This window comes from Anoplophora glabripennis, unplaced genomic scaffold (assembly GCF_000390285.2).
Source record: "Anoplophora glabripennis isolate ALB-LARVAE unplaced genomic scaffold, Agla_2.0 scaffold73, whole genome shotgun sequence".
NCBI lineage: Eukaryota > Metazoa > Arthropoda > Insecta > Coleoptera > Cerambycidae > Anoplophora > Anoplophora glabripennis.
Genome location: NW_019416874.1, coordinates 223,503 through 275,173, shown reverse-complemented (window position 1 = coordinate 275,173; position 51,671 = coordinate 223,503). Strand labels below are relative to the sequence as shown.

The 51,671-nt window shown below is 33.0% G+C and overlaps 6 protein-coding genes across 8 annotated transcripts; 5 read left to right on the top strand and 1 right to left on the bottom strand.

Annotated features, from left to right (window-relative positions):
* Positions 1 to 5,341: 5,341 nt before the first annotated feature.
* Positions 5,342 to 8,532, top strand: LOC108905023 (UDP-glucuronosyltransferase 2B10). 2 transcript variants are annotated; one of them, XM_018707782.1, is made up of 6 exons: positions 5,342 to 5,428; positions 5,775 to 5,813; positions 5,865 to 6,229; positions 6,284 to 7,084; positions 7,870 to 8,089; positions 8,148 to 8,532. In XM_018707782.1, the coding sequence occupies exons 3-6, from the start codon at positions 5,995 to 5,997 to the stop codon at positions 8,446 to 8,448; spliced, it is 1,557 nt and encodes a 518-aa protein (XP_018563298.1). In that variant the 5' UTR covers positions 5,342 to 5,428; positions 5,775 to 5,813; positions 5,865 to 5,994; the 3' UTR covers positions 8,449 to 8,532. The 2 variants fall into 2 exon arrangements, with proteins under 2 accessions (XP_018563298.1, XP_018563299.1); XM_018707783.1 differs by having other exon boundaries at positions 5,775 to 5,816.
* Positions 8,533 to 13,759: 5,227 nt separating this feature from the next.
* Positions 13,760 to 16,134, top strand: LOC108904990 (UDP-glucuronosyltransferase 2B7-like). The gene is made up of 4 exons (XM_018707740.1): positions 13,760 to 13,994; positions 14,650 to 15,438; positions 15,500 to 15,719; positions 15,811 to 16,134. Exons 1-4 carry the CDS (start codon positions 13,760 to 13,762, stop codon positions 16,100 to 16,102), a joined length of 1,536 nt encoding a protein of 511 aa, XP_018563256.1. The 3' UTR covers positions 16,103 to 16,134.
* A 5,636-nt stretch (positions 16,135 to 21,770) lies between these two features.
* LOC108904998 (UDP-glucuronosyltransferase 2B1) lies at positions 21,771 to 24,502 on the top strand. The gene is made up of 4 exons (XM_018707750.2): positions 21,771 to 22,241; positions 23,023 to 23,811; positions 23,865 to 24,084; positions 24,134 to 24,502. Exons 1-4 carry the CDS (start codon positions 22,007 to 22,009, stop codon positions 24,411 to 24,413), a joined length of 1,524 nt encoding a protein of 507 aa, XP_018563266.1. The 5' UTR covers positions 21,771 to 22,006; the 3' UTR covers positions 24,414 to 24,502.
* Positions 24,503 to 30,139: 5,637 nt separating this feature from the next.
* LOC108905007 (UDP-glucuronosyltransferase 2B7-like) lies at positions 30,140 to 32,169 on the top strand. Its single transcript, XM_018707760.1, has 4 exons — positions 30,140 to 30,442; positions 30,705 to 31,493; positions 31,549 to 31,768; positions 31,818 to 32,169. Exons 1-4 carry the CDS (start codon positions 30,208 to 30,210, stop codon positions 32,095 to 32,097), a joined length of 1,524 nt encoding a protein of 507 aa, XP_018563276.1. The 5' UTR covers positions 30,140 to 30,207; the 3' UTR covers positions 32,098 to 32,169.
* Positions 32,170 to 34,148: 1,979 nt separating this feature from the next.
* LOC108904989 lies at positions 34,149 to 42,616 on the top strand. The gene is made up of 10 exons (XM_018707739.1): positions 34,149 to 34,352; positions 34,403 to 34,635; positions 34,688 to 34,948; positions 35,668 to 35,885; positions 36,011 to 36,196; positions 38,595 to 38,867; positions 39,037 to 39,290; positions 40,550 to 40,706; positions 40,765 to 41,085; positions 42,480 to 42,616. Exons 1-10 carry the CDS (start codon positions 34,149 to 34,151, stop codon positions 42,614 to 42,616), a joined length of 2,244 nt encoding a protein of 747 aa, XP_018563255.1.
* A 2,476-nt stretch (positions 42,617 to 45,092) lies between these two features.
* Positions 45,093 to 49,569, bottom strand: LOC108904995 (kelch domain-containing protein 10 homolog). 2 transcript variants are annotated; one of them, XM_018707746.1, is made up of 4 exons: positions 48,800 to 49,569; positions 47,945 to 48,156; positions 45,697 to 45,923; positions 45,093 to 45,640 (listed from the first exon to the last, which is right to left on the bottom strand). In XM_018707746.1, the coding sequence occupies exons 1-4, from the start codon at positions 49,235 to 49,237 to the stop codon at positions 45,198 to 45,200; spliced, it is 1,320 nt and encodes a 439-aa protein (XP_018563262.1). In that variant the 5' UTR covers positions 49,238 to 49,569; the 3' UTR covers positions 45,093 to 45,197. The 2 variants fall into 2 exon arrangements, with proteins under 2 accessions (XP_018563262.1, XP_018563263.1); XM_018707747.1 differs by having other exon boundaries at positions 48,812 to 49,568.
* Between the last annotated feature and the right edge of the window lie 2,102 nt (positions 49,570 to 51,671).

Sequence of the window (51,671 nt, the reverse complement as noted above, 5' to 3'; positions counted from 1 at the left end):
TCACGAGACCTTTTTTTAGAATGAATCGGGCTATCTAAAATGAATTTTTAAACAGTAAGGTAATAAGAAAAAAGTTACCCACGTATGCAACACCCCTTACAACCGTAGGAGAAAATCAACAAATTTACTGAGTGCCTTCTCGATAGCAGAAAATATCTACTTAATTTCATTTCTCTCACTTTTTTGGTACTTCAGCAAAAATTTAAAACTACTATTTTGGCACCTTCTTTAAGCGGTTGTATCTTCAAATGAAATTTCTTTATATGAAATTAAATTTTTTTATATGAAGAAAACCCATCTTATTTTTCCGCACTTATTTATTTACACTCTGTAAGTATAGGAGTTATTTAAAAAATGAATTTTTCTAAAAAAAATTCCTGTTTTCTATGCACCGTGTAGGAAATATTTTCCAAAAATTTCACGTTTTCTTTTATTAAAAAAATTTGTCCTTAAGACGAATTATACTTAAACCGGCACTGTACGTTAATCCCGCCAAATAAATAAGAGCGACATACAACATTGAAATGATGACATCAGAATTGCCAGTTCGATCGCGATAGCCACCGTGGAACTGGTAACACTCCTTTAAAAAAGTTATTCTCAACAAACGTTGAGAAATAATCCGCTACAGCTCACCAGTTACTAAATTAATATTTTTAATAATTCAAAAATGAAAGTTCCGTTTCATTTAATTCTTTTACTAAAAGTCGTATATTTCGTAAAATGCGCGAAAATCCTGGCCGTATTTCCTAGTCCTGGTTACAGTCAGTTTATTTTGGGTGAAAAACTAATGACGGAATTGGCAAGAAGAGGTCATGAAGTTACTGTTATTAGTCCGTACAAACCTAAGGAAGATATCGAGAATTACAAACCGATCTTGGTTGACGACCTTATTAATGTTTTTAAAGGAGGTGACTGTACTAATGTAATACAGGTGAAATCCCACTTGATCTTTTTTTTTGTTAATCCGATAAATTATTTTGTTTTGAGATTAGCTAAGTGAGTTAATCTATTTTTATGATATTTTCCAACAAAAACCAGCAATAATTTTTCTCCATTCTATCAGCAAAAGCCACTTCAAAAAATTCTATAAATTCTTTTACTCTCAACTTTTTCTCTATAATGTGAGATCTAATATACAGGGCGTCCCGCTTAAAAACTGAGACAGAGGAAATGCATGTAGGGATGCCCAAAATATTGTAATTTAACAAAACTTACTTACTGTAGGTAGCCACCTCTATTATCGGATTAAGACACCAAATAACTTTTTATTCTCCGAAATGTTTGCAATTTCTAGTGTTTTCATACGTTCACTTTACAGGGAACCTATACCAGCAAGAGGGCGCCAATTTATTCACATCAATAATCTTATTCGAAATGTTCGGGCAGGTGATTACAGAGTACATTTTAGCTCATGAGAAAGTGCAACAACTAATACATTCCAACGAAACGTTCGACTTGGTGATTGTAGAACAATTCGTAAACGAGGCCCATATGGGGTTTGCCGCTCATTTCAACGCCCCCATTCATTAGTTTTTGTTCGATAGGTCTCTCCGAATGGAATTCTCATCCTGTTGGCAACATAAGACCTCCATCCATCAATCCTTTGTCGTTGTCTCCGTACACAGACCAAATGACCTTTTTTCAAAGATTAAACAACGTTTTCCTAAGCTGGTTTGAAGCTATCTACAAAGAACTAGTCGCTTTTCCTCGACAACAAGAATTGCTAACTAAATATTTCCCCGGAAATATAAAACTGAAGGATATAATTTACAACGCTAGTATTATGCTGTTAAATTCCCATGCCAGTACTACGCAACCTTCGACTTTGACAACTTCTGTGATAGAAATTGGAGGATTTATTCCTTCTAGATCTAGACGAATGCGTTCTTTCTCAATCTCGCACGGTTCTGCCACAGTCAGAGACGCAAATTTATTTCTGTCGATCTGTACCTAGGTACACAATTTTTTGACACCGTCACTATTTATTGTGTTTAGGTTTTCAAGAAATGCGAAGGAGCTGTCTAATGTATTAAGGGATCAAATGGCAAAGCCCCTGGATGTGGCAATGTTCTGGATAGAATTTGTTATTAGACGCGGTGGGGCACCTCATTTAAGAAATGCTGCCATAGAATTGTACTGGTTCCAACTATACCTCCTTGACGTCATATGTTTTATTATTCTCTGTGTAGTAGTATTCTACTATGTTATTAAGCTCCTCCTGAGACGAATATTTGGAAAAAATACTAAAGCTCTCGCAAGTAAAAGTCACAAGCAAAAAGTGAACTAAATTTTTTTCACAATTCTGTATAAGAATATTTTTTATACATATGTCAAGTAGATATACGGAATTCATTACAAATATCTACATATATCTAAAATATTATCAGTTGGCCCTGAACGGCGAGTAAATATATCTAATTACGAATTTTGTCCATCATTTTTTCTCCATCACCAGTGGTGTCTCATAAAAAAAGTTAAATTTTATGTTTCCCATAATCAAAGTCATAATCAGAGGCAATAAATAAAGGAAATTTTAGGTAAGGTGTGGGCAATATTTTAGTTTCTAGGAGGGTGTGCCTTGTATGGAAAATATATCCAATAAATAAAACAAAGTTAAATAAATGTATATACAGGGTGTCCGCGTTTTTTGTAGCGGGACTTTCACAACTTGTACTAAAAGTCCTTTAAAAAAGAAGTTCATGTAAACATATATGTATAGATGCGTCGTTTTCGATTTACAGAGTGTTCAAGTTTAAAATGAGAATTGATTTTTTATTCGTAAAACGAAAACCCCTTTTTAGACTTTGTTGAAACTTGGCAACTTTGTAATAATAATACTCATTTTTTCACATAATTTAATTTGTTCTATTTTCTCCAGTGGCGTCACAACAAGATACCAGCTTGATAAAAATAGAAAAAAATTTGGTACGCCACTGCTTTTTGGTAAGTTTGAAATTTTTCTCAGATTTAGCTATCAAAAATACAACTTATTTGTTATTTACTTTTTTTTCCTATCTTGCTTTGTTTAGACAGAAATAAAACTTTTTGTTTCGCACAGTTTATTGTAAGATAATAAAAAAAATAAACAACACGGTGTGAAAAAACAACTTATTGTATAAATAGACCTCAAAGGAGCTGTTCGAAATGCCCGCCATTTCGTTCTACATACAAATTACAGCGACGTATCAAATACCGCCTAACGTCTCTCAAATGATGTGGAGTTATTCTGAGAGCAGCGTTCCGGATTCGTTGTCCAAGTTCCTCTTGCGAGTTAACAGGCGTAGAGTAAACTGCATCCTTAATAAATCCCCAAACAAAAAAATTCAAAGGTGTTAGATCAGGCGATCGCGGAAGCCACCCAACTGGACCTCCACGATCTACCCATCTCTGTGGATACTCTGTATTCAGCCAATTTCGTACCACCAAAGAGGCATCCATCTAATTGAAAAAACGAGTATATTCTTTGTTTAAAAGGAACATCGTCTAGCATGTTATCATGCTAGGGAGTTAAAAATTCAAGGAATAATTGACCGCTTAATCTTTGGGCAGGATGTAAGGTCCCAATAAAAAATCCTTGGCAACTCAAAAACAGACATATTCACGGCACACTTTGTAACAAGTAAATAAATAAATTAAGCAAATCTCGAACCTATTCATGAAAATGTTTTATTTCTGACTAATCAAAGCAAGATAGGACAAAAAATTAAATAACAAAAAAAGTTGTGTTTTTGATAGCTAAATCTGAGAAAAATTTCACTTACCAAAAAGCAGTGGCGTACCATATTTTTTGGTATCTTGTTGTGACGCCACTGGAGAAAATGGGACAAATTAAATTATGTGAGAAAATGAGTATTATTATTACAAAGTTGCCAAGTTTCAACAAAATCTAAAAAGGGGTTTTCGTTTTACGAATAAAAAATCAATTCTTATTTTAAACTTGAATACTCTGTAAATCGAAAACGACGCATCTATACATATATGTTTACATGAACTTTTTTTTTAAGGACTTTTAGTACAAGTTGTGAAAGTCCTGCTACAAAAAACGCGGACACCCTGTATACCCGTATTTATCGGCACACTTCAATTTTGTAATGGGAAGACAGAATAATATTACCAATGCCACTGAATTCTGAGTAAAAATCTCACGAAAATTAAAAAAAATCTCAAATAAATATGAACAGAAAAAAACGGAAATAAAAAAACACCCTGTACTTCTTAAACAAATCAAAACATTAGGACATAGATTTCGCTGTTCTGTTTCTCATAAATTAAACCAGAGACGCCTTATCTCATATTTGTTTGTCTCTCTGGGACAAAAAGTCTCCAAAAATGTAAAACTTTACCCTGTTCGTTATTTTTGGACATACCTACTTTAACTAGTCTATATCGGAAATGAAATGGGAAAAAAACAAAAACATTTCTTTTGCTGACTTCCTTAATCAAATCTTCGTCAGAACTAAAAACTAATTACTTCTTAATACATAAAGGATGGCCCAAAAGCATTCCGAAGAGTTGACAGCATTGTGCAGGGTCGCATGTTGTAAACACGTTGCCGTTAGACAAAATGGAGTGCTATACGACTGATGGGCGAGTGAAGATTCTGAAATTCATTACAAGTACGGAGAGTATGTAGCTGAGACTGTACGCAAATTACGTGGAATTTTCGGTAGAAGGAATGAAGCAAATGTGAAAAGATTAGTTGCCAAATTCGACCAAACAGATACTGACCGTTAAGCCGAAAATATTACTGCGAGAGTAAATTCCCATAACCTCAGTGTGTTGTCGGTCACTGCAATTAATCATTTAAAAAAATACATTACAACGGATTTTGACAAAAGATCTGCATCTTTATTGTTTTGTTAAAATCCGCTGCATTGTGCTTTTTGAAATGTTTAATTGCAGTGGCCGGCATTGGCACTCTTCAACAATATTTTAATCTAAATAACAAAAAAATATATTGAAAACAAAATATTTCAGGACTGGCTAAACCCGTACTGGTTACGGCCCTGTCTATGACATAAAGCAATTGAAATATTTATTATATCTATAATTATAAATATATATTTTATATTAATATTCTTCAAATAAATTTCATAATAGTATAAAGATGGTTTACACATTTAGGTTTCTAATATTCACAATGTTTAGTAATTTCCCACCTTTCTGTAAAAAAAATCACAAAAATCTTAAAAACATTAGGTACTTATGTACATATTTTGAAAATAGATAACTACACCTGCAATAGGTTTACATTATTATTACTCTTCATCGCTAACACAAAATACCGCAATTTGTATTGTTGGTTGCCTATCTAGAATAGAAATTAATTTATTTAGAGAAATGCTACGTACTGGTATGTACACAGTCACACATAGTTCCAATAAATGTTATTATTACCGTATCATATAAATAATATATAATACAGGTATGTGTTTATTTACTTCATACTGAAATACACATATTTTTTATACACTTGGATTTTATTTTACACAACCCTATAAAAAATTTATGGTCATTAAGTAATTATTATTCATAATACAACTTTTATCAGCTGACTTTTGTTTTCATTGATAAAATTATTGAAAACAAAGCTATTTTAGCAAATAATTACATTATAATGCAAAAAAATTGAAACTTCGGTTATTGAAACTTAAATTGGTGTATTAACATTTCTTATCATATTTTTAATAAAAATAAAAAAATATATTTTGATATTTTTTGCACTATGCTTTAGTTAGTTGTCAAGATCAAGAATTTTTCATATTTTTTAGGAGGTACTTCAATGACAGCAATCTTCGTGAAGGAAGATGGTGGTATGTCATACTGAGGTCACGAGTTTATAATCACTAATTTAATTTTAGGCGTAGACAAGGTCACAGCACTCGTATCAGATAATCAAAAATGTACACAAACCATAAATTGCCTGAGTAGATAAGATGTGTTAGCGTATTTTCTTTAACTAACAGGAAGTGCCTCAAAACAAAGAACGACATGGTAATGTTAAAACTTTTTTTCATTTTTCTGGCAATATGTATCGCAGAACCAGCGAAAATATTGGGAATTTTTCCTACGCCAGCAGTAAGCCATTTTACACTAGGTTTTCGCCTCATGAAGGAGTTAGCCGACAGAGGTCATGAAGTCACCATGGTCAGTCCGTTCCCTCAGAAAACACCCATTGCAAATTACACAGATGTGGCCGTTGAAAGTATGACTGAAGCTTTAGATGGTAAGTTATTTCAAATTATAAAGCAAAATACTTAATTTAAAATTATATTTTTAGAATACAAAAAGGATTTCTTCAACAGGGAAACAATGTGTTTTACGAGAAAAATTAAATTTATTCACAACATGGGGTACAGTCTGACGGAGAAACTACTATCTCACGATAACTTTCAGAAATTGTTAAAATCTCAAGCCAAATTCGACGTTGTCATTGTCGAATATTTCTTGGCTGAAGCGATTTTGGGTGTTGGAAAAGTTTTCGATGCCCCAGTTGTCCTATTTTCATCATTACCTTCCTATAGTTCCTCTAACAATATATTTGCCAATCCGGCACCCTCTTCATATGTACCACACATTCTCACACAATATACCGGCTACATGGATCTTGGTGAAAGGTTTGTCAACCTCGCCTATAACACTTTTGATGCTTTTTACAAGTACTATTACATGTTTCCTCTCCATGACAAGCTGTTGAAAACATACATCTCTAAGGATTTAGATCTGGAAGATGTAATGCACAATGCAAGTTTAATTCTCCTAAACTCTCACCCAAGCATCAGTGAACCGGTGCCTCATGTCCCAAACATGATTGAAATCGGTGGTTTTCATGTTAAACCTCCAAATGAATTACGTTTAGACCTACAAATGTTCATGGATGAGGCAGTTGAGGGTGTAGTGATATTCTCGATGGGATCAAACCTGAAGAGTTCTGACTTCAGTGAACAAAAACTTCAAGCAGTTTTGAAATCTTTCGGTAAAATTAAACAGAGGGTCTTGTGGAAGTTTGAAGAAGACAGTTTGCCAGGACTACCAAGTAATGTTAAATTGATGAAGTGGCTGCCACAACAAGATCTGTTAGGTAAAACTTTCTGCATAATTTAAGTACAATAAAACATTCTAATAGTGGACACCCTTAGAGAATCCTGAAAAGACGAGTTAGTTATTTTGAGGTGGGGGGTAAATAATGAAAAACAGACTTGTTACAATATTAGAGACTGGATTTTCAGTTATTAAAATTATCATCAATTATTGAGTATGTTTTTTCTATCAAAATTAATTACATTAAAATTTGGAAATAAAAATGTCAATGATGTTATTTTCTATATTGCATTCGCTAATATCACTGGCCTTATTGTTACTTATTCGAGGCTTTTCGTCATCTCTTTCCATGTTTGAACACAACAGCAACGTAAGTCTTTCCCCCTTTTCCTGATTTTCCCCCTGTACACATCATTTTTTAATGCAAATATTTTTCGAGGCATTATATGGAAAAAAGCCCTGTTCCATCTGCATTAATACAGTTCTTCAGTATCGACTGCAACTTAGCTTTCCAGGCATCAATATTTTGAAAGTTTATTAAATCAGATTCACCATTATATGTTTTTAAATGAAATTTTATGGATTTGACTAAATTTATCTAGCCAATCATTGAAAGCTTTAAGGTCAAGTTAGCTACAAATTTTGAGCTGCTTCCAACTCTGACTAGAAATGGATGTAAAACCATTCTTGTCTCATACCTTCCAATTAAAAAGTGTGTCATCAATGACCAAACCAGCAATTTTTGAAAATTTTCTACAAGTTTCCATTCTGTGAAAGCAAATTTGTTCGTTAATATGTTTAATCTCATTAATTTTTCTATTTTAGCCCACCCCAATACAAAACTGTTCATATCCCACGGAGGTATGCTCAGCACCATCGAAACGGTGCACTATGGGGTCCCTGTTATAGGTATACCAATCTATGGTGACCAAAAAATGAATGTTGCTAAGGCAGAAAGAAACGGTTATGCAATTTCCGTGCCTTTCCAAAACTTATCCGAAGAAAAATTGTCTGGGGCTTTACATGAAATTTTAAACAACCCAAAGTAAGTTGACATGAAACTATGTATATGCTCTTAAACTATAATAAATTTTTACTTTTAGATATGCAGATAATGCCAAAACCCGTTCTAAAATATTGAAGGATCAGCTCGTAAGTCCCATGGATACAGCAGTATTTTGGATAGAATATGCCATGAGGCATAAAGGATCCCACCATCTTCAGTCAGCGGGAATACACTTGTCTTGGTATAAAAGGAATATGATCGACATTATTATTATTTTAACAGTTGTGGATATATTGTTGTTCTTAATATTTTATTACATAATCAAACACATCATACACCAAATTTCTAGAATTAAGCGTAGACCCAGTAAGAAATACAAAAAGTTGGAGAAAGATTAATATGGAAATTTTGTAATTATATTTTAATGGTAAATTGTATATAATAATGATTTAGTTGTATATAATAAATTAATTTTATTGAAAGTATTATTATGTTTAATGTTTTTTAATAAATTCATGTCATAACTTCAGAAATGTGTTCCTTAGATTATTTTAAAACAAGCGGTAATGATCCAGTCACCAGTTTTTGAGATGCAAGGAATTGCTTTCATAGCACCAATAGATTAGTAGGTCACTCTCTGCCAGTATGTGTAACACAGCATTTTGTCCCAGTAGGCCCTGAGTAGCAATGACATTTAAGATATAGGTTATGTCTCACCCACACTGAAAATTGAAATTTAAACAAATATTACATTTATTCAAATATCTTCAGAGACAGATAGATGTAGACTGGCGATACTTGGGCCAATAGCAGAGTCGTTAATTAAAACCAAAAGAAATTGTTAAAAATCAGCCCATACCAGAGTTGATCTACAGATTTTCGACATGATCTCGGATTTTTCGATAAATAATATAAATCTACGTATTTTTTATGGTTTTAATAAATATATCTGTCCTTAATTCAATTTTTTAATTTTCAAGAATTTTTTTAGATTTTGTAATTCATTTTACGGATTTCTTTACATGTTAAATAGGTATATTTATCCACAAAGTTAACACATTTCAATAAATTTAAAATTATAACCATATATTTTTTAAAAAATCATTTAGATTATTCCGAATACAATATATTAAAGTGAAAATATTCATGGAAAGTCCAACAAAATATTGGTAGAGAAATTTTTAATAACCTGAAGAATAGTGAGTGGACATAGCTCTCAAGAAAAGTAAAATTTCTACGCCAATGATTTTTTATTTGATTATGCAACTTTCGAAATGGGATTATTTTCCTTCAACCGCAAAGAAAACGAAACTGTTCCTTGAAAGTATATATTTTATGTTTTTGGTAAAGGAATTATTGATTTCAATCGTTTTCTTTTGTCGATTTGAACTTCTATTTTATGGGAATGGAAGTCATTAAGCGAAACAATAAGAGAATCATTAAATATCTATCGGTATACTTGAATAAAACTAATAAGTTTCGTAGCCTGCTCGCAGTCCCGATCTCTAGCTCTCACGAATCCATGGTTGCATAAGCACTAGGTGCCATAGCTAGGTCATCAAAATGTTTTCCAACTTCCGACAACAGTTCGATTTAGTATTTAAGCTGTGGCTTTGACTATATACACTAGTCAAAGGCTGTGGTTAAGACATGGGGTTAGAGGCATGGGCGTAGCTGGAATTTTTGCGTGGGGTGGTCCCAGGGCTACTGCATGCTCTGTGGAAGCCTAAAACAAAAAACACGCAATCAACGACTTACCGATATAATATTTCTAAACCTAAGCTCTTTCGTTTGATTCTAAAAAGAAGGTGCAGCAACTTACCGATATAAAAAAGATGATATTATTGGATTTTTTGGGGTTTGGGGTGTTTTATACTATACACTTTTATACAACTAAACTGTGTGAATATTAGTGACATTAAAGGTTTACGTCCTACCTTTTATCTCTCTACATAAAGAATATACAGGCTGTCGCCTAAAAAACAACGCAAGCCCTAACTCCGTCATTTTTAGTTTGGTTTAAAAAAAAACAAAAAATTATATGAAATGGCTCTAAATATACTATAGAGTGAGCCAGGAGCGTATTTATTATTTTTTGTTTGAAAAACGATAGTTAACTTTTTTTTCAAATTCCAATGTAGGTTTTTTTTATTTATTATTGTGCAGATTTCTATTCTGGATTCAACGATGTATATAAAGTTTACTTTTGCGAAACATATAAGTATTACTTACAGAAAAAGCATGAAAATATTAGTCAATACCGCAATATTAGCGCCCGTTCGTTTAATTGACAACAAACATATTTTGACTAATCGTGTATGACTGGAAAACAAAAAATAATAACTACAACAAAGCAAGTAAATGTCATTTTAGCGTTCGTGTCGCAGTTTTTTACGCATTATACTCTTTCTGTGTCGGTTACAGTAGGTTATTTATTGAAATAAGCTCAACAGTGCAAAATATGAGTAATATATAATAATCAATTGATGGACTTCAGGTATACTTTCGCTGTAATAAAAATCGTGGCGCAGGAGTCCACCTTTACAGAGAGCTATTTCCAGGCAGAGAAGTTCCAGAACCACGCAACTAGATTTGTAAGACTTGAAGAAAATTTGAGAAACTGATGCTTTTAAGAAACCAAAGTGAGAAGAACGCCAATTTAATGAAAACATGTTCAATGTTCTTCGTAACGTCGAAGAAAACCCAAGAACTTCCATTCAGGAAATTTTTAATAATATTAGAGCATTAAAGAGAACTTTACATTATGCAGTAGTGAAAAACCACAAATTCAAGCCATACATTCCTCAAAAAGTATAGGCGTTAAAGGAAAACGATAGAGACCCACTAAACACGAAACGTAAATGAAACGTTGCAAATGAGATGTTTTACTAAACATTTGAAACATTAACTAGAAACGTTTCTGTTTCATTACAGAAATGTAGCACTTGAAAACTTATTTAGTGAAACATAGCCGAAACGTTACAATTGAAGAGAGTTTGAAACATTACTCGAAACATTCCCTTTCGATCTCGGAAACATAACAGACGAACAACCCTTTGCTATTTTTGCTTATCTTATGGAACATTCGGCATTAGTTAAATTTTGCTCTCAATCCCCAATCCTTCTCAAGCGTTAGTTCATTTGCCTTTGTTATATAAAGACATAATTAGAAAAAAAAATGTGGTAGCATATTTATAACACAAGTCTAGAAAAAATGTATGTTCGTGACTTGCGTAGACTGCGCGTAACAGCCCGAGTTTATTTGTTTCCCGTGTGTCGTTTCAATTCGTATTATGTTAGGTTAGGTTTGCGGTTTGTCAGTTTGCTTGGTTTCGTTGTTATTCATCTTTACTTTGACGCTATTTTATGTGATAATTTGTAGTGTGTGCAGTTGTGGTAATTGTAAGGTGCATATAAAATAATGAATATTGATGCAAAATGTTTAAAACGATATGTGTAAAGAGATTTCCAATTTTGCGTCACATCTACCTAAACATAGTTATTTATACCCACTACCTATTATAGACAAGAGGTCAAGGGACAAGAACTAAGAAAATGGAACATGGAACTAGGTATACGTTTCGATATAATTTGAAGAGCAGCTACTTAGTCAGTGAGAACTATTTGAAATATTGATGAATCAAGTGAAATAGACGTCATTTATTATATATTTTGTACAAATGTTTATATTTGTTTATGTGTATAGGCATGCTTAAATAAAAGAGTTTAGGTATACCTACAGATATTTACTTTATATCATTTTGTATTCTTATTTCTGCTGTATAATTTATTATTATTAAAAAGATATATGTAATATTGACCATGAGTAGAAGAAATTATAACTTTATATTATTTTTCAGTAATGTTATTTGTTTTTCATGTACCTACCATTTTAAGATTCATAATCATAACTAACTTTTTCTAATTATCAGTTCGTCATTGTTACCATATTCATGAAGGTCTCAACATTAGAAAATTTCCATTTCTGAAGCGTATTTGAACTATATAAAATGTGTAGTTTTTTTTAATGCTTCTGATATTGTTTTGTGATATTTTTATTTGTACGATGAATGGCAAAATTCATAATCCATATTAGAAACTTTTTTCAGTGGCTTCTCAAAAAGAAAAAAATTCTTAGTAAAAGTTGCCGCATCCCAAACTAGAAGAGCATATTTATTTTTTTTAATATACAATGTAACTTTTTTTAGTTCGAATTAAGTCATTCACAATACAAATAAAAATATCACAAAGGAGTATTAGAGATATTTAAAAAAATACTAGCACTATCTATACTATTTCAAAAACGCTTTTGAAATGAAAATGATCTAAAGTTGAGAGCATTATGAGAACAATATGGTAATAAAATTATTATGTTACTCAAACATTTCTGAAAATATACTGAAACGTAAAACAAAAATATCGAGGGCATAAATGGAACATAAAAAGAATGTTACTGAAACCAATTTTTTGAAACGTTTCATTGGAAACGTATTTTGGGGAGGACATCTTGGGCTTCTAGAACGTTACCAGAACGTTGCATGGATTTTTTATGAAACGTTTCAAGAAAAATGGAAACATTTGTGAAACATGTCAGAAACTGAAAAATGTTTAGTGGGGAACTACGGCTACAATTTGTTTATTTAGTTCGTTTGTGTTTGCTGTTCTTCGTTTAATGTGTTTTTTGTCTAATTAATGTTATTTCGTGTTGAAATTTATATAATGGTAATGTATTTAATTAAATTGTTTTTTTTAATCAATATTTATTGTATTGTTTCTTTTCTGTTAACTACAAAATTCTCTTTTGAGTTTTATTTGCTTTGCTGTATTATTTTTTGTTTTCTATGGCACAGATGTTTAGTTAAAATAAATTTGTCATGAATTAATGGCCGGGCGCCAATTGCGGTATCCACTATTATTTTGTCGTCTTTTCTGTAATAAATGCTTTACAAAAGTCAAGTTCATATACATCGTTGGATTCAGAAAATAAATCTGCACAATAATAAATAAAAAAATACTATATTGCCATTTGGAAAAAAAAAGTTGACCATTGCTTTTCAAAAAAAAAAAATAGTAAATAAGCTCTAATAGGCTTCCTCTAGTCTAAAGTGTATTTCGAGCCATTTCATTAAATTTTTTGTTTTTTAAATTAGACTGTAAATAACGGAGTTATGCCTTGCGGCGTTTTTTAGGAGACAGCCTGTATTTGGTTATGTCTTTAAAAATTAGATATATACCACTATTTTTTTTTATTTGCTACTACAATTTTTTCAAAACATTAATATTTTTCTGCATCCTTATAATAAAATTTTCTAATTCTTCCTACATAAATAAATCTAAAAATAAGATTATCTGCAGTGAAATATGTAATTGCCAGAAATTCTGATGATTAATGCTTACCGTATTCTGGAAATAGACATAGTGCTTGTTGGACATATATTAACTTCGAGTCCTTGATAAATATTGCACTGTAATTTCTATTATTATTTTTTCAATTAAAAAAAATTGCTATATCTTGTAACTGGCAAATAAAAGTACCACGATAAATTAGTTATCCCAAATCTGCCGCCAGTCAAGTCAGTTGTTCTCGCGATACTAGTGATGAGATGACCCAGAAAAAAATTTAACCTCGACGATCGAGAAAGCGTAAATAGACCCATAATCGATGGTCACGCTGCGGCTCTGATCTAGTATTTTTCTACTAACGCAAACATGAACGTTGCTTATATCCTTCTGTTAATAAATGTCGTATCCTTTACAAAATGCGCGAAAATCTTGGGAGTTTTTCCCAGTCCAGGTTACAGCCAATTCATCCTAGCTGAAAGCCTAATGTTGGAACTTGTTAGAAGAGGTCATGAAGTGACTGTCATATCTGCGTACAAGCCCAAAGAAAACATCAAGAACTACAGGCCGATTTTAGTTGATGGCCTCATTAAGACCACTGAAGGTAATGTAACAATTTGCAAAAATATACATATTAATTTTTACATAATCGATAATACATATACAAAACTTTTGTTAATACCTACTCACCTTACCACACTGATATACAATGAAAACTTTTTTGGAACCGCTGATCCCATATCGATACTCTGCTTCTGTTAACAAGATGTTGGTGCATGTCTATTTGAAAAACGTTGTACCTACGTAAAGATGTGCAATTAATTCCTCAGATTTTCCATACATCATAACCATGTCTATTTAATTCATCGTTTTTTTTTTGGTATGTTTATCGCACTTAAAAATACATACACCACCGGCACTATCGTTTCATAAAAAGAAAGCACTTAAAATAAGTACTTATTTAGAAAAATAAATTACTGTACTTAGATTACCTTAAACTAAACCAACAGTTTTACTGTTTACTACAAAAAAAAAAAAAAAACAAGACAAAGACAACGTATCATTTAAGGAAGGGATACAAATATTGACATATGTTTATGTGTAACTTACGGGCCATTCCAGAGGACTCAGAGGTTCTCAATAAGTTTTAACAATTTAGATTGTTATTAGTTTTAGACCCTGATTTGCAGTTTAAATGATTTTGATTATTGCTAGACTACTGAAATTGTTTTTAGTTTCTTATAGCTTATTTTTTTCAGAAAATCTATTTGAGCAAGAGAATGTAAATTTATTCAACGCAATATCGATACTAGAAATGTTCGGACAGGTCATTACAGGGTACATTCTAGCCCATGAAGAAGTGCAGCAACTGATACATTCAAACGAAACCTTCGATGTGGTAATCGTCGAACAATTCTTAAACGAGGCTCACATGGGTTTTGCCACACACTTCAATGCTCCCCTCATAACATGGTCTTCATTGGGACTCTCAGAATGGAATTCCCACCTGGTCGGTAACGTGAGACCTTTATCGGTTAACCCTTTCACGCAGTCCCAATATACAGACAAGATGACATTCTTTCAAAGAGTACACAACACTTTAGTGAACTCGTTTTATGCTATCTATAAAGAACTTGTCTCTTACCCTGCTCAACAAGAACTCTTAACCAAGTATTTTCCGGGAGATATAAAACTGAAGGATATCATGTACAATACTAGCATCTTGCTCATGAACTCTCATGCCAGCACCAATCACCCTACCACTCTGACGACCTCTGTAATAGAGATTGGAGGGTTTCATATCTCTACCAAAAAACTTCCCAGCGACATCAAAAAATATTTGGATGATGCTACTGATGGCGCTATATTCTTCAGCATGGGTTCCAATTTGAAATCTGCTGATTTGCCTAAGGACAAACTGAACGGAATCCTGAAGGTTTTCTCTAAACTAAAGCAAAGGGTTTTGTGGAAATTTGAAGAAACAGATATTCCCAACAAGCCAGAAAATGTCTTCATATCAAAGTGGTTGCCGCAAAGTGACATATTAGGTAAAATAAACATCTGCTTTACGTGTTTCAGTTTTTAATTATTTGTAATGTAATTTTATAGCCCATCCAAATATAGTTGCATTCATTACACATGGCGGTTTGCTGAGCAGTACCGAAGCAGTACACCATGGGGTTCCCATGATAGGAATTCCAATATTCGGTGATCAAAAGATGAATGTAGCCAAATCTGTTCAAAAACAAATTGCCGTACATTTGCCATTCAAGGAATTATCAGAAGAATCATTGTCTGCAGCTTTGCAAGAGGTCTTAAAGAATCCTAAGTAAGTAGTTTACCAAGAAATACACAATAATGTACAATTTTATACTATTTTTATTAATGTATTTTCTTTCCCATTATTTCTGTTCATGCAGATATTCAAGGAATGCTAAAGAGTTTTCTAACGTACTAAAGGATCAAATGGCAAAGCCCCTGGATGTGGCAATGTTCTGGATAGAATATGTTATTAGACATGGTGGAGCACCTCATTTAAGGAATGCTGCCATAGAATTGTACTGGTTCCAACTTTACCTTCTTGACGTCATATGTTTTATCGTCCTTTGTGTAGTGGCATTCTACTATGTTGCTAAATTACTTCTGAGACGAATATTCGGGAAAAATACTAAAGCTCTCACAAGTAAAACCCACAAACAAAAAGTGAATTAGAATTTATTCACAATGTTTTGTTTTTGAAAGTTCTGCTGCGTGTATTTAATTCATCAAAAAACAAATTTAATTCTTTTCCATTGATAACGCAACTAAAGTATTTTTTACAGAAATTGTTTGAAATGTATGTAATTTCAAAACATGTTCGATCGATGTTACAAAATTATTGTATATATTCTAGGAATTAATATATTTTTAAATTTTTTAACCTAACTAAAACTATCTTTAGGAATCATATGAGATTTGAATAACACTACACAAATTATTATTTAATTACATCCCCAATATGTAGTAAATAGCTAAGATCATTCGTCAGGAGAGTCACCAGGCATTGACCGATTTCGAACTTAGTGGTTCTCGTCAGTATGCCAATATAGTACATCCCTCCAATAAATAAAATATCTGGAAAAACTTTCAAGATATCAAAAAATATGTTATTTCTACCATGCCTTGTTATTCATTTTCGGAAAAAAATTTATTTAAAAATTTGGCACTATCCTGAATATTCAACAAACATTCGCAGGAGAGAAAAAAGTTCCGTATCTATTATTTAATCGTTTAAGAATGTTTATCTAACATTTTATCGCATGACCTTAAATAATGACGATGCAAAATGAATAATTTTACAAGAAGTGATAACAATGCCCTTTTTTCTGATTGGACAAATTTGTCTACGAGCTATTTTTTCAGGTAAAATTTCTCATTTTCAGAAAACGATTATTCATGATAAAAAATGGGTTTTAAGAATAAGATTGACATGAAGAATTATTATTAACGTGATGAAAACATGCTATTAATTCAAAAATTTTATGGGAAAATATTTATAAACTAATTAATAAATGCGCTCTAGATTTTGAAGCCATTTCTTTTGTTTATACAAATCATGACATGCAAAAAATTTTGTCTCACAATAAAATCAATCAAAGCAACTCGAATTAATTTTAATTGAGTTAATTTTAAACACCTCTCCTTAATAACATTTTTTTGTGTCGATAAAAATAAAGGTAGTTTATTATTGTACCATTTTTTAGTTTTTTAATTTTTTTACTATATCAAATTTTTTATTTGTTCGTTGTATAATTTAGATATATCTTTTAACATGTATTAATCAAATATTCAAATACAGATGCGATTATTTTTTAAGTCACGCTTTAAAACAAACAAAATATTTAGGGAAATTTTAGTAATATGTACTTGCATCTTAGGAAGTAGGTAGTCTTGCAATAGCATATACAGGATGATTCAGTCATATAATGTCATTAATTTTAGCACTCGGAAGGCCTAATAAAGACAGAAAATCGAAAACAAAATTAAAGCGAAATATCGTTGTACATCAGATAAATAATAATAAAATATTCAAAATCTACCACCGTTAATCGCATCTTCCGAATTGTTTTCCCGCAAATTTGGAGATCACGTCATAGATACGGAGAGGGGATATGTAGAAAGTATGCAAAATGCAATACAACCCGCAGTCTATTTCGGACTGTTTCGACAATAAAGCGACTCAAATGAAACATTAGGGTATACCTACATTAGACCAGTTTAAGATTGCCATTACGTCACGAATGTGTCCTAATATCAAAGTCATTATTTGTTAAACGCGCTAAAAAGAAATACAATGATGGTATAAATGTCTTCATAGTCTCAATCTGTCACAGACAATCGTTCCAATATTTTATGTGTATTAAAGTGAACGAAAATGGAAGACGTTTATTGGGTATTACTGGTATTAGTAACTAAAACTGTTTTAGACTGTAGTTTGGGTAGTTTGACTAGCGCATATAAAACAAAACAGAGCCGACCATCAGATTAAAAATTTCACAGTTGTTTTGATCGCGTCTCCATACAACTGTTGTATATATTTTCTGAGCGTTGAAATATCGATTTTTTGGCATATTTTCGTATCCAATAATACCAGTATTAAAATTTGCGAGATATCCAAATTTGGGAATTGTCAAGATTACATTTCAATTATATGAAAACAGGGACTAATTTGACTAAAACTTTTCGTCTTAGTTCATACGAATTTTGCTTGTGCCACAATGGAAAAGATACAGCGATTTTAGTGTAGGTATGTCATGTGATCATACTTTTGTAGGAGAGGGAGAGTGATTTTGCAATTTGCAAAAAAAGTTATGTGCCTCACATAGGATTTTTCAGATCGGCTTTTTTAGTTCTTCTGAATTAGATAAATTTAAATTTATCCAAGAATTTCAAATTAAATGGATAATTGATACTTTCTCTGTTAAAATTACTGTTATTTGAATTTTATTTTTATTTTTGTGATACATTATAAAAATTTAAAATGCTATACATTCCACAAATATATTTTCATCATTCAAAAAATCTTTGGGTGTCTAAAATAGTCAATACATACATTTTATTTATGTCTAGGAAAATGTTTAAATTTGGCAACGTCGCTTCAGGCCGACATCGAGTTGACTTGGGATCTGTGAATGTATACAGGGTAGGAAAGTACCGATGGTCTATCTGAAGTTACGTGAGAGCGATAAAGTAAGCCATAGAAATCCATGCGATAGAGAAGGATGGCTATAATGAAGGCGTCTCATAGACATCGCCCATTTCGCCCTTCCACAAATAAGATCCACTTCTTATTTGTGGAAGGGCGAAATGGGCGTTGACTATTAGACGCCTTTATTATAGCCATCCTTGTCTATCACATGGATTTCTATTGGTTACTTTATCGCTCTCACGTAACTTCTGATAGACCATCGGTACTTTCCTACACTGTATATCAATGCCGCCAGCGGTCAGGAACGTTCCAAGAAGGGATTTAAATAGGTAATGATTTGAAAACATTTTTTTTTAGCGTTAATATGCATTTTTTAATTTTTTAAATCGCGTATTCGTATTCTACTCCTTTTTCCCTAGCTTCCTTTAAAATTATTGACATTATGACTAAAACACCCTGTATTGTTCAAAACATGTGATCTTATAGATGCAATGTCATTAGCAGAGCTTATGCAATTTAATTCGCATGTTAATTCTCATTCTCATATTCTTGATCTAATTTTTTGCAATAATTTCAATGTAAAAAGAATAACTAATAGTGATTCTCCTCTTGTGCCCCCTGATCTTCATCATCCTCCACTAGAATTTTATTTTTCTTGTTCTGCTGTTGGTTTTTTATCCAATAAAATAACCTGTCATAATTTTAATTTTAGAAAAGCTAATTGTATCAATATATGTAATTCCCTAGTTGATATTAATTGGCATGGTATATTGAATAAAAGTTCACTAGATGAAGCCGTCAGTTGTTTTTATGATGAGCTAAATCGCATTTTTTCATTACATGTACCTAAGGCTAAAATTAAATTTCGTAATTATCCTAGTTACTTTTCTATGGCTACTATCACTACTGTCAAAGAGAAAATAAAGTATCATAAAAAATGGAAAATGTATAAGAATGAACTAGATCATATTAAATTTATTTCCTTAAGACGTCGTAGTAAACAGATGATACTAAATGATTATAGAAAGTATATAAGTTCTGTGGAGGAGGATGTTCGGTCAAATCCAAAGAAGCTGTGGCATTTTGTGTCTAACTTTAAACGTAACAATGGCATTCCCAATGTGATGCATTATAATGATTGTACCGCTATGGGACCCAGTGTGTGTGACCTTTTTTCAACCTATTTTCGAAGTGTTTATGAACCTTATCATCAGGTGCCTTTTAAATCTTTTCTAAATACTGGTAGCGTCAACATCAATTCAATTCATTTAACTGAACAGGATGTATTTAATAAACTTAACAAAATCAATGTCAACAAAGGCGCCGGTCCAGATGGTATACCTGCTTACTTTATTAAAAATTGTGCTACAGCCCTATATGTACCATTAACCATTTTATTTAATATGTCTCTCACATTAGGGGAATTTCCATCAATGTGGAAAAAAGCATATCTCATTCCAATCTATAAGAACACCGGAGATAGAAACTGTGTGAAGAATTATAGAGGTATTAGTAAACTATCCATATTCAGTAAAGTACTAGAATCCATAATTTACGATGCTCTGTTTGAATCTCTAAAAAATATTATAATTGTTGAACAACATGGATTTTTTTCTAAGCGTTCCATAGATACTAACCTCTTAAGCTATAGTGATTATATTCGCAATTCCATGGACAAGAGAATCCAGGTTGACGCCGTGTATACCGATTTCAGTAAAGCTTTTGACAAAATTGATCATAATATATTAATTGTTAAGTTAGCGGGAATCGGTGTGCACGGTGAACTTTTACGTTGGTTTACATCTTATATATATAACAGATCTCAAATGGTTGCAATAAATGGTCATTTTTCCAATACAGTCCACATTACATCTGGTGTTCCCCAGGGTTCCCATCTTGGACCCCTCTTATTTCTTATTTATATCAACGACTTAGCCGAATGTATCAAATACTCTAAGTTTCTCCTCTATGCAGACGATCTGAAAGTTTTTCGCGCAGTTTCATCTCTAATTGATTGCCAGGGTATTCAGCAGGACATCAACCGGATTGAGCAATATTGTAATAGGTTTAAATTATTTTTAAACATTAATAAGTGCCATTCAATTACATTCACTAAAAATATTAGTCCCTACATCTTTAATTACCAGATTAATAATGAGGAGCTTCGGCGTGTCTCAGAAATAAAAGATTTAGGCGTTATATTTGACAGTAGGTTGAGTTTTGGTCACCATATTGATTATGTTTGTCGAAAATGTAATGGAATGTTGGGTTTCATTTTCAGGACGTGCAGGGAATTTAGAGACGAAAAGTCTCTTAAATCTTTGTACTATGCCTATGTTTATAGCAGACTTAATTTTGCATGTGTAATTTGGAGTCCGAATTATAACATATACAAATTGAGACTGGAAAGAGTTCAGAACAGATTTGTGCGTTACCTTAATCTCAGGGTCAACGGTATTTATAATGTTGATGACATATCAGCTACTAAACAACAATTTAATATCGTCCCTTTGGAACAAAAAAGGATTCACACTGATTTTATTATTTTATTTAAATTATTGAATAATTTATTAGACTGTCCCTATTTAATTTCTTTACTGAATTTTCATGTTCCTTCTAGAAATACGAGGACGACTAATTTATTTAGCACACCAACCCAACATACCAATCTCGGACTAAATAGTCCACTGTATAGAATGACTGTTAATTATAATATGTACTTTGTCGATTCTAATATTGATATTTTTAATACTACTCTCAGCAGTTTCAAAAGATTTATTAGGAATATTCAGTTCCTTTAATTAACTTTTTACTTATTTTTGTACATTTTTTCACTGATGTATCCATTTCCTGTTAGTTTTTTTTTGTTTTGTTTACACTATGTTCACAATTGTATTAGTGGATGCAGTTTTGGGCAGCAAGCCTGTTTGCATTCCAAATGTGATAAATAAATAAATAAATAAATAAATAAATAAACATGACCATTACTGCGTCAGCACAAATTAATTTACAGTTTTACAATTTAAACTTGCCCTGTCATTTATTTACAGCAAATAACTTTAAGATAATTTTTATCACAACATATTAAGCAGATATAAATTTGTTTTTTCTCATTTGTAATACTCTACACATGTGGCAAAATATCCAAATAAACAGTGATAAAAATTAAATCTGTACCACAAATAAATCAGTATGTATTTACCTATTATTTATAAGAGAAAATTTTGACAAATTTTAACCTAGACCTGCACTGAACTATTTAACAATCGTTATCAAATCATATCTAATAAACCAGTGATAATATAATCACGACCTCCAACTTAGCACACGTAACTAGAGATGACTCTTAAAACCAACGCGGACAGCCGTAACAGCCGAAAAGGAAACGGCAGTTATTTATCGGATACGAATTTTTCTTTCAACATAAAATGAAAATTACTTATTTATTTCTATTAATAAAAGTAGTATCTTTTGTGAAATGCGCGAAAATCCTGGCAGTGTTCCCTAGTCCTGGCTACAGTCAGTTTATTATGGGTGAAAAACTAATGGAGGAGCTTGTTAGGAGAGGACATGAAGTGACTGTTATTAGCGCGTTCAAGCCCACTAAAGATATTAAGAACTACACACTGATTTTGGTTGATGGCCTCCATGAGACCCTTACAGGTATACTTAGGAAATTTATTCTAAATATTTATATAATTGTTATAGCTGTTTTACTTGACAATTTATTCATCAATAAATTGACGAAGTTCTTCATCAATTAATTCACGAATTTATTGGTAAACAGTGTGGTTTACACTGCTACAGACTGTCAAGTTTTTTGACGTATGAATCAGTTCTACCAATGAATCAAAGAAGCAAATAAATTGCAAAAATGTCACCTTTCCACTCATAATTGTAGTGATACAGCAGCGGTACCGTTCTGACACATATTATATAAATATTAGTTTTTGTAAATAATAAATCAGTAAAAACAATGCAAAACTAGCACGACGCCACACAATTATTTACATATTCCAATAACATAACCTCATTACTGATCTGAGGCTGGAAATCGGTTGGGTTGATACTTCACGAAGAAATTGACGAAAATTAGAACATGCTCTAATTCGTCAAGAACTTGATGAATAAATTGATGAAGTTATTTGACAGCTGATTTGGTGCATTACACTTGTACAATTTCTTGATGAAGCGACTTCATCAATTAATTGATCAATAAATTGTCAATGTAAAACAGCTTTTACCGAATCATAAAATGTCAAATTCTTGATTTATATATTTTATAATAAAGTATAACAAATATTCAGTCGGGACCGCTGGAAGCAGGAGTAGTCCGATCGGATTAATTTTGATGTCACTGTGTAGGTTGGACCTGCATGTCCAATTTTCTTGGTGGCAAATTATGTAATTTTTTTGAAATTATTAAGTTTTCTTTCCCTAACAGGTGATTTATATCTTCAAGAAGACGCAAATCCATTTAAATCAATATTGTACCTTGAGGAATTGGGACAGTTGATCACAGAGCATACTTTAGCTCACGAGAAAGTACAGCAACTAATTCATTCCAATGAAACCTTCGACCTGGTATTTGTAGAAATACTGGTAAACGAGGCCCACATGGGGTTTGCAGCACATTTCAAGGCACCACTAGTCAGTTTCTGTTCGATAGGGTTTTCCGAATGGGATGCGCAATTCGTCGGCAACGTGCGACTTCCATCAGTCAGTCCCTTATCCCTTTCATCGTACACAGAAAGAATGACGTTCGTTCAGAGACTACATAACGCTCTTCTGAATTGGTTTCATGCAATCTATAAGGAAGTGGTGTCATATCCTCATCAACAGAAACTATTAACTAAATATTTTCCAGGAAACTTAAATCTGAAGGATGTCATTTATAACGTTAGCATAATGCTACAGAATTCCCATGCCAGCACCACTTTTCCTTCGACCCTGACAACTAATGTTATAGAAATTGGAGGGTTTCATATTACTAATAAGGAGCTTCCCAGTGACATTAAGAAATATTTAGATGAAGCTACCGAAGGAGCTATATTCTTCAGTATGGGCACCAATTTGAAGTCTGCTGACTTACCGAAACACAAACTGGACGGAATCCTGAAGGCTTTCTCTAAACTGAAGCAAAGGGTTTTGTGGAAATTTGAAAGAATGGATATTCCTAACAAACCAGAAAACGTTTTCATATCAAAGTGGATGCCACAAACTGATATATTAGGTAAAAATCACAGCCACTATTTCAATTTTCAAACTACATCTATGATTTTGTAGCCCATCCGAATATAGTTGCATTTATTACACACGGTGGTCTGCTGAGTACTACAGAGGCCATATATTATGGCGTTCCGATGATAGGAATTCCAGTATTTGTCGATCAGAAGATGAATGTGGCCAGATCTGTTGAAAAACAGATTGCCGTACATTTACCGTTAAAGGAATTATCAGAAGAATCTCTGTCTGAAGCTTTAAAACAGATCTTGACGAATCAAAGGTATTAAATAATCATTATATAATATGTCATAATATTGTTTGTTACTTAGGTATTCAAAAAATGCGAAGGAGTTGTCTAACGTATTTAATGACCAAATGGCAAAGCCTCTGGATGTGGCAGTGTTCTGGATGGAATATGTTATAAGACACGGTGGAGCACCTCATCTAAGAAATGCTGCTATAGAATTGTACTGGTTTCAACTGTACCTTCTAGACGTTATAGCTTTTATTATAATATGTATCGTGACGTTTTGTTATGCTGCCAAGTTACTTGTAAGACGATTGATTAGCAACGTACCCTTGAGAAATCGAAAACAAAAAATTAACTAGATATTACCAATTGATAAGAAAACCAGAAGGAATATTGTAAACATAATTTGTATTTAATGAGTGGCCAATAAAATACTGACAAAGATAAGTTTTTATCAGTGGCAACTGGTTAAAATGACGATTGAAAAATACAATGTTAGTATGAAATTAAAATTTGAATAGGTGTAAATACGAAGAAAATTTAATTTTGTCCAAAATTAAAAAAATGGGTTTGTATCTATCTGTTGAATAGGAAAAAAATATATATTTTGCGCAAAATGTTCAACCCTTCTCAAAATTTTAGAGTCCACAACCCCCATTTTAAAATTAAAAAAATGTAAAATTAGAATTTAAAATTCCGCTCGAATTTTTTTCGTCATGAATATTCTGAGTAGGTATAGAAATCATTCCCAAAAAAACAGCTCTTTAATTTAGATAAGTTGAAACGTTTTTTACACATATACAATTACATGCGAGGCTGCATATAACAAATACTAATAATAATAGTATTTAGTAACAGTAACAGTAATAGTAATAATAATACTAACACTAATACTAATACTAAGACTAATACTAATACTAATAATAATAATAATGAGAAAATGGGAAAATATATACAACTAGCAGAAGAAATAAAACAAATGTGGCACTACGACAAAGTAGAAATAATGCCAATACCATTAGTAATATCAGCCACAGAGGTCATACCTACGGTGACCATATCTTTTTTCAGAAAAAAAGTACAAAATTTAGAGAAATAAAACATAAATGCAAAAATATTTTATAAACGCGAAATATATCTCTTTATTGGACAAAACTATATTATTTCCATTGAAAATAAATACATAAAATAATTAAACATAATTTATATATATATATATAAAATATGTACATTATATGCATATAATGTAGTACAACCTAGTTCCTAGATGCTGAACTTAACAGTAGCACAATTAACAATTTCCGAGAGAGCATTAACATCGCAAGTATCAGATATTTTTGCACATAATATTTCAAAATTTCAAAACTTATTGGTCTTAACCGCTTGACAGTAAAATAAATAATCTAAATTGTTATGAAATATATTAAAAATAATTTTTAAACTATTAATAATCCTACGTAACTCTAAAGAAGTAAAATTAAACCTGTCAAGCAATACAGAATGATCGTATCCTCTTTCTGGATAAAAATGATCTATTTTCAAACATAAAAACTTGAGAAACTTTCGCTGTACACTCTTAATTGTGTGCTTATGATTTACATTCAGTGGATACCAGACAAGCGAGCAGTACTCAAGTTTAGATCTTATCTTATAAAAGAATAATAGAGCGTCTTCAAAGCTACCTCATTAGAAAATGAGTGACAGTTTCTAGTTATGAAACCAAGCATCTTCAGGGCTGAACCTGTGGCATATTCAATCTGATTTGAAAATTTTAGTTTTGCGTCGAATATTACTCCTAAATCTTTACAGGAGTCGCATTGTTCCAGTATTACTTCGTTTAAAACAGAATCGTAGATAACTGGGTTACATTTACGGGTGTAGGTTACTATTTTGCTCTTATTTGCATTTAAATTGAGACTATTATAATTACACCAATTTTCTAACTCACATAATTGCATATGTAACATTCTACTATCATTAGTGTCCTTAATTTTTGAAAATAACTTTAAATCATCTGCGAATAAAAGTTTCTCGCAGTTTATTATATTAGCAATATCATTAATAAATAATACAAACAGTAGCGGCCCCAAATTCGAACCCTGTGGCACGCCAGAAGTAGCTGTAAAGACTGTTGATTTATGACCAAAGTACACAACAAATTGGCTTCTATCACAAAGATATGATTTAAAAAAATTGCAGAAATCGGGATCAAATCCGAGCACTTACAATTTTTGTAGAAGTTTATGATCGATGCGATCAAACGCTTTCGTAAAATCAGTATATACGACGTCTACCTGCCCTTGAATATTAAGTTCGTTGGCGATATACTGAGTAATATAATACTGAGTATATAATAATAATAATAACAATGACTATGATAAATACTTTTGCAGGACAATTTATGAACACACAATATGAATACAACATATGAATAAACAAAAAATTATATAAATAATAATGAATACATTCTAATAAGGTAGGTATAAGTACAGCTAAAAGGTAATTAGCATACCATTAAAATATCACAAGGTTGCTGTAATTGACTAAAGTTATCACACATGATGAGCAGTGGCGATCTCAGTAAAATATTAGTTTTAGCAGGATTACATTTAAAGCATACAGTATTTTTTAAATTTAGCCTCTAGGTATATAAAAATGTATAGGAGAAAGAAATTCAGAGTTGTCAATAAGATCGTGTAGAATTTCTTGTTCTTTTTGACACCTAGTAATAGGTATGAAGTAGTTAATTATATAAAGTTTTTAAAAACAAATAAGTCGCCACACTGCAAGCAGACACATGTCAAGAAACATGCGATGGTAATATAATTCAAAATCATCCAAAGCTACAGATGGAGGAATAAGTGTACAAATTAATGACAACAAATATGATATATTATCAGTACAACACTTAACAACTAAGAAATCAGCGTTGGAAAAATTTAAGTCGAAAAACGTCACATCCAATATATTCTATCTTATACAGTGAGCGGCAAAAGTATGGGATATATTTGTTTAAAAATCAGATGTTCTTTATTTGAAAAATCGCTCGGACCCGTCGAATTATATTTTCAGTTGCGCATTTTCTGAAGTAATTTTCATTTTGATGGCCTAAAAAAAAGTTATGAAATCAAGGCCAACTTTTATAAATGGAAACCCCACTCTTTTGTATTTTTATTCAATTCTCCATGGAATTCTGATCATTTTTTATGTAACATAACTTTTAACCGTTTTCGAGATAATGGCGTCTAAATATAGAATATGGAAAATTTTCAAAAATTACTCAATATGTAAGCACTGTAACGTCAAAGTCAGTGGGAACAGGTGTACTTCCTGCTAAATACATTTTGTGTTTTTCAAATATTTAAGCACAGCTAATGAATGTAATTCTTAATTTTAATTTGTTTGGTACAAACTGGCAAAGCTAGAACACAGAAGGGATAATGTGAAATATTTAATAACAAATATCCAAATCATACAATCATTTTAAATAAAATTTGCAATAAATTCAGGATTATAAACTGATTCAAATAAACAGAGTTAAATTAAATGTTCAAATTGCCATCCATTGGTTTCTTGACAATACCCAAGCCTATGTACAAACTCTTCTTGAACATTATTTAGTAGGTACGTTTCTGTCAATATTCCTAATTTCCTGCCTGATTCGGGTTTTTAAGTCCTCGATGTTTTGCTGTAGATTTGCATATACTTTGGATTTTAAATAACCCCATAAGAAGTAATTCAAAGGAGTGAGATCTGGTGATTTCGGAGGCCACTCTATTGGTCCCCGTCTTCCAATCCAACGCCCAGGAAAACATTCGTCTAAATAACCTCGGACTTGCCGAGCAAAATGAGGTGGCGCGCCATCCTGTTGAAAATACAAGGTATCGCTTTGCATGTCAGGTTTATTTGCGTTTGAAAAAAGTTGAATGAGGGCGGGAATTATATCAAACTGAAGGAAGAATATATTTTTCCCGTGAGGTTTTCTTTGAAGAAAAAAGGGCCAAGAACCTGAACATTAATAATTATGCCTGCCCACACATTCAATTTCTGTGCCTCAATCATCCAATGAGGATTGTTTTAACTCCAATACCTGCAGTTTTGGCGGTTAACAATACCATTCAAACAGAAATTGCCTCGTCTGAGAAAAGGATTTGCCGATGAAACTGTGGGTCGCGGTCGGATAATGTTGAAATGGTTTCACAAAATTGGATCCGGCGATCAGAATCATCTTCGTTGAGTTCTTGTACTAAATGAATTTTGTACGGGTGATATTTCTCTTTCTTCAAATACGCAAAACTGGTCTTTGGGAAATTGCATTTCCCCCAGCAATATATCTGCTCGAGCTATGAGGATTTTCTTGCAACTACAATAAGATATTTAACTTAATGTTAACAGGTCTATTTTCATACGACCTGTTTGGGGATATCTTTTATGTGACCAGAATCTGGAAATTTTGCTTACAGTGCAGTGGCTTGATTGATTTGTTGTTGAATATATCACACACTTCTTGTTGTGTTCTGGCTTTGTCACCGTGTCACAAATAAATTAGAATTTCTATCCGCTGCGTTTCTGTTAGATGCGCCATCTAGTTAAGTAATTGCATTATCCTAAATAATAAAAAATAGTAGTAGTGAATAAGGTACATCAGTTTCAACCCACTTTGACGTTAGGTACCTGTTTAATATTTAGTTGCTTGACGACGGCTACAATGCGTTTTACTGGAGAGATTTTGAAGTTTTTTGTTCTTTACAAAAAAACAGAAACGGTGCTAAAAATTTGCATAATAACCTGGCTCTAATTTAAATAGTGACATTTAAAAAAATCATATTTTATACAATAAAATTATGCGTGTTTAATTAAATTATACGTATAGTAGGATCGTATTCGATCCAAAGTAGAGCAAAAAGTTGTCGGTCTTTTATCAAAGGAAAATCGTGTCATCATTTTTAGTAGGCGTAAGATAAATCATTTCAAATTTAAAATGAAATTCAATTCAAAATCTGAAATACCGCTGCATACGCACTGTGTTCTGATAGTAGCTGTAGTCGCCTAGGTGCATCGAGTGTACGAACTGGTCGGTTATACGTCAAATACTAACCTGGCGAGTTTTGCCGTCAATTAGAGAGCGCTTCCAAAAAACAAGTAAACAACAGTGGCGCGTACAGAGGTAAAATGTAGTACATATGTGGAATTTAGGAAACAAATTGGATTTATAATAAATTACATTTAAAATAAATAGTTTATGAGAATAAAGGAATTTTTGTAGGAACAAGGGTGCCAGACCTGAACTGATCCCCTCGTCCCTTCATAATGTATAAAGAAATTATTCAATTTGTAAAACCCTTAAAAGCGTACTTCATTGGTTCCCTTGACAGGCAATGATTTATTTACTTTGCATCGAATATGATCCTACTATAAATACCTCATATATTTTTTACATTCAAGTCATTGCGTCCTAATGATCAAAGTAAATCACTGAACCACTTATTTCTTATGGATTTTTCTGATTTGTACCGCTCACGGTATAGTCTTTTACAGCAATTTGAGCAATTAAAACCACCACCATTTGCTTAATCAGTCACTTTCAATCTTTCCTATGCACATATAGGTCAGTAAATAGTTCACTATTTGGAACACCATTGCCATATCATGACAAATTCACGAACACTTAAAACCGAGAAAACATCAAAGACTTTTGTATTGAGACCTCAAACATTTTAATAACAGCATATAAAATTATGGCAACGAGAACTAAATCTGCTGGGTATCTTTAATTTAAATTAACGACTTTTGAAACAGATTTGACATTCAATTCTAATATCTGTTACATCACATTCTTGTCCGCGAACAAGTTCTCTTTTAACATCTCTACAATGTTTCAGTTGACGAGGAGTATGATCTAATGAACAATAGATATTCTCAGAACATTAGATTTATGTAGATCATTATAGACAAATTTTAACCTACACCTGCACTGAACCATTTAATAATCCTTATCAGATCATATCTAATAAACTAGAAATAATGAGTGATTATGACTTCCAACTTGGCTCATGGAAATAGAGGTACTATTAGAACCAAAGCGGGCAGCCGCAATAGCAGAAGCGGAAACGGCAGTTATTTATCGCATACGAATTTTTCTTTCAACATAAAATGAAAATTACTTATTTATTTCTATTTATAAAAGCAATATATTTTGTAAAATGCGCTAAAATCCTGGCAGTATTCCCTAGTCCTGGCTACAGTCAGTTTATTATGGGTGAAAAACTAATGGAAGAGCTTGTTAGGAGAGGACATGAAGTGACTGTTATTAGCGGGTTCAAGCCGACGAAATATATCAAGAACTACACACCGATTTTGGTTGATGGCCTCCATGACACCCTTGAAGGTATACTTTATTCTAAATAGGTATATTAACTTTTATCCTTATCATAAAATGTGAAATTCTTGATTTATATATTTTTTAATTAAATATTTTCACATTCGAAATGTATTCGAAATGTAGTGTAACGCGACCACTAGAGGCAGGTCTGATCGGATTAATATTGATATCAATGTGTAGGTTGGACCTTCATTTCCAATATGTCAGAAATTTGCTAGAAGACTTTGTAATATTTTTTTGAAATTGTTGTTTTTTCTTTCTCTAATAGGTGACTTATATCTTCAAGAAGACGCGAATCCATTTAAATCAATATTGTACATTGAGGAATTGGGACAGTTGATCACAGAGCATACTTTAGCTCACGAGAAAGTACAACAACTAATTCATTCCAATGAGACCTTCGACCTGGTCTTTGTAGAAATGGTCTTCAACGAGGCCCACTTGGGGTTTGCAGCACATTTCAAGGCACCACTAGTCAGTTTCTGTTCTATAGGGTTTTCCGAATGGGATGCCCAGTTCGTTGGCAACGTGAGACTTCCATCAGTCAGTCCCTTATCTCTTTCATCATACACAGAAAGAATGACGTTCTTTCAGAGACTACATAACGCTCTTCTGAATTGGTTTCATGCAATCTATAAGGAAGTGGTGACATATCCTTATCAACAGATACTGCTAACTAAATATTTCCCAGGAAACTTAAATCTGAAGGATATCATTTATAATGTTAGCATAATGCTACAGAATTCCCATGCCAGCACCACTTTTCCTTCGACCCTGACAACTAATGTTATAGAAATTGGAGGGTTTCATATTACTAATAAGAAGCTTCCCAGTGACATTAAGAAATATTTAGATGAAGCTACCGAAGGAGCTATATTCTTCAGTATGGGCACCAATTTGAAGTCTGCTGACTTACCGAAACACAAACTGGACGGAATCCTGAAGGCTTTCTCTAAACTGAAGCAAAGGGTTTTGTGGAAATTTGAAAGAACGGATATTCCTAACAAACCAGAAAACGTTTTCATATCCAAATGGATGCCACAAACTGATATATTAGGTAAGAATCACTTAGCAACTATTTCAATTTTCAAACTACATCTATGATTTTGTAGCTCATCCGAATATAGTTGCATTTATTACCCACGGTGGTCTGCTGAGTACTACAGAGGCCATATATTATGGCGTTCCGATGATAGGAATTCCAGTATTTGTCGATCAGAAGATGAATGTGGCCAGATCAGTTGAAAAACAGATTGCCGTACATTTACCGTTAAAGGAATTATCAGAAGAATCTCTGTCTGAAGCTTTAAAACAGATCTTGACGAATCAAAGGTATTAAATAATCATTATATAATATGTCATAATATTGTTTGTTACTTAGGTATTCAAAAAATGCGAAGGAGTTGTCTAACGTATTTAATGACCAAATGTCAAAGCCTCTGGATGTGGCAGTGTTCTGGATGGAATATGTTATAAGACACGGTGGAGCACCTCATCTGAGAAATGCGGCTATAGAATTGTACTGGTTTCAACTGTACCTTCTAGACGTTATAGCTTTTATTATAATATGTATAGTGACGTTTTTTTATGCTGCCAAGTTACTTGTAAGACGATTGATTAGGAACGTCCCCTTTAGAAATCGAAAGCAAAAAATTAACTAGATATTACCAATTAGTAAAAAACCAGCGGGAATATTGTAAATTATATTTGTATTTAATGATCGGCCAATAAAATACTGACAAAGATAATAAGTTTTTAACTGTGGCAACTGGTGAAAACTAACATTTTCATTTTTCGCAGTTGCAGCATTATGAAAACATAATTTTATTTGTTTTTAATCTATATCAGGTGATTCTAAAAGGTCTTGCCAAGTTTCAAATATGAGACATATAATTTTTCCAGAGCAACTGGGAGGGAATAAATCATTTATGTAGATACTGAACAGCATAGGTCTTAAAACAGTACCTTGCAGTACGCCGTACCGTAATGATGTCGTTCTGTTTTGCATTTTGTCATTGCATAACATATTGTTTTCTATCCAACAAATAAGATTTAATTAAATCGTAACCTTTATCACTAATACCAAAATTATGCAGAGCATTTTGAATGAGTATCAAAAGCTTTTGCTAAGTCTACAAATATACAGGGTGTTAGAAGTTTGACTGCCTTAATTTTAACAGACGATAGAATGCATAAACAAAAAAAAACTTATATGACATGGGTCCTAAAATTATCAATATCTCCCAACTTGATGTACAAAAGTTCGATTAATTAAGGAATATTGACATAACCGCGTGCATAGAATACCATAAAATACAATGTTGATCACTTTTTTGAACTTCTTTATGATTAATTCTAAAAAATAATTAGTGTTGTAATAAATTTAAAATTCGATAAAATTCATATCGACCAATGTGACAACGGAGCGGCGGATAACATGAGGTACTAAGCTGTCCAGCATTGCGCAGTTCAGTTGGTATCTGGAATTGGACCGTGTCTGAGTAGTTTTTGCGTACCACTATTTCCTTTTCATGAGAGTAGTTTGTTTTGTACTTGTGCGTTTAAAAATTACTGAATTTTGCTTTTTGGTAAGTACCTAAATTATTTTTAATGCGTGTGGTTATTTGCATGACGTGAATCTTTAGGTGCTTTAATTACATATTTTTCAAATTTATAATATGGTTATAAGTCAAGTTCCTGTTTTAAGTGATTCATAATTACTAAAATTCGAGCTAAAATTTAAGCACAACACTATCTTCGTACTACAAACTCGATACATTTTATTTTATTTAATTAAAAACTGGAAAACAATTGTCTTGAAATTTAATAAATATTTCACAATAATAATTGTTTACATTTTTTCCGTAGGACAAGTCAGCCGCGTGCACACGTGATATGCATCCGCTGCGTAGCGTTAGGTTAAGCGCTGTTGTCACGCTGTGATGAAACTCCCCAATATTAATACTCGCTGTATGTATTTTGAAAACTGTTAATTTTACGCCCATGTAATATACAACTTTTTTGTTCATTTATGATCACTCTATCTCATGCTGAAATAATGGCAGTCAAACTTCTTACACCCTGTACATACTGTAGGTTAATTTTTATCAAGATTTACGTAAATATTGGACTTGACTAGGTACTGAATAGAGTTCTTCTTTATACGAATACTATTTACTAGATGTTGTATCACTTATGTTTACTGATCACTATTAATTTTACAGGTACACTATATGTAATTATCAGAGGCATATGCCTCAAAGGAAATGAAAATAAGATCAAAGTAAAAAAAGAATCCCCTTAAGTTAAATAAATCTTATTTCTTTTTCGTGTGTCTTTTGTCGCCTTAAGCAACTTGATCCTTTTATGAAATAGCAAATTTCGCGGAATTCGATAATACATGCAAATGTAATTTATGGATGATGTACTTTTGATTGTCTCATTGAGTTGACGATATTGGGTTGTCATGACAACGTAAACAACTACTGCCACAACATGAAATGTATTGTTTGCTATGCTATTTTCATTAAACGATTCTACAGAGTACTAGTGCTAATGCAGAAGTAAAATTAAAACCATTATTTATAAACATATGTGATATAAATATGTGATATTAATACGTAAGATAATCGATATAACCTTCACGTGATATATTCAAGTCAAATTATAATCCAAAGATATTTGGCGGGATTACGACTACAATTATTTTCCAATGTCCAGAAATATACACACTCTCGTTAAATGGTTGCCCAGTGAAATCAAAAAGCACGAATGTGTCTTCAACAGTTGCAAGGACATCGAAATTACGTGCCTAAATCTGATCAATAGATTTGGAGTTTTGGTAGATAACTTCAAAAACAAAAAATCCTCTAAATTCAATCACCTGCTAATTTACGAGAATGAAATCCAAATAAACGTAAGTTCCCAGTTTTTAGGTGACCATTGCTTGAGTATTTTTTACTTTAGGACCTGCGGGATATTAGCTCGTCGCTAGAAAACGTCGTCCAACGTTTTGATAGCGTTTTTTCAAAAATGAACGAGGGACATATCCATGCGACGATACTCAGCAAGAGGCAGATTTGGAAAGACCTGTTGTGGAAAATCAAATTAAAACTAATTTATTTTACACAAGAAATCATCAACGAGATAGCTTACCTATTCATATACTACGGCGAAAACTTACTGGTTTTGACGTTAAGGTAAGACTTCTATAAAATTAAAAAATAATAACGTCACTATTTAATTATTTAGTATTTCCACTTCCTACAATAATTTAATATCAATGGGGAGAAAATACAACATAAACAAAAACGTCAGCATCTGCAACAACACTTGCCCTTATCTAATGTTTCCCTGCAGAAAAATATCTGTCACGCGTTTGTTACAAATTATAGCACACAATAGGGCAGAGCTGTGTTGTCATAAATTGATCGACTGTTTACTGGAAACTTATAAAGTTTACGAGAGCTCAGATGATGACAATTCAGACAACTCCAGTTTGGAAATTTACATGTAAGTACAAAAATGCCATCAAAATGGTTAGAATGAAGATCAAATTTTATTCGAAAAGAATTGTATATTTTTTTTATTTACATAGAATGTCTTAATATTCCGTATACCTACACGGAACTACCTCGATTTAATGAGGGTCAAAATCAAACAGTGTAACTATACTCGACATTTCCCAAAACTGCTTTATTTTATTTAACTAGCCTCAAAAGGGCATCAGTATTTACTTTTTCCCAAATAACTCTAAAACGCTTTGTCCAATTTAAATAATATTTGAGGTACTAGTACTTATGTATGTATTTTTATTTATTTTATAAAAATAAGAACTTTTTTCAAGCTTTTTTGCCTCATGTTTGTTGTTTTTCTAACTATTTCTGCGCAGTTGTTTATTTTATTAGTAAACACCAAATCACTTTTAATACCTATCTGATTTGTTAATATTTTTTTTTATAATCATTTCCTTCTGCCCTTCCATGTATCCTTCCAGCCGTCAAATTGAAGCTAATTCTCTACATTTTTATTTACCCAGCTTTTCCATTTGTTTAAGTGTGAAAATATTTTTCAGTTTTTACCAGTTTTGACATCAACTAGCTGCTAAACTAACTTTGAATAGATATTAGTTTTAGTTAAATCAGCTTATTTAGGCACTAAAAATTTGATGATGGTGATAGTTGTCTATACACGGAATATTGGAACACCCTGTATTTAATAACATTTTCTAGGACACTAACTAAGCATATGTCACCACCGGCAGAAAGCACAGATTCCCTAAATTCGATAACTAAACAGGAAGTCATGGAACACGTAAAGGTAAACAACAACTTCGCAAACATAGAAGAACTGATACTGTACGAAGAAAAGAACATCTTAGATTTGCTCAATACAACGTTAAACGTAGCTCCCGTGATGCTTGGAAATGAGGGTATAAAAAAAGTCAAAGGTAGGCCGAAATATTTATCTACGCTAAGTTTGGATCACCCTGTATAAGCAACCGTAATGGAACTGAGTGTACAATAGAAAATAAAATCATTTGAACTGTGGATAACGTTTCTATTTTTCTTGAAGGGACAACTAAAATTTGCGCCAGAGCTCGATCCAAGGTTCTAGACTACTACCAGCAGATACTGTGGGGGGAGGTGGGGAATTATCTGGAGCACGTGATTCTATGGTGGGCAGCGTGTCCCTTATCTGCAAGGGTACCCCAATCCTGTCAGCATTTAAGAGAATGGATCAATCAGTTCATACCAACAGGTGAATAATATACAGTGTGATTTATAGCAGAAGGCAAACAGTTAAGGATCTGATTTAAAATCCAATTTTAAGTTAAAAATGATAAAGGTTAACGGCTTTCAAAGATAAATTTAAAATTCTACACAAAGTAAAAGTAGATCATAATTAAAGTAAAAATAATTTAATTAATGTAAGGATTATACAAAAAGAATACACATTATTTGACTAGTAGGCCCTCGCATATTGTGTATATCGCTTTTAATTACACAAAAAAAAGTATCGCATCTGGTATTCAGTCCCATGTATTTCCATGTATTTTTTTCCGCTGAATTCGAATCTGCCTTCAGATTTGGCCCAACGGGTCTGAGTTATCGGGAAAATTCAAAAAACAGGTCAAAATTCACAAAAAACGTCAGTTACGATCGACGAAAGTTATAAAAAATCAAATTATTCTACCAGCTCACTAGACGTATGATTTTTCACTCGTTTAATTTTAATTTATCATCATAGAGTCAGACAAGCTGGTCCAATACAGACACAGAAAATAGATTAAAATGCTTAAAAACGTCATTTTCATGGCATAATTCGTGTTGCAGAGTTCTAGATCCATCTTTTTATCAACCCATCCATTTATGAATTAGTACATCTTTCTATCCAGTCGTTCATGCATGAATACACGTATTTATTCATCCACCTGTACCACCTATGAAACCTTCCCATCCACCCATCTATCCATCTACTTTTTGTACTGAGAGATGAGATAACAGCCTAGAATTGAGAATGCAATAAAACTTGTAGACTACTCTACTTTCTAAACAAAAGAAAACGATATCTACAAAATATTCTTATTTTTGTTGCTATAACGTGTTCTCTTTTCTTCAAAGGATCATATGCAAAGAGTTATGCTTTCGTTTAGTCCTCTATTTTTCGTTTCTCTTTTTAATAACCAACAAAAATCGGCCATCATGTCATCCCATTTTGATATCGCTGTTCTATAACCTTCATATCCTGATGATATAGTTCGCCTTGTTCTTCGCTATAATCTCCAAGATTTTGAGGAAATTAATCCAGATGTGAATGAAGGAAGTGGAACTTGTAGTTCATCAAACATCCCAGGTCTTGGAAGTCTTTTTATCATTTTTGATACAATTTCTTCGTATTTAGGACTCTTGTTGTTTCCTAAAAAATGTGTCGCTACAACTTTGAAACTAGTCCAATCATTCTTCTCAACGCTACTCATTATAGTGATGAATGTTGCATCCTTGAACAATGTCTGAATCTGAGGTCCATCGAATACACCTTCTTTCAATTTCACCTCATAAATATTCGGAAATTTTCGCCCTATATACATATAGTTCGAAAATTTGTTGGTTGTTAGAAAGAGAAACGAAAAATAGAGGGACTAAACGAGAGCGTAACCCTTTTCATAGATCCTTTGAAGATAAGAGAACACGGTATAGCAACAAAAATAAGAATGATTTGTAGATATCGTTTTCTTTTGTTTTGAAAGTGGAGTATTCTACTAGTTTTATTGCATTCTCAATCTTCTAGGCTGTTACCTCATCTCTCAGCACAAATAGTAGATGGATAGATGGGTGGATGGGTGGGTTTTATAGGTGGTACAGGTGGATAAATAAATATGCCTATTCATGCATGAACGACTGCATAGAAAGATGTATGAATTCATAAATGGGTGAGTGGATAAAAAGATGGATCCAGAACTCTGCAACACGAATTATGTCATGAAAATGGCATTTTGATCTATTTTGATCTATTTTCTGTTTTTGAATGAAATTGGACCAGTTTGTTTGACTCTATGATGATAAATTGGAATTAATCGAGTGAAAAATCATACGTCTAGTGAGCTGGTAGAATACTTTGATTTTTTATAACTTTCGTCGATCGTAAATGACGTTTTTTGTGAATTTTGACCTGTTTTTTGAATTTTCCCGAAAACTAAGACCCGTTGGGCCAAATCAGAAGACAGATTCGGATTCAGCGGAAAAAATACATGGACATATATGGGTCTGAATACCAGATCCGGTACTTTTTTTTCTTTTGTGGGGCTGTGTTATTATTAATGCTAAAAGGTATAAATTTTAAAAATGCAGTTTAGCAATGAATAATATGCAGATATTATTACGTTGATTAAACAATTTTGTTGTCCTGGTGTTGCGTTTGGAAAATTTGAAAAGTATTTTTGAAATCTTTCCCCGCTGATGTCTGAAAAACGAAGCTGGGTAATATTATATTCTCTCTTTTATTGCTTAAAGTTTGATTCTAAAGCAAATTTTTAAATTTTCGCCTGCTGGTTTAAATCACCCTGTACAAAATAGCAACCTGATTTGGAAGTCGTAAAAAATAATCATAAAATTTGAGTTACTAGTCATAGGAATTTGCTAAATTTAAGTTTTTGTAGCCGACACTTCTCCACTGGTCTTGTCGGCCCTAGCGAATTTGGCAGACGCCCTAGGAGTTCACGTGACCTCAGCCTCTTGGGACCAAACCTTCCGCTTAGCCTTGGTCGCGTCCAAAACCACCTGCAACCCAGACACCGGCAAACTTTTCTCTAACGTCCTCCAGGACCTGGTGATGTTGTGCAACCAGTGCGAGATAACACCTGATTGGCTGGTGGGAGCGCCTCTTGACGAGCTTCCCCTCGTGGAGCAGATCCCAGTTCTGCATCGATTAGGTGAAATATTTATAACCAATAATTTAACTTAATCAACTCTAAGTTAAATTAAATTGTAAGGTTTTTCTCTTCTGTTAAAAAAATTAGTGGGCTGCCAACAAATTTAATAGGAATGTTCTGGTCCTTATTAGGCCACACTGTCATCAACTGATCAATTTTCGTATTTCAGATCACACCATTCACACCACTAGACTGTGGGCTGCCAATGAAAGCAAAAAGATAGCCAACACTTGGAACATGAAGGCATTCTTTGCGGTGATCCACACCGATATAACTAACTGCCTCGGCCAGTTGAATAATTTGAGAATGGCCGATCACACTATAGAAATTGAGAAAGGTAGGATGGGTGTGCATGTTGAGGTTTGTACTCTCATGAGAGCCAAGCTGACATCCGAGGTAAAAGTGAATATTGAGAAACTGAAGGTAAGTGGATTGCAAGACTTGTTATCTAATGAATTATTAGTTATTACGATTATATTTGTGATATTTCCAGAATCTAATTACCTACAAAGACAAAGAGATATTTAGGGTTTTCAGAAACTACTACATATCTGAGATCAAATGGATCAGTAACAACTGCTTTTGGGTTGAAATGTAATGGAAGTATCTATTCTTACTCCGGACGACTATTTTCGAATGTATTCAACTGAAAATTTAGTTTATTGTACTTGGCACTATTTTATATCCGTCCATCATATTGTTTGGCTAATGAACACTTTGGATCTACAACAGGTTTTTAGTTAATCCTGAGCGATGTGGTCGCTAGACTAATGACCTGGGTCGGCGTCTGAGATAGCAAAGTCGACGTTCGAACTCGGTTCACGATGGCTCCGCCTAGTTCTGAAATAGGTCTTCGGTGGTTTCTGACTCTAGCCTCTTTCAATTTGCACGATATTTGGGATCATCTCGACCTGTCATGGAATCTAGATGATTGTTTGCATTTGTTTGAGTCAATTTAGTCCTTTTAAATGTCGTGATTTTCCTGGTGCGAAGTTTTTGGAAAATTCGAAACCGGTTTGCTTTATTGGGCGTCTCGTCATGGTTTTTAGAGGTCACTTCACCAAATGTATTTGGCTCTGCTCCGCTCTGCCAGGGTAGTTTTGGACTGTGGACAGCTTCTACGGTTGACCTTGAAAGTTAGTTGAAAACTTCTATCTTCTATCAGGTTCCATGCCGTAGACTGCACCGTTTTCTGGTGTTGGATTGAAAACATGACTTATTTTAGAAGTTCGAATCTCTTCACGCGACAATACAATTCAAATTAAACCCATTATTTTTTTTTTTTTGGGGGAACACTTAATACTGACCGAATCAACATGATCGCAGATTCTGAAAAGACCTGTTGATTTGCTCTAAAATTTACGTTAATCTCTACAAAATTTATTGAATTCATATTCATATGATCAACTGATAAACAAAATTTAAATAATGCTGAAATTTAGCATAATAAGATTCTATTTCTGGAAGCAACAAAGTTATATTTTGCCAGCAGCATCAAAAATAGACCTTGTATCTCGGGTACACATCATTGTATTTGTCCCTTTTTTCTATACTTTTTTCTAATAGTTTTAACAACTGAGATTATGTTTCATTTTGGAGGCAATCACCTTTATACATTAAATATTTTTTCGTTTTATTAACAAATAAAAGAATACCCATCTCACTAATTTTTACTTTTTTAGAGTACTCCAGGTGAGTGCGTCGAAGGTCTAGCCAAGGTATGCAGGACCATTTGTTTGGCAAATTTGCAAATGATATTCCCTAAAAATTCGTACTGGAAACAGACCGGCAGCAGTCTAGTTCCAGAAAACCCAAGTCCCTACGTTAATAAATACTTAAGTATAAACAATCATTCCGCCACTATACCTAACCTTTTCCCTAATATCTATCTTTTCAGATCAAATATTAATCCCGGTGCTAGAGGCAACCGACGACCACGTTATATGCAACATGATACTGACTTTAATTTGCGAGTCATGGCTCGACCACATTTATATAAATAAGATAAAGTTTAGTCAGTACGGTGCATGTCAACTACTATCCGATTTTGCACACATCGCTACTTGGTTGGTTGATTGTTCCATCGTACAGGAACCGATACGTAAAAAATTACTTAGGAATGAGGTGTTAAAAAGATGTGAAGGGGTCGGGCGACTGCTGTTGAGGTGTCCAGGAGAACGCATCAGAATGGTTGACAAAAATAAACCGAAGAGTTCTAGTATGTTTAAATTTTTTACTCAGTATTTTTAAAGTTTGCTTTCTCCATGTTAATTATATATAAAAAATGTATACCATGATTTCTAACAAGTATACCTTTTTTATTTAAAATTGAACATGGTTCAATAATTTTTAGTTAATAAATTCAAAATTGTAATATCCAAAAAGTTAGACATATTTTTAAATCGACAGAACAGTATAATTAGCGCCCCCTAGACATGACCCCAACACTGTTTGCATATTCGTATTTGCCACCTCAACAAACGTTAAACTACAAATTTTCAAAACAATTGATACATGCATACTTAAAATATAGCAAAAAATCGAAAATATTTTTTCAACTTTAACACCCTGTAAAACGAAAATGAGCAACAATTGACTAAGGTATGTTTGGCTCAATCGATATATTTTCACGTCAACAATAATCTACCATTAAGCTGTGTATCATTATTAATGACACCCTGTATAATGTCCGATTAATTAAGCAAAGCTGCCAGTATTTTGATTGCCTAGGTAATAATATTTGGTTAACTTTTACTTAATTAAAAAAATAGACGATGAGCATAGGTAGCTAGGGGGGCAGGGGTGTAAGTTGGTGATTGCGTGACTTTTTTTAGAAGCCTCCATATAGCTTACGGCCCTGAGCCCACCCCATGGATTAGACTGTGAATTTATAATTTATACACACTGTATGTACCTAGTACTCACAATCTCGTCTGATTAGTTAACCAGGTCTTAACATAGGCCCAAATGCAACTGATGTGGTTACCTTTATTTTTAGAAGCGCTAAAAACGTTTCTTTCCAATCACAATGCTTAGTTTATTATTTATTTCAAAATTCTGGTCATAAAATACACTAATTTTATTGGATAAAAACATTACATCATTTAAATTTTACCAAAGAATATGAAAGAAAACTAAATTTATTAACTTCTCTCCGTGGTGTGAATACAACGTGGTATTCCTACGTGCATGTGGTGTCGTCACTTGAGAGCAAGGGTGACGAAATCTTGACATATTATTGACATGAAAATGTCACTTCATTGATTTTGTTATGCAAAACATATAACGTTTCTTCAAACTTCAAACTTGACACAATATTTGAGGTGATGTTCGCGTTTAGACTAAGTTCATTTTTAAACAAAATTGTTTAATATATGTATATAAATTTATGTAAATGTGGAAATTATTATATGATATTATTACATTGTAAGATATACAGCTACCGTGGCGTGATTATGTATAAATTTGACGTTTGAACTGGTCTTAGATGACGTCATGCGCAGACCGGGTTAACGAGCACGAGCACCTATTTTCGCACCGCGCTTATTACAAAATGCAGTCTGCGTTTCTGGTGGCTTATTTGTAAATATATATATTTTTTTTTAGCTTTAGACAGTGAATCTGATGGAGAAAGAAACGAATTAATGCCGGCAGAAATGTACGTTCCAAATCAGGAGCAATGGTTGGAGCTGAGAGCCAAAGGAAAAAGAACACGGTTTCCAGCTCCTGCATGTTGTGGAAAACCATAATATAAAATTTCTACTTTCTTGTTAACAAATTCAATAAAAGTATTTATTAAATTCGGTAAATTATCTTCCTTAAAACATTTTTGTTTTTCAATTTTATGTTTAGGTATGCATGATTTATCAAAATTTAATTCCGATAGCTGTTTTTCCACTTTCTCTTTCTCACAGTTGATTGATATTTAATCTACTCTCTTCAACCTTAGTTAAAATTCGCCATTTGATTATAATTATGGTAAACTTGTTTAACAGGATTTGTTTTGCATCACAGTTAAGACACAAATCTTCTAAGTTATGTCAATAGATATATTGAATTTAAATCAAACAGCTAATTTATCCTAATCTTAGATGCCTCGTAATAGATACAGTGAAGGTCGATTATAACATGCAAATGACAATGAAAAGACGATGTAATAATAATCAAAATTAAAATTTTATCTAGGTACTTACAGGCATATTCTCCTTTTTGTCTCTTTCACTTTTATACTTTGAAAATAGCTGATAAGATTGACGTTTTAGAAAATATTGTAATTTCAAAACAGCATACTTTTTTAAATAAAACATTTTCATATATTTCAATAAAACGTATTCTCAGGAGAAGTGTTCGTAGGTAAAAAAATTTCCTGTAATGCTTGTTGGTATTTCCATTACTATTAGAGATAGACCTGCTGAAATTTTATCACTGCTATCCTATAGTAAAAAAACAAATTTAATTTGTATCTCCCAGTAATTTATTTATTTTCGTAAGTGTACTGCTTTGAAATAGTAAGAACATTTTCTAAAACTTTGTTCCAAGCCAGTTTCTTCCAAATGCAAACGTAGAAGCACTATGTTTAGTTTGTGAATCTCAATGTCAATGATTTCCAACATAGACCTAATTTAAGTGAACTACATATTAATTATTAATCCGCCTGATGTGATATCACAACGGATTCTAGTATGGCAAACAACTGATGTCAACATTAATTCGGCGAAAATAAAATGGCCAAATATGTTTCCCCTTCATGTTATTACATTAATTTTAGTTTTCGGTTTATCAGCCCATTCATACACAAATTGAAATTATAATACAAATTTCAATTCTAATCAACTTTTCTTAATAACATATTTCTATATTGTTAAAAACAAAGGCAGTTTATTCTTGAAAGATTTTTATATTTACCGATTTTTTTGCCAGGTGAAAGTTCTCCATGCCAACCGCATTTGAAAGTAGTGCTGGCAACTGAAATCGGTTTTTTGGATAGTCGGTTAACCGGTTTCGGATAATTCGGTTTTTTACAAAATCCGCAAACCGGTTATTCGATTCTTCAAATATCCGAAAACCGGTTATTCGGTTATTCGAATCTTCAAATATCCGATTATTCAAATAACCGATTATTCGATGATCTATTTCCTTTTTTTTAAAAAAGACATCGATTTGTCAGATTGCAATTGACCTTTTTTTTTGGAGATCGATTTCTTCGTAAACAAATTTGACTTCCAGATTTTTGTAACTTTTTTTTTAAGACAATTTCTCCGGGTCTGTCTTTGTAAAGCACCAATTTTCAGATATCAGGTTTTGGCGATTCAAGTAACGGGTTATTCGAATAACCGGTTTTAGCAACTATTCGACTAACCGGTTTTATCTGAAATCGGTAAAAACCGTAAAAACGGAACCCGGTTAACCAGTTTCACTTTTTTCCAGTTTTTGCCAGTTCTATTTGAAAGACAAACAAAAATATTATTTTGTAATAAGTACGAAATATTTTACGTGGTTGTCAGTTATTTTCTGAAAATAATTTCATATAAACCTAGATTGAAACATGCTTCGTTTACGACATACAGGCAATTGAAATTTATTTTTTTTTTTTAATTTTTGTTAACTGAAATTTGAAAAACCGTTTGGAAGAATAAATGTAAATTTTTTGGGGTGATCCCAATTATTCTACTTGCACCATTCGTTCGTTCGAAAACACTCAGTTTGTAAATAAAAAAAAAAGTAGGCCACGTCTTTTTCCCGTTTGCATATTTTGTAAAAAATCCGCCATTAATACTGAATGAAATAGATTTGCAGAATGTTTTTCGGAGCATGCAGCGTTTTTCAGGAAAAAAACATATTTCCGGGCAAGAACTCCAGGGAGAAAGTCAAGGGAAAAATGTCCGGGTAAAAAGTCCGGGGAAAAAGTCGTCCTGGGAAAAACTACTTAAGTTAACCATACTATGCGTGGTTACTTCACTGAAACTATGATTAAGTTAAAAATTTTGAGTTGTAAGCTGTTGGTCACAATGACCATACATAGTTGCTATAAATATACTGGAATCCATACACATCCTATGTGAAACCAATCTTACGAATGGAAATATCTTGCAATATGCATTAAAAAGCAAATAATAACCAAGCTCCACTGAATATTTAAATCGAAAACTCTTTTTGTTTGAAGAAGACACTTTAAAGGAAAGCATCTTGCTTTTATCCTTAAAAATATAGAAATGAAACAACACCTTAATATAGAGCAATATATTGACTAATTTTATATAAAACATGATAAATAAAATACATCCAAAGGCAAATTAAAAACTTAACGTTATTGTTCAATAACAGGCACTGTCAGTTACTGATTTTGCAAGAGTCACTGTTATTCAGCCTCTGTAAGAAGTGTCTAGGGAGACCTATATTAATCAGGTCATCAACACCACACTTATTTATATGCGGACTGTAGTATAAAACAGCCTCCCAACAAATCTCACTTAGTTTAGGGATACACAACCAAGCCGAATAGATCGTGTTGCTCCTTCTCACGTCATCGTTAATACTATAATTCCCCCCAAACACGTACAGCCGGCCCTCCGGTGACACTGCAGTCGCGTGGAAGTATGTAGGTCTAGGCAACTGGCAAATTTCAAAGAACGTCCACTGGTACGTCTTAAGATCCAGCCTCCACAAATCGTTAAATATATTTTCACCGTCGTGTCCACCGGTTATGAAAACCTGAGGCCCCGTATTTACCGTGATTTCAACTGCACCATGACATCTTCTTGGCTCCGGATGACCTGCAAGTATTTAAATTGACGTTAATGGGTCCCGTACGATTTAATTGCTTTTGTACCTCTCCTATTATCCCTAATAGTCTTTTGCCTAAACCATACGTTTTTCTCTACATCGAAAGAAGGTATGCATTGAAAGTCGTAGGCCTCTTCTGTAGTACCCCCTCCCAGAACATAAATAATTTTCCCATCGAAACCCACTTCATGCCTGTACCTTCCCTTGGGTTCGTATTCGCCCTGACCATTGCAAATGTACACTATTTCCCAGTTCATAGTTTTAATGTTTAACCTGAAAATAAGGTAAGGTACTTAGTTTACAAGGTTTACATGTGAACTAGAATTTCATTTCCTGAAATAAAACCTGGTAAATGTTACATCGATATTTGTTATTCAGAAAAGTAGTACATATTACAGAAAAATTCTAGGGACTTTTTACCAAATTTTATTATTTGTTGTTATTTTGTCTTGTTTCATAAATTATGTCAAATGAATTAATATACAGGGTGTAAATAAATAAATGCGAAAAAATTCAGGGGGTGATTCCAGAGGGAGGGCCAAAAAAGTAGTTAATTTTTTTCTGAAATACCAAGTGACAGAAATAAAATTAACTAGACGTTTTCTGCTACCAAGAAGGCACTCAGTAAACAATTTGTTGATTTTCCCCTACGGTTGTAAGGGGTAGAAAAAGCCTCCCCTAAGACTTGTTTCATATATAACTTTTTTTTATTACTACATTACCATTTAAAGGCTCATTTCAGATAGTCTGATTCATTTCAAACAAAAAAGGTCTCTTGTATTTTTTTTATAAAATTAACCGTTTCTGAGCAAAAAAAAATATTTAAAATCAATTACATGGCATGATGGCATGGGTGGAAATTTTATCGAACTGAAATTTATCTAGTAGGCAGCTTTCACGTTAACATTTTGTACTGGTAACTTAATTGTTATAATTAATGCAATAATTTAATTTTATTAAATATGTGAAGAAACAAACAGATAAATTATTAAAAACTAATAGAAATTATATTAATGTTGAATGTTTGTTTTTTCACATAGGTATTTAATAAAATTATTGCATTAATTATAAAAATTAAGTTGACATTACAAAGCATCAACGTGATAGTCGCCTACTAGATAAACTAGTTCGATAAAATTTACACATGTTAACTAAATAAACTCCCTAAAATAGATCATAGAATAGCCCCTTTCAATATTTACGTGGAATTACAGGACACCCTGTATATTATAACGCAAAATTCTTTATTATGCATTTATGTTTACTTTTTTATGTCAAATGCAAACTTACAAACGTCATCTACACAAGACTGACTGACTTCTCCAGGTTTTCCCCGACTTATAAAAAAAATTTAGGTTACTTGTAGGTCATTTTTACACTAATTAGTGTTTATGCATTACACTTTTTATAGACTGGACGCCATAATCTTTTTTATACCAAAGAACATCTTATAAAGGTTTCAAAACCACAAATAGTTTTCTCTTTCAAGAACCAAGAGCCTATTTTCATGAAATTTCCAGTTATAAACATCAAATTCCCTGACTTTCATGAATACTTTTAAAATTCCCGACTATTCCCTGTTTTTTATGAAGAATAATGAATTCCCTAACTTTTCCCGGTGTTCGCAGTTTTCCAGACCGCTACAAACCCTCGAGAATATGGCTAATTTTTTTTCAGATTGAAATATTGTTTATTTTAGGAAAATATTCAAAGATGTAAAATTAAGGACATTTGGCGTCCTGCAAGAAATCATGGCAAAACACAAAATAATTGTTGAAAAATTAGCTTAAATGGTAGACGTCCACCGAAATTCAGGATAGTTGCCAACTCTATCTAACTTCTACCTATTTAAATAAAAAAACGCATGTCTTTTCATTTTTATCTAAAGAATTGTGGTTAACAATTTGACCTACTTTTTTTATTAATTATTCTAATTCCTTTAGTTATGGATGATTAAATTCGAAAATGGTCTTTGGTTTGATTTCATCACAAACTTAAAAAAAATCTTATATGCACCAAATGTATTTTTAAGTAGTGCTCAATAAATTTTCCTTCTTGAAGAAAAAAATAAAAATATACATGACATTAAGAAAACATAACCTATTATTACTTACTATTACAGCACCTTTCTCTAACAAAGGCGTAATATTAATCACAAGTCCAATGTCACCCTACACTCTACGAATTCCACCATTAAAAGCAATGGTACATGCAACGACACACCGGTGGCGGTACAGTCTGTTCGGAGTGCACACATTGCTCTTAACAACCGTTAAGTTGAAGCCTTTTCTCACCTATGAATATCACATGTGTAAGAAAGACCAGTCGTACCCCCTATTGTATAGAGATAGTCATTGTGAAAAATTAAAGCTTGCCCATACAGAGGAAGAGGCAGCTGTCCAGTAGTATTCACCTCAACCATGAGACCATTCTCATCATTTACCTTACAAACATAAAGTTGGTTGCTACATCTGATTCCGAAAGGTGACCCAGTTCCACCATATACCTGGAAAGAAAATAAGGATTATGGGCACATATATCAATCAATCTAATTTAAATCATAATGTACTTACTACAGATGCCAAGAATATTTTTCCTGTCTTAGTCTTAAATTAATATAACCTTGTTCTGAATGTTCAAAATATATTTCTTCATATTATACCAAAGTAATTATGTAATATATAAGATTTCATAATAGGATGACCTTCATAGATGTGTTAAACACTACATCCGACGGTAATCAAATTTAACAAATTGAAATATGTACGGAATGAACGTGATTTGTTATAATATACATATGGATAAAACTTGATAAAACTTCTACATTTCTATAAATTTAATAAACATATAAAGATAAACACTTAAATTTAAAATGGAACAATGTGCCTTCCAGTTCTCTTTTTAAAAAATGTGCAAACAGATGTTTACATATTTTGAGGATATCACTTGAATCAATGCTAATTAAAAATACAGTTTCATTTATATTTTATTTTTAATTAGTGATAAATCCATTTCTTCATTTTATTAATCAAATAATAATAAGAAAAACTAAAATATTGATTACGAAGTAGGATAGGCAACTGTTCTTTAGTTCTGTAATTTTAAATCCCTAATCTTGGCAATCTGCACTTAAGCAATATAAACCTTACACAAAGATATACCATCAAGATATTCCGGTGGAGAACAAGAGCGTTAGATGCCAATTCCATTGGCAACGTCTGGCTGTTTCTAAATCGCGTCCACTGCCTTGAAGCAAAGTTAAATTTCCACAGTTCTTGAAATAAGGGATAAGACTGCACCCAAAAGTCGTCGTCCTCGTGGTGTTCCACCTCATCCCTTACTAGGGGATTATAACCTCCAAATGAGTAAAAATTGGATGAATCGGCTCCTATCCGATGGCCACTTCTTGGGAAAGGAACTTTTGAATTTGGATTTGGTAAAATCTTTTCGTAATTAAACGCTTTAAAGGCGTAGGGACACACTTTATCATTTTCACTCACACTGTTACTGTTGCACATCCTGATAATTGCCATAAAAATAATATCGAATAATTTTTTTAAAAAGTAACCAAAACATTTGGAATACATTCATTATCGTTTGCGCTAACAGACGTTCTCAAGAGTAATAACAACATTTTGAAACGATTAAGACACTATTTCACAACGAATTTTTCTGAAGGTTGTCCGCAATTCACTTTTATTTTATGAATATGAAACTAGTCTGTATTGTGTATGTGTGCCTATAGTGACGTAACAATTATCAACATATCAAGTGCAAGTCTAGTTGTATCAGAGGATAAACTAATTTATCCTCTTTGGTTGTATCCCATGATTTCCATGATATAGCAAAAAGGCAAAAATACCCCCAAATTTATTACAGAATTAAGAATTAACTATGAGTTGCTGTGGGGCTGCAAGCATAAGAAAAAACCGAGAGAAAATGACAGGACAGAAACTTTTTGATTTGACATGATACCATAGATCATAGAAAATATAGTACGTTAGTACCATATTTTCTATGCATGATACTGACACTGACACACTCATGGACTCATGGAAGTTCGATGTAACGTGGATTTAACGTGACGTGACATGAGATTTCGCGTTTGACATAGTTTATATTTTATTCGTTTATTGGCACTAACAATATGGATTTACGGAAATTAACTTATCTGTTCCATTCTTATTTCTTCTCCGTACTGATCTAGACACAATCCTTTCACTTTCTAAAACCTTTATAGACAAAAAAATAAAAAAAAAATTATATTTGACGATTTTGGAAATTTTTTAAAATCTTGAGCGACCTCTAAAAAAAATTTTTTTGACGTGATTTGAGGGGGCTCTTAAAACATGATAAACTAACATATTTTCACAAGACACGAAAAAAAAATATTTTTTTTTTTTTTGGGTCATCCGACTATGTACGTTTTCAGCCACGAAATTTGAATAATTCCAAATATTTCGAATTTTCACCACTAAGAACGGCGGTGACAACATTTTTAAAATTATGGCGATGTTTCGCATGGTACTAGCTACATCCTACACATTTAGTTTCGCGCAACTCACTCGGTTTCAAAAATACAATACCTATGTACGTTTTCAGCCACGAAATTTGAATAATTCTAAATATTTCGAATTTTCACCTTAACACCTCGATGTTTTGTGGGATTACTTTTCCAGAATCCTAGGCCGGGCTACTAATATCTAAAAAAAATCTATTATAGACTACTTTAGCAGCTGAATATAGTCCGTGAATACAAATTTCTGGCCAACCTAAAAGGTCCAAACCCTCCGACATTCTCTTTTCATGCCTCTAAAATCCAAATATACATATATTTCATAACACAATAGGTTCTTTAAAATGCGGTTCTTAGAAGTTCCAAAACAGTCAGCAAATGATTTACTCATTCTCATCACACTTAAATCTGTGGATCTCATTATTTGTAAATCGGTCATACTACATTTGGTATGATAGATGGTCTAAGGTCCCTTCGCCTTACCGAGCACATCACGGCGGCCTTCAACAGGGGACAGTACACTGGTGCTGTCTTCCTGGACGTCGCAAAGGCCTTCGATACGGTTTGGCATGAAGGCCTACTGATGAAAATGCTCACCAACCAATATCCCATATCCTTTACCAAACTCATAAAATCCTACCTACACCACCGAAAATTCCGCATCCAAATCCAAGATTCCCTTTCCACCACCCGTCCCATGGAGGCCGGTGTCCCCCAGGGCACCGTCCTGTCCCCACACCTATACACCATTTACAACTCCGACATCCCACATCCCCCCAACACCAACATATACTTATACGCCGACGACCTGACAATCACATCCCAATCCGTAGATCCTAGATATTCCGTCTACCTCCTCCAAAGCTCCTTAGACCAACTTGAAACCTGGTGCAACAGGTGGAAAGTCAAAATTAATCCCAACAAAAGTTCGGCTATCCTTTTTACCAAACGAAAAATCCCACAAAACCTCGACAGACTGACACTATCCCAGGAACCTATCTCCTGGAATCGACAAACACGATACCTGGGCGTGACGATGGACCAGCGTCTCACGTGGAAACCGCACATCGTGGAGACGGTGGCGCGAGCGAAGACCACCAGGGCTAGGCTCTATCCCTTACTCAAAGGTGGAAACACCCTCAGTTTAAGGAATAAGCGAACGCTTATCAAGGTGGTACTTCAACCGCAGCTAACCTACGCCTCCACGGCGTGGGGTCACGCGGCAAAAAGCCACTTAAAGTCATTACAGGCTGTGGAAAACATAGCCCTCCGCACGGCCACCGACGCGCCCTGGTACGTAAGAAACACTGACATATTACGAGACTTACAATACACAAACGCTACACAGACAATAAGACAAAACGCGGAGAAACGATTTGACGTAGCCGCTAGACATGACAATCCCCTCCTCAGGCAAGCCGTTGACTACGTACCCGACGTGACCGACAAACACAAAAGACCTAGACACCAACTTTTTGACCCTGGGTGACCACCCCAATGACCCC

Excerpts from the sequence above, each read along its gene's own strand:
- LOC108905023 (XM_018707782.1), top strand. The coding sequence starts at position 5,995 with ATGGTAATGTTAAAACTTTTTTTCATTTTTCTGGCAATATGTATCGCA. Across the intron at positions 6,230-6,283 it reads TATGACTGAAGCTTTAGATG|AATACAAAAAGGATTTCTTC; the intron begins GTAAGTTATTTC and ends TTATATTTTTAG. Across the intron at positions 8,090-8,147 it reads GAAATTTTAAACAACCCAAA|ATATGCAGATAATGCCAAAA; the intron begins GTAAGTTGACAT and ends TTTTACTTTTAG.
- LOC108904990 (XM_018707740.1), top strand. The coding sequence starts at position 13,760 with ATGAACGTTGCTTATATCCTTCTGTTAATAAATGTCGTATCCTTTACA. Across the intron at positions 15,439-15,499 it reads GCCGCAAAGTGACATATTAG|CCCATCCAAATATAGTTGCA; the intron begins GTAAAATAAACA and ends GTAATTTTATAG. Across the intron at positions 15,720-15,810 it reads GAGGTCTTAAAGAATCCTAA|ATATTCAAGGAATGCTAAAG; the intron begins GTAAGTAGTTTA and ends CTGTTCATGCAG.
- LOC108904998 (XM_018707750.2), top strand. The coding sequence starts at position 22,007 with ATGAAAATTACTTATTTATTTCTATTAATAAAAGTAGTATCTTTTGTG. Across the intron at positions 22,242-23,022 it reads CCTCCATGAGACCCTTACAG|GTGATTTATATCTTCAAGAA; the intron begins GTATACTTAGGA and ends TTTCCCTAACAG. Across the intron at positions 24,085-24,133 it reads CAGATCTTGACGAATCAAAG|GTATTCAAAAAATGCGAAGG; the intron begins GTATTAAATAAT and ends TTTGTTACTTAG.
- LOC108905007 (XM_018707760.1), top strand. The coding sequence starts at position 30,208 with ATGAAAATTACTTATTTATTTCTATTTATAAAAGCAATATATTTTGTA. Across the intron at positions 30,443-30,704 it reads CCTCCATGACACCCTTGAAG|GTGACTTATATCTTCAAGAA; the intron begins GTATACTTTATT and ends TTTCTCTAATAG. Across the intron at positions 31,494-31,548 it reads GCCACAAACTGATATATTAG|CTCATCCGAATATAGTTGCA; the intron begins GTAAGAATCACT and ends ATGATTTTGTAG.
- LOC108904989 (XM_018707739.1), top strand. The coding sequence starts at position 34,149 with ATGTCCAGAAATATACACACTCTCGTTAAATGGTTGCCCAGTGAAATC. Across the intron at positions 34,949-35,667 it reads TCCAGTTTGGAAATTTACAT|GACACTAACTAAGCATATGT; the intron begins GTAAGTACAAAA and ends AACATTTTCTAG. Across the intron at positions 38,868-39,036 it reads CCCAGTTCTGCATCGATTAG|ATCACACCATTCACACCACT; the intron begins GTGAAATATTTA and ends TTCGTATTTCAG.
- LOC108904995 (XM_018707746.1), bottom strand. The coding sequence starts at position 49,237 with ATGTATTCCAAATGTTTTGGTTACTTTTTAAAAAAATTATTCGATATT. Across the intron at positions 45,924-47,944 it reads TACACATGTGATATTCATAG|GTTAAACATTAAAACTATGA; the intron begins GTGAGAAAAGGC and ends CCTTATTTTCAG. Across the intron at positions 45,641-45,696 it reads TATTAGGGATAATAGGAGAG|GTCATCCGGAGCCAAGAAGA; the intron begins GTACAAAAGCAA and ends AAATACTTGCAG.